Source organism: Apodemus sylvaticus, chromosome 7 (assembly GCF_947179515.1).
Source record: "Apodemus sylvaticus chromosome 7, mApoSyl1.1, whole genome shotgun sequence".
In the NCBI taxonomy this organism is placed as follows: Eukaryota; Metazoa; Chordata; class Mammalia; order Rodentia; family Muridae; genus Apodemus; species Apodemus sylvaticus.
The window spans coordinates 59,527,360-59,599,285 of NC_067478.1; the positions used below are offsets into that span (position 1 = coordinate 59,527,360).

Genomic DNA, 71,926 nt, shown 5'->3' on the forward strand with positions numbered 1-71,926 from the left:
AACCTGGAATTATATTTCATCCCTTAGTTGCTTTTTGTCTGGGTATTTTATCACAGCAACACCAATGACACTAGAATAGGCTGTCCAGCCAAACCAAAGCAAGGGCAGATAGTAGTGGTGTTGGTATATGCTCTTTATTTCAGAACCAGGGGTCAAACCCAGGTCCTTACAAACCTTAGGCAAGCGAGCTACCTCAGAGCCATAATCCCAGCCTCTCCCCTTCTTGTTGGTTTTTGAGACAGAGTCTGTAGTGCAGGCTGGCCTGGAGACAGACAGACAGACAGACAAACAGATTGAAGATGGAGATGGAGATGGAGATGGAGATGGAGATGGAGATAGAGACAGAGACAGAGACAGAGATAGAGACAGAGATATGCTTAAACGGCATCCTGATGACCCCAGGAGTGCACCCAGGAAGCATGCTGAGAGGACTCACATCCATTCCTGATGATGCCCCAGTTTTGCTCAGAACTGAATGTAGCAGAAGGCTCTCCCCACCCAAGTGCACCCCCATCAAGATGCCTAGACGAAGCGAAGCGGCTGCTGGCTCACTCATGCCTCTCACTCTGGTGTGAAGAGCTAGGCTGAGCATTCTGATTAGGAACGCATGGCTGGGACCAGCACGAATGCAAAACAGGGCATTAGAGGGGGGCGAGTGTGCTTCTCTCACACAGGAAACCTGCTGACATAGAGGATGCTTCAGTCTTTCCACCGAAATGCTGCCTTCCGCGGACAGAATTCCAGCCACAGTCAAGCTAATGGAGTGCGCAAATGTAATATTTTTTTCCTGGGCACCTCCAACTTAACACCCAACGAGATGGCATCTTTCGCATATATTTACAAACGTCTTTCTTCACCCGGCAACATCGGTTCAGATTACTTATAGATGCTGAGGTATCAAGTCACCCTCCTAGCGCACTGAGATAAGTCATCTCTATAAACTTCGCTTGCTCAAACGTATGCGAGAGAAAGAAATCAGGCCTCAAGCTTTTCTCAATAAACAGAATGAACAGCTGGGACGTGATGGCTTCAGCATGTTCTGCCTCATTGGTGTGAGATGTTTCAAATTTCTCCCTTTCCTCTTCCCCTCCCTTCCCTCTCCTCCCCTTCAGTCTGCCCCCCACACGCCCCGTTTCTCCCTGGCACCAGAGTTTTCATTTCGATCGTTTATAGAAAAAGGAGGCAAAAGAGACAAGTCACCAATCAAGCCCCGAGGAGACGCCTAGACCCTGGCGTCCTTGAAAGGCTCAAGATTGATCTAAAGGATTTTTGTCCTCAAATCATTTTTCTTGCTAAACGTAACTAGCTACTTTGTAAGCCTGGTTTCCCCTGCTTTAGCGCTCGCTACTAGTGATTTGCATGCTGGAAATGTTATCTTCTGAGGAAGATTCTTACACATCGTCATTAGTCCATTGTCCAGTGATCAAGCCAAGGGGATGGGGGACCTTCGGGGTCTTCCCATCAGCTTCCAGTTAAGATTTCTCTCCTACTTTTTATTTATCTTATTATTTTATTTTTAGTCCAGGCTTGCCTCAATCTCCATAATGCTGAGGATAATCTTGAACTTCCGATCCTCCTGTTCCCACCTCCTAAGTGCTGGCATAATAGATATGTACAACGAAGCCCAACATTTGAATTACTAGGAATGAAGCCCGGGGCTTCACGCATGCTCAGCAATCACCTACCAGGGGCTTCACGCATGCTCAGCAATCACCTACCAGGGGCTTCACGCATGCTCAGCAATTCCCTACCAGGGACTTCACGCATGCTCAGCGGACACCTACCAGGGGCTTCACGCATGCTCAGCGGACACCTACCAGGGGCTTTACACATACTCCGCAATCACCTGCCAGCTGAGGCCCATCCCTTGCCTTGATTTCTTGCTTCTTAATATGAAAGCCTACTTCCAAAACAAAAACAAAACAAACAACGACAACAACAACAAACCCTAACAAACCATTCCATTTCATACAGGTCCTGGGAAGTATGGTATAGACCAGCCATGTCTGGACACTCAAGCTGTATACAACCACATGGGTGAAGTGGATACATTTAAATGGATCTCAATGTGCAAAACATGTTACGTCGTGCCACGTGACCACCCTGACCCACATTCAGGTGTGGGGGGGGGGGAATTTCCTGTACATAGTCAGAGCGCATCACATTTTGTGGTTGACTGACCCATCCATGGCTTTTTATGTCTCAAAGAATAAAATTAGACTTTTTGTGGTGATCAGTTGACAAAATACTAAAACCTGTCTGACATCTTTGTCTCTTTGCAAAACAAAGTTATTTAAGAGTGCGCCAGTCTCCAAACAGTGGCCTTTGCTTCAAGAGAGGATTTAGACACATTGATTGAAGAGAAAGGGCTGGAATCTGAAAAACACTGAGATGGAACTCCAGTGGCCTTGGGATTTTGGAAGACACTGGACAACCACAGCTCACAAAAGAAAGCAGCAAGCAGGTTTTGACCAGTTTCCAAGAGCCCTTCCTCCTCAGCTTAGCTTTTGGAGTTTCCCTCACGCCTGTGGGAGGGTCAGGGCCAGCAGACAAGAGGCCAGGCTCTTCCGGTCCCTGAGTCTGGCCTTGTCTGCATCGGCTGCCTCCCCGTCCTCCCCACTGTGCCCCGAGGCTCATTTTCTGGAGAGGCTAGAGCAAGCTGCATACTTGGGCAGAAACCCTGCCCTGGCTGCCTCTGCCCAGCCCTCTCAACTCGCAGTTCAGCACAATAATTCGGGGTTAAAGAGAGAGGTCCCACTTCTTATGCAATTCCTTGCACTCTGCCCCCAAGCACACGGATAAGTGGATTTAGGGATTCAGAGCACTGATTCTAATGTGCTGGGAGATTATTTGATCAAACAGCCTAGGTTTGTGCAACCCGTTATTGGTAAAACATCTTAGTAGCATTATGGTGCATTATGGACCCTACATGACCCAGGAGCCACACTCCATCTGAATTTCCATCTCAAGTTTGCCCAGGAGTCACGGTAGCAAGGCAGTCGGCGCACAGCCACGTTCAGCTTGCTCAACACTGCTGCTGCTGTTCTTGCTTTAACTGCATTTGAATGTCCGTATTTCTAGATTGACAGTGTCTGTCTGGGGCTCATCTCTCACACACGTTCTGCACCTGGTCAACGCCTGCAGACTATTGAGCACAACCTTTGACAGACAGGTTTATCCTGATAGGAAAGGGTGGTGAGGGGCTTGGGAGGGGGGCTTCCTTCTGCTCGGGGACAGTACTTATATAAGCTGCTGTCAACAGGACCTGGGGCCAGCAACCTACACCCAGGGGATTCACATGTGTGAGCACAGGTGATGATATAAAAATATACATGCCTATCTTACATAGCCCATTCATGCAATGACCTGCCAGGGGCCAGGGACCCTAGGGAAGGTCACTGACTAACCAGACAGAGCATCGGGTCACACTGGATCCTCGTTGTATTACAATTGTATTGCCAAGGCCAATTCTAAATAAGCTCACTTTATTTGCCCTTGGTTGGCTCAAAAATCACTTACCTGGGCTAGTAGGATTGTAAACTAGTCCAGAGTCATCCTGAAAGACAATATGAAGGCTCCTCATAAATATTAACAATACCCCAGCCATGCCACTCCTGGGTATTCACCCCAAAGACTCCAAGTCGATGTTGTCTAGAGACACACATCAGTACTAGCCACGGTGAGGAGAGTATGAAAATAGCCTAGGTGGCCAGCAATAGGGGAATGGATAAGGGACTGTGGCTTACAGACACAGGGACCTTTTTTGAGTTATTAAAAAAAAAAAAGCCATACCATTTGCAGGAAAATGAATGCAAACAGAGATGATTGTGTTAAGTGAATCAAACCAGTTGCAGAAAAGATAAATCATATTGTTTTCATTCAAATGTTGATGGTTTTCTCTCATATGTGACTCCTAGATTATATATATTCACATACACACAGAAAGTCATGTATGTGTGTGTGTATGTGTGTGTGTGTGTTAAACTAAACACTAGAGAGTGTTAGATGTAACACTCTCTAGGGGTAAAGAGGATCAATTGGAGACAGGTGGGATGGAGGAAGTATAAGAAAGAATAGGTTCAATATAAAATATATATGCGTATAGAGCTTAAAAATAAATTTTAGGAATCCATCCTTGTTGAAGGCCATACAGCTAAACAAAACATCACTTGTCTCCCACTAGCCTTGTGTAGAGAGCAGGGCTGCCTATGACAAGGACCTACTGAGGGACTCTTATTGAGACCTGCAGAAGTCCCGTGGGTAACAGGAGCACAAGGAAGATGCTTTTGATACCTTTCTTTGCATGTGTCTGTCTTCTCTTAACCTTTGGGCTGTAGACACCTACAACCTTCCATGATTAAAAGTTCAAAGCCAACATCTCCAGGTCCGGCAAGAGGCAAGAGGGGCATCTGACAGGCCGGCTGGGAGGAGTCAGTGTGCTCTGGTGAGTCCAGCAGGCTCCTGCGGGAGCCTTCAGGTGTCTGCTTCAGGATCTGAACAGCCTGGGCCACAGCACCCTGTCTCCAGGCAGTGCAAGAGAACTGGTGTGCACCCAGAAGCAGACTGGGAGCTCACAGCTTGCTCTGGCGGCACGGAACTTAGGTTCCAGCCCTGAGGCCTCTGGCAGGAGCCTTCAGATCTCCGCTTCGGGAACCAGAACAGCCTGGGCTGCAGCACCACATCTCCAGGTCCTACAAGAGGCAAGAGGGGCATCCGGGAGACCAGCTGGGAGGAGTCAGTGTGCTCTGGTTAGTCCAGCAGGCCCCTGCGGGAGCCTTTAGGTGTCTGCTTCAGGATCTGAACAGCCTGGGCCACAACACCCTGTCTCCAGGCAGTGCAAGAGGTAAGCTGTGCACCAGAGGCCACTTGGGAAGAGGCAGCTTGCACTGCATGTCCTGGATACCCCATCACACCAGTAAAACAAGATTTGGATTTAAAATCACTGGTCATGATGCTGGTAGAGGAACACATGAAGGACATACTTAAAGAAATTCAGGAGAAAATGGATCAAAAGTTAGAAGCCCTTACAAGGGAAACACAAAAATCACTGAAAGAAATTCAGGAGAATACAAAAGCCAATAAGGAGGAAACGCAAAAATCACTTAAAGAAATACAGGAGAACTTTGGTCAACAGGCTGAGGTCATGAAAGAGGAAACACAAAAAATCTCTTAAAGAATTACAGGAAAACACAAACAAGCAAGTGAAGGAGCTAAGCAAAACCATCCAGGATGTAAAATCAGAAGTAGAAACAACTAAGAAAACTCAAAGGGAGACAACTTTGGAGATAGAAAACCTTGGAAAGAAATCAGGGGACATAGATGCAAATATCAACAACAGAATACAAGAGATAGAAGAAAGAATCTCAGATGCTGAAGATACCATAGAAACCATGGACTCAACAGTTAAAGAAAATGCAAAATGCAAAAAGCTTGTAACCCAAAATATCCAGGAAATCCAGGACACAATGAGAAGACCAAACCTAAGGATTATAGGCATAGATGAGAGTGAAGATTTACAACTTAAAGGGCCAGCAGATATCTTCAATAAAATTATGGAAGAAAACTTCCCTAACCTAAAGAGAGGGATGCCCATGAATATACAAGAAGCCTACAGAACTCCAAACAGACTGGACCAAAACAGAAATACCACCCATCACATAATAATCAAAACACCAAATATACTAAACAAAGAAAGAATATTAAAGGCAGTAAGAGGAAAAGGCCAAGTAACATATAAAGGAAAACCTATCAGAATCACAGCAGACTTTTCACCTGAGACTATGAAAGCTAGAAGATCCTGGGAAGATCTCATGCAGACTCTAAGAGAACACAAATGCCAGCCAAAACTACTATACCCAGCAAAACTCTCAATCACCATAGATGGAGAAACTAAGATATTCCATGACAAAACCAAGGTTACCCAATATATATCCACAAACCCAGCCCTACAAAGGATAATAGGAGGAAAACACCAATACAAGGAGGGAAACTTCACCCTGGAAAAATCAAGATAGTAGCCTTCTCTCATCAAACCCAAAAGAAGTTAACCAATCAAATTTAAAAAATAACGTCAAAAATGACAGGAAATAACAATCACTATTCCTTAATATCTCTTAACATCAATGGACTCAATGCCCCAATAAAAAGACATAGACTAACCAACTGGATACATAAACAGGACCCTATGTTTTGCTGCATACAGGAAACACACCTCAGGGTCAAAGACAAACACTACCTTAGAGTAAAAGGCTGGAAGACAATTTTACAAGCAAATGGTCTCAGGAAACAAGCTGGAGTAGCCATTCTAATATCAGATAAAATTGACTTTCAACCTAAAGTCATCAAAAGAGACACTGAGGGACACTTCTTGCTGGTCAAAGGGAAAATACAACAAGAAGAACTCTCAGTCCTGAACATCTGTGCTCCAAATGCAAGGACACCCTCATTCATAAAAGAAACTTTATTAAAGCTCAAAGCACACATTGTACCTAACACAATAATTGTGGGTGACTTCAACACTGCACTTTCCTCAATGGACCGATCAGGAAAACAGAAACTGAACTGGGACACAATGAAACTAATTGAAGCTTTGGACCAATTAGATTTAACAGATATATATATAGAACATTCTATCCTAAAGCAAAAGAATATACCTTTTTCTCAGCACCTCATGGTACCTTCTCCAAAATCGACCATATAATTGGTCACAAGACAGACCTCAACAAATATAAGAAGATCGAACTAATCCCATGCCTCCTATCAGATTACTATGGAGTAAAAGTGGTCTTCAATAGCAACAAAAACAACAGAAAACCCACATACACATGGAAACTGAACAATATTCTACTCAATGATACCTTGGTCAAGGAAGAAATAAAGAAAGAAATTAAAGACTTTTTACAACTTAATGAAAATGAAGACACAACATACCCAAATCTATGGGACACAATGAAAGCAGTGCTAAGAGGAAAACTCATAGCCCTGAGTGCCTCCAAAAAGAAAATGGAGAGAGCATACACTAACAGCTTAATGACACACCTGAAAGCCCTGGAACAAAAAGAAGCTATTTCACCCAGGAGGAGTAGAAGGCAGGAAATCATCAAACTCAGGGCCGAAATCAATCAAGTAGAAACAAAGAGAACCATACAAAGAATCAACAAAACCAGGAGCTGGTTCTTTGAAAAACTCAACAAGATAAATAAACCCTTAGCCAGACTAACCAAAGGGCACAGAGACAGTATCCAGATTAACAAACTTAGAAATGAAAAGGGAGATATAACAACAGAAACTGAGAAAATTCAAAAAATCATTAGATCCTACTACAAAAGCCTATACTGGACACCACTGGAGAATCTGGAGGAAATGGACAGTTTCCTAGACAGATATCCAACACCAAAACTAAATCAGGATCAAATAGATCAACTAAACAGTCCCATAACACCTGAAGAAATAATAAGGGTCATAGAAAGTCTCCCAACCAAAAAAAAAGCACGGGACCAGAGGGCTTCAGTGCAAAATTCTATCAGACCTTCATAGAAGACCTAACACTAATACTCTTCAAACTATTCCACAAAATAGAAACAGAAGGAACTCTACCCAACTTGTTCTATGAAGCCACAATTACGCTGATACCAAAACCACACAAAGATCCAACAAAGAAAGAGAACTTCAGGCCAATTTCTCTTATGAATATTGATGCAAAAATACTTGATAAAATTCTTGCCAACCGAATCCAAGAACACATCAAAACGATCACCCACCATGATCAAGTAGGCTTCATCCCAGGGATGCAGGGATGGTTCAATATAAGGAAATCCATCAATGCTATCCACTACATAAACAAACTCAAAGAAAAAAAACATATGATCATCTTATTAGATGCAGAAAAGGCATTTGACAAAATTCAGCACCCTTTTATGCTAAAAGTCTTGGAAAGAACAGGAATTCAAGGCCCATACCTAAACATCATTAAAGCAATATACAGCAAACCAGTAGCCAACATCAAACTAAATGGAGAGAAACTTGAAGCAATCCCACTAAAATCAGGGTCTAGACAAGGCTGTCCTCTCTCTCCATATCTTTTCAATATAGTACTTGAAGTTCTAGCTAGAGCAATTAGACAACATAAGGAGGTCAAGGGGATACAAACTGGAAAGGAAGAAGTCAAATTATCTCTATTTGCAGATGACATGATAGTCTACTTAACTGACCCAAAAACCTCCACCAGAGAACTCCTACAGCTGATAAACAACTTCAGCAAAGTGGCTGGTTATAAAATCAACTCAAGCAAATCAGTTGCCTTCCTATACTCAAAGGATAAGCAGGCTGAGAAAGAAGTTAGGGAAATGACACCCTTCACAATAGCCACAAACAATATAAAGTATCTTGGTGTGACTCTAACCAAACAAGTGAAAGATCTATATGACAAGAACTTCAGGTCTCTGAAGAAGGAAATCGCCAGAAAATGGAAAAATCTGCCATGCTCGTGGATCGGCAGGATTAATATAGTTAAACTGGCCATCTTGCCAAAAGCAATCTACAGATTCAAAGCAATCCCCACCAAAATCCCAACTCAGTTCTTCACAGAGTTAGAAAAAGCAATTCTCAAATTCATCTGGAATAACAAAAAACCCACAATAGCTAAAACTATTCTCAACAACAAAAGAAATTCTGGGGGAATCAGTATCCCTGACTTCAAGCAATACTACAGAGCAATAGTATTAAAAAACTGCATGGTATTGGCACAGTGACAGACAAGTGGACCAATGGAATAGAATTAAAGATCCAGAAATGAACCCACATACCTATGGTCACTTGATCTTCGACAAAGGAGCCAAAAACATCCAGTGGAAAAAAGATAGCCTTTTCAGCAAATGGTGCTGGTTCAATTGGAGGTCAGCATGCAGAAGAATTCGAATTGATCCATTCTTATCTCCATGTACTAAACTTCACTCCAAGTGGATCAAGGACCTCCATGTAAAACCAGACACACTGAAACTAATAGAAAAGAAACTGGGGAAGATCCTAGAGGACATGGGCACAGGGGAAAAGTTCCTGAACAGATCACCAATAGCTTATGCTCTAAGATCAAGAATTGACAAATGGGACCTCATAAAATTACAAAGTTTCTGTAAGGCAAAGGACACTGTTAAAAGGACAAAATGGCAACTATCAAATTGGGAAAGGATATTCACTAACCCTACATCTGATAGAGGGCTAATATCCAATATATACAAAGAACTCAAGAAGTTGGACCCCAGGGAACCAAATAACCCTATTAAAAATGGGGTACAGATCTAAACAAAGAATTTTCACCTGAAGAAATTTGGATGGCCGAGAGGCACCTTATAAGTGCTCAACATCATTAGTCATTAGGGAAATGCAAATCAAAACAACCCTGAGATTTCACCTTACACCAGTCAGAATGGCTAAGGTCAAAAACTCAGGAGACAGCAGGTGTTGGCGAGGATGTGGAGAAAGAGGAACACTCCTCCACTGCTGGTGGGGCTGTAAGATGGTACAACCACTTTGGAAATCAGTCTGGCGGTTCTTCAGAAAACTGGACATGACACTTCCGGAGGACCCTGCTATACCTCTCCTGGGCATATACCCAAAGGATTCCCCGGCATGCAATAAAGACACACGCTCCATTATGTTCATAGCAGCCTTATTTATAATAGCCAGAAGCTGGAAAGAACCCTGATGCCCCTCAAAGGAGGAATGGATACAGAAAATATGGTATATTTACACAATGGAATACTACTCAGCAATTAGAAACAATGAATTCACAAAATTTTTAGGCAAATGGTTTGATCTGGAAAATATCATTCTAAGTGAGGTAACCCAGTCACAAAAGAATACACATGGAATGCAATCTCTGATAAGTGGATATTAATTAGCCCAGAAGCCCTGAATACCCAAGGCACAAATCGCATAACAAATGACTCCCATGAAGAAGTATGGAGAAGTTCCTGATCCTGGAAAGGATTGATCTAGCATTGGAGGGGAATATAAGGACAGAGAAAAAAAAGGAGGGAGGTGATTGGAGAATGGATGGAGATAAGAAGGTTTATGGGACATATGGGGAGGGGGGATCCGGGAAAGGGGAAATCATTTGGAATGTAAACAAAGAATATAGAAAATAAAAATATTAAAAGAAAAAAAAGTTCAAAGCCAGGATAGGGACACAGAAACACAACACCAAAGAACTTAGAGTGAGAACTTGGTGGGTAGATAGCTCAGTGGTTCAGTGGCAGAGTGTTTGCTTAGCATGCACAAAGCTCTGGGTTTTATCCCCAGTGTGGGAGTTTGATGATTTTAAATGTCAACTCACCACTACTTAGACTCAGCTGAGCAAAAGTATCAAATTAGAAGTCGTCTATATCAGGTTAGCATGTTGGAATCTGGGGAGGATTCTCTTGATTGGTTTAATGGATGTGAGGAGGTCCAGATGTGGGTAGTACTTTCTGGTACCAGCCTAGACCAAAATGGATGTGGAAGAAGGAAGATTATCTGCTTTTTGCTGCTTGGCCTTTGTAGAGTTAGTTTACCCCCAGTGCTGCTGGTGCTGGTGCTGGTGCTGGTGAGGGTGAAGGTGAGGGTGAAGGTGATGGTGATGGTTAGGGTGAGGGTGATGGTTAGGGTGATGGTACTGGTTCTAGTGATGGTGATGGTGATAGCGATGGTGATAATGCTGCTGGTGCTGATCTCCAAAGTCAGTTTTTCCAGACTTCCAACTAATGACCAGCAGCTCTCCGGGAACCCTCCAGGCCTTTAGTGCCGTATTAGTGCTGCTGAGACATCCAGTCATATAGATTGGACAACTACCAAGTTCTGAATCTTTCCGGTGTGAAACAGCCATTGTTGCACTGTCTTGACCCCATTGTGTAAGCTGCTTTAATAAATCTTTATTTTATTTTTATATAAATTTATTCTATCAGTTCTGTCCCTCTAGACCAGTGGTTCTCAACCTTCCAAATGCTATGACCCCTAAATATAATTCTTTATATTGTAGTGACCTCCAACCCTAAAATTATTTTGTTGCTATTCGTAGTGGTAATTTTGACACTGTCATGAATCATAACGTAAACATCTAATATGCAGATATCTGATATGCAACTCCTGTGAAAGGGTCACTTGGTCTCAGACACATACATACATACACACACACACACACACACACACACACACTGCAAAGAGGTCTCAACCCACGGATTGAGAACTGCTCTCTAAAATCTAGGGGACCTTGACTGTCTTAGTTATGATTTTATTGCTGTGAGCAGACACCATGACCAAGGCAGTTCTTATAAGGACAACATTTAATTGGGGCTGGTTTACAGGTTCTGAGGTTCAATCCATTATCATCAAGGAGGGAGCATGTCCAAGCAGGCATGGTGCAGGAACTGAGAGTTCTACATCTTCATACAAAAACTGCTAGTAGAATACTGGCTTCCAGGCAGCTAGGGGGAGGGTCTTGAGCCCACACCCACAGTGACACACCTACTCCAACAAGAACACACTTCCTAATAGTGCCACTCCCTGGGCTGAGCATATGCAAACCATCACACTGACTAATACCAGGGAAGAGCCAGTGTCCCGACACACAGGACAGTCAACAGGGTCCCTGGAACCACTTAGGGAAAGGTAAGAGAAAAGAGACACAAGGAAATGGACAGCAAGTCTGTACTCTGATCAAGCTATCAATCTTTAATTTTCACACAAGGTGTTATAAAGGCAAGCAAGCAGGTGTGGGGAGGGGTGAAGGGGGAAAATCATTGTATTCGGGGAACAATCTCAGGGGGCTAGCATCATTTCTCAGGAACAGTTTCTCAGAATTGTCTCTCAGAATCTCAGGGAAGATTTGGCAGGTGCAGTAGGAATTTGGCAACATATTTCAATCATGAGGAGGTGAGGCGGAAAGGAGTTGCTATGGTAACCTAACCACAGGTGAGCTTCATTTGTTCGAGCCCATTCGGGTGAGCTCTGTATGTACTTACCATCTATCTAACTTACTTGACTAATCTTTAAACTAGTACATTTCCTTCTAAAAGCAGTCTAGAGAAAGCTGGCTAGAAACGCTGAGAGGAGGGGTTTTCCGAGATCTCTGTGAGAATGGCTCCTGGCAAGTCAGGCATGAATATTCATTATTCCTCCTACCTCTGTAACTCCTTCTTCCTGGAACTGGGTCTGTTGTGCCAGAGACTCCCAATCTCCCATTTTCTGGCCAACTGAATAAAGCCTGCTCTTTTGTCACCTGGTCTCTTGAGTCATTGACTTTATCAAGCAGTAGCAGAAAGGAGCCATTTATTAGGCTGCAGTTGAATCTTTTACCAATCGTGTGACTGGCCTGTCCATCAATGAATGAGCCACTGGGATCTTGATGGACGGCCTCCTCCCAGCTGTAAAGACTCACCAAGACTTTAGGGCCCAGAATAAATGTTTCCTCCTCACTCTCATCTATCTCAGATCTCTCCATAAAGAAGCTTCCTCCCCGTGTTCCAAATCCACTGTGGGGAGCCTAGCCCTGCTACCTGAGCATGCTTGGTGTAGCATGACTCACTGGCAGGCAGGCTCTCCAGGTTGGAATTGGATGCAACTTATTTTATAAGTCTAATGACTTCCAGGGGCGTTTGCGACATTGGCTACAGAATCCAGACTGGGTACTCAGCTCAGTAGTAGAGTGCTTTCTAGCATATCTGAAGCCCTGGGTTCAATCTCCAGCCATGGTAGCACATGCCTGTAATTCCAGCACTTGGGAACTGGAGGCAGAAAGTCACCCTCAGCTACATAATGAGTTTGAGACCCCATGAGGCATCCTGAACTACTTGATACTCTATAAAAACAGAAAGAAAGAAAGAAAGAAAGAAAGAAAGAAAGAAAGAAAGAAAGAAAGAAAGAAAGAAAGAAAGAAGGAAGGAAAGAAAGAGAGAGAGAGAGAGAGAGAGAGAGAGAGAGAGAGAGAAAGGAAGGAAGGAAGGAAGGAAGGAAGGAAGGAAGGAAGGAAGGAAAAAGAAGAAAAAGAAAGAAAGAAAGAATGAAAGAAAGAAAGAAAGAAAGAAAGAAAGAAAGAAAGAAAGAAAGAAAGAAAGAAAGAAAGAAAGAAAGGAAGGAAGGAAGGAAGGAAGGAAGAAAGGAAGGAAGGAAGGAAGAAGAAAAAAAGAAAAAGAAAGAAAGAAAGAAAGAAAGAAAGAAAGAAAGAAAGAAAGAAAGAAAGAAAGAAAGAAAGAAAGAAAGAAAGAAAGAAAGAAGAGAAAGGGGAGTAGAGAGATGGTTCAGAAGTTAAAAGCACATATTGTTTTTGCTAAGGTTCTGAGTTTAGTTTCTAGTGCCTTCTTGTGAGCCATCCCTCAGAACTGCCTGTAACTCCAGTCCAGGGTATCTGATGCCCTCTTGTGGTCATTTCAGGTACCTGCACTCACGTGCACATTGTACATACACACAGGCACACACATGAAATTAAAAATAAAAATAAATCTCTCAAAGATAGCAAAACCCAAACCTGTAAGCCCACTATGACAACCAAAGAAAACACAAAATATCTCATCCTACCTCAGACTTCTCCCCAGTGTGTGGCCATCTCAGATACTCGCTTTCATCTACCTTACCTGAAGGAGAGTCCCTGGGACCTTGCCCCCACCCTGCCCCGCCCTCTCACCCATAGGCATGTGGAGTGATCCGAAGGAAATTTCCATTAGAGTGCAGGCATTCTTTTCCTGCCAGAAGTGAGAACTGAGCTTAAGAAATATAGTGACTGGAGCGTGAATTTTTTTTTCCTTTTTGTGGTCCTAAGGCTGTGTGTGTGTTATAGGACACTGCCTTCCAAACATGGCGGAACCTTTGCCCACTTGAACTCTCAGTAGCTGTAATACCACTCAGTAGCAGTCCACCATGAACCAGGGAGGGGTTTGTGAGACCCCTCCCCCAGGATGCACACAGCACCTGGGTTCCCTTAAGCAAATTCTAAGTTAGTTCATTTGTTCACCGAGTTAATCTGGGGTGAAATTATTTCTTTGGTGTGTTGTTGGTGTTCACCTGGGTGAATAAAACATTTGTTGTCCCTGAGGAGAAGTACACACAGACCCAGATGAGAACAGTAGTCCTTGCTTAAGAACAACAATTTGAACCGTATGTAATTTAAATTCACTTATCCTTTGAAAAAGCCACATCTGTATAGTGGCTACCAGAGGAAAGAGCTCAGTTCTAGAACTTTCTTCCTCTAGGGGCAACCTCCCAGGGTGAACAATCAAGTCCCAAGCATGTCTACTCTCTGAACAACAGCTTGAAAACAAAGGCAACGACACTCTTGTTTCTAAAGTAAAAATGGTTTATTCACGACACCGTACATGAGAGAAAGTGTCTCATATCACAGACAGTACGTCCAACTCCCTGGAATGTTCATTTCTTTGGCATAAAGGACGGGCACAAGGGGAAAGCCAGGCCAAGGCAGCTAAGATGGGGGATGGGTGGGCAGCTCTATCGCCGTCTTCACAGGGAGGAGTTCAGGGGTCCATTAGTGGCAAGCTGATTCTCTAGAACATTAGGCTGGGGCACAGTCTGGGCGGTCCGCTGTGCCGAGCCTTTCAGTCATCCCCACCACACAGGTACAGCAGTGCCTTCTGGTAGTCACCCTTGGTGTCTTGCTACAGTGGCCAGAAAGAAAGAAAAAAATGAATTGTAGTGTCAGGAAAAAAAAAAGAATAGACCCCACAGCAACCCGCCGTAGCCTTGGTGTGCCCTGGGGACTTGCAGGCCTGCACGGTGGACCAAGGCCCTGGCCCTCGGCAGCACAGTAGGAAATGGTACTTCTTCCTACCACCACTGTGAGGGTAGAGAACGAATCCCACACTGCAGGTCCTGCAGGGGGTTCTGCAGCACACCTGCTTTCCTCCTGCGCCTGTACCCTTCTGCACAGGACAGGGTGGAACCTCCCTGTCCTCCCTTTTGAAGTTTTGTGGATTTTAAGGATGCGTGAAAATAACTAGTGAAGTGGAGAAATAATTTCTAAGAGTTTAGCTGTCCCTGGCTTTAATCATGTGCCCTAAGAAGCATGGCTGTACACACACACACATACACACACACACACACACACACACACACACAATTGTTCTTGATGACTGTAGACCAAGATAGTTATGGAAATGTCAGGATCTTTTAGGAAGGGGATTGCAGCCTTGCCTGGTAATGCACACCCATAAGCTTACCTAACTAGAAGGATGAGGCAGGAGGATCACAAGTTCAAGGCCAGCTCAGACATCTTAGTGAGAATCCTTCTCAAAGTGCAAAAGGAAAGGCTTGGAGAAAGCGTGATCTGCAAAGCGCTTTCCACACAAGCGTGGGGCCCTGAGTTCAACCCCTCGCTTTAAGAAGTCAGGGCATCGAACTACCAGCACTGAGAGGCAGGAACAGGAGGATCTCTGGGGTTCGCTAGCCAGCCAGCCTCATTTTCTCACTGAACCCTGAGTCTCAGTGAGAAATCCTGTCTCAGCAAACAAGGTAGACAGTTCCTGAGGAATGACTCCAGAGGTCGACTGCTGGCCTACACACACACACGCACACGCACACGCACACGCACACGCACACGCACACGCGCGCACACACACACACATGCACACTCAGACGACACACATATCACACCCAAAAGTTTAAAGAACTGTGGATGCTCGATCAGTGATAGAGGGCTTACTTAGCCTGTGCAAAGTCTAGGCTCCATCCCCCGAGTAAAACCCGTAAGATCTGAGCACAGTGGTGACACTGGAAACTCCATCCTTCCAAAATGCAAACTCTAAGCTTACTGAAGAGTTGGATCAGCGAGAGACAAATTGTTGGGCCTCTCTGAAGATCTTCAGGAAGCAGGAATATCCCAGAATATAAAATGCCTTTGGCCTTCAAAGTTTCTCTGATTGTCACCAAGACTTGCAGGATAGTCACTATAAACACAATGACTGCTGCAGAGTGACACTTACAGGAAATGTATAATCCTGCTTTGAACCTATGAGTCTATGAAATCCTATAGGTTGCTTTCAATATAAATCCCCAATTCTTGGTGCCCAGCATCTATTCTATACGAAATGAGAAAACAGAAAGGTCACCACTCTGCCATTGTTCTCTCTAGCCACCTGCACATACATACACCCCCACACACATATGCAACACAAACACACATGCATGCACATACACATGCATGCATGCACATATACATACATACACTCACATAGTCATAAACACACACTCATACACTACAGACACACATGCATGCACACACACAAGCACACATATACATACACTCACATAGTCATACACACACCCATCCAATGCAAACACACATGCATGCACACACATATACATACACTCACATAGTCATAAACACACATGCAGGCACACATGCATGCACACACACATAGTCGTACATACACAGACACACACACACTCACACACACACACCATGCCTGGCAGAGCCAGCTCCATGCCACAGGCTTTACCTGGATGTAGTAGTACAGGGACTTGCCATATTTCCTCTTGAATTCAGATCTGATTTTCAGCATGTCCACTTCACTTCGAGAGACCATGATTCTAATCAGGACCTTGTCTCGAGTCCCCTTGCCCTGAAAGTCAAATTGATGATCAAAGTTAAGTTCTTTGACAATGTTATTATTATAAAAGCATTCAGCACATTTTTCTGGCGTGTGTGTGTGTGTGTGTGTGTGTGTGTGTGTGTGTGTGTGTATCTTAAAGAAGAGATTGACTTCTGCTTTTGAAAATGTGTGTGGTGGTGGGGGAAGCCTTCTGGAGTCCAGAGAAGAGTGTCAGATTCCCTGAAGCTGGAGTTCCAGATGGTTGTGAGCTGTCCATCCTGGAGCTGGGAGCCAAACCCAGGATTTCTACAACAGCAGCAAGCTTCCTTAATGCCTGCACCATCTTTCCAGCCCCATTTATGTGGGTCTTGATGCTGTTATCTTACAAGACTTACAAAATGCAATGCTGGGACTGTTTCCTTACTGAAGATGAGCACCTTAGATTTCCAAGCACATCTGAATTTTTCAAGATTTATTTTAAAGTTTCTAAGTAAGTGTATAGCAGAGCCCAAAGGTGTACATGTAGATGCGCTCAGAGGCCAGAAGAGGGCATCAGATCCCCTGTAGCTGGAGTTTCAGGAGCCTAGGAATGATTCAAAATAGATGCTGAGAAGTGAAGGAGCCTCTGCAGGAGCAGTATGAGCTCCTAACTGCTGAGCCACCTTTCCAGTCAGTTTCCAGTCAGTGATTCCGACTGACCGCCAGCCTGCAAGTTGGCATACGCAGCAGAGGGCTGGTGGGCACTTAGGGATGCGGAGAGGATGGGCCAGCATGCTGTTCTTAGGACTCTTGGTGAACGCATGGGCACTAAGGAAGTTATCTCTGACAAGGAGCCCAAGGAGAGCAGGCAGAGGGTCAGCATGGACAAGGGAGGTGCTCCAGAGAGGAAGGCAAAGGCCTGGAAAGCAGAACGGCCCTGGCAGGATGAGAACCAGAAACAGGCAGGTCTGGGGCGGTTCATGCGGGAAGAGCACCCGGCTATGCATCTCCTGTGTGACATCAAGCTGGCCTTGGCTCCGGGAGCTCTGTGTTCCTTCTTTATCAAGAAGATAAAAATGGAAGCCCTGCAGGGTTTCCTGCCAGGACATAAGGGAGGGAACTGAAAAGCTGTTGTGTAGTACCTGCTGATGGTCACTCCCATCCTGATTGTTTTTATCCTGGGAATAATTGGAAGCCATAGCTGAAAGTCCCAGCAGAAACCAGACACTGTTATCACCTAACCCTTTCCCACCAGGGACACTTGGTTCTGGAGCTGCATCGTACGTATTTAAACAGCTGAGAGAAGGTGGAATGGTGCCTTCTCACCCACCAAATACAATCTCAGCTAGCTGGTGGGAACCCATCCTCTCCACCGAGTGCTTACCAATCTATGGTTCTCAACCCCTTTGGGGTTGCATACCAAATATCCTGCCTATCAGATGTTTATATTACAATTCATAACAGTAGCAAAAGCCCAGTTTCTGAAGTAGCAACAAAATAATCTTATGTTTGGAGGTGGCCACAACATGAGGAACTGTATTAAAGGGTTGCAGCATCAGGAAGATTGAGAACCGCTGCTCTAAACACTAGTCAAGAAGATTAAGTTTGAGCCAAAACAGAGTGGGAGCAGAGTGGGAATGGAGTCCTTACCTTCATGGAGTCATAGAGACGGTCAGCAAAGTACAGGGGCTTGTTCTGTATGCACTGGACTGTGGATAGGAGACAGAGGCAAGGGGTGAGGCAGCTTGCAAAGAGGAAGATGATGTCCTGGCCCTAAGACACTGACCAGAATGGGTCTGTCCATGGACACAGGATGTAGAAGGCGAAGGAAAACTCAGAATCTCGTGAACCAGTAGGTTCCACCCACTGTAGTATCTTCAACCATGAGATGCAGGGGTCAGTGATGACTGGGTGTCTATGCGAGCTTCCCCATTATAGCCCTTCCTTCTCCAGCCAACTTAATCTTTCCTGGCAACTTAAGCCTGTTTCACATCTTAAAATCTACAGCCAATCCTAAAACTCTCTAAGACATGCAGAAAAGCCACCACACCGGTGTCTCAAGTCCCCTCGAAGCAAAAACACAGCCATTCACTCCTCCCGTCTCTGCCAGGGAGGAAGGGCCACACTTGCTCACCCAGGTTCAGGAAGGCGTTCTCCAGGTCTCCTTTGACTTCTTTCTTGATGCTCTCCAGCATGTCATAAGGGCTGTAGCTCTTGTACCTTTCGAACACTAAGAAAAGCAACAAATAATGTCAGAAGGGCTAGTCAAAGCTGCGGGTGATCTGCATAATTAGATGCTTTGATTAAACAACAGCAGCAACAAAAACAAAAAACAACTCAAGGTGATCACTGATGCATCCTAGTGGTTGGTGGTCATGGAGGGGTTGGCGGTCATGGAGGAGTTGGCAGTCATCGAGGGGTTGGCAGTCATCTTGGTAGACCAGAGCTTATTTGTACCTGTCTTGCCAGGGAACCCAGGTCTAGCTCTTGCCTCCCTAATGGCTCTGCCTAGGCCACACTCTGACTGGAATCCATCTCTGTGGATGTCATGTGAAGCAGTAAAAGCCAGGTGGCCATGTCCTGTACTTCAACAATCATGGACAGAGCAAAGGACCCTCTAGTAAGACGGGGAATAAGGGAGGCCAGGGAGAGGGTTTGGTTGGCCACACGCGTGTCCTACAGCCAACCATGAGGTCCTGTGTTTAGCGCTCCCTCAAACCCGAAACCCTCGTTTCAAAAAAACCAAACCAAACCAAAATAAAAAAGCCAAGCATAATAGTGTGCTTCTAGTCCCAGTGCTGGGAAGGCTAAGGCAGGCGGACGGCGGCCCTCATCTGTCCGGCTGCCTGGCCTAGTTTTTGAATGCAAGGGCAACGAGTCTAAAAACCAAACCAAGCAAACAAAAAAACACTCCAGGGTGAACGGTGCCAAAGGTGTGACACCTAAGGTTTATATCTGGCTCCCACATGCACACCAAATGCATGTGCACCCATATGAACACACGTGCGTGTGCACACACACACACATACACACACACACATACACACACAAGGGTGAAACAAGCTAACAAATGGAACATATTTGGTGACAGAGGGTCCGCAATGAGAAAGGAGGCTGAATGATTTGATAAGGGAAACTGAAAGAGTCGCGTGGAGAACAAGTCTTGTTCTGGAGATCTTCCCTCGCCACCCACGAGCCTCCAGGCACGGAGACCTGGCTGGCAGAGCACCCACCTTTCTGGAGGTGACACACACTGCGCTCAGTCATGATGCTGATCCACTTGGGGACATCGGTTCCTTTCCTCTTCACCCCGGCATCATAGAGCTCCTGTAAGAGATGCAGCCAACCAGGGAAAGTTAGCCACACGATCCCCTTGCAAGTGTTAATGAAAAAGCCCATTCCAAGGCACAAGTGAGTGCACACGCCCATCCTGCAGGTGTGACCACAGTGCACCACTTAGAACAGGTGCACTCAAACTTTTGGTCTCGGGGCCATGCTGAGCTGTCTCCCCAGACCACACAGCCCACTTCTACACTTATTAAAAACCTTTCTCTTATACTCGATATATTCCCCAAACTACATAAGATTTTAAAACTGGGATGCATGATTTTGTCTGCAGCTATTATGACTTGCTTTGAGATAACCAAACCGCTGACCCTTCTGGGTGAGGTACACCTAGTTCCACAGCTATCTAAATTAGCTTTATGAGGAAATCACAGGCCCCTGTCACCTTCCTTTGTCCTCACTGAGGATAGCAGGATAGCAGGGAGCCTTCCTATCCTGGAGGCCTACCCACCTGCTCCAACTTCCCTACCAGCTTAATGTCAGGACCTAGCACTTCTATGCAGTCAAAGCTCGAATGAGCCAATGGAAACTGGGCACAGATCTGGTAATTAACCCCACATTATAACTATAATTCCTGGAGACAAACCTCATAGTCTCCAATGGGCTGAGACTTTAAAAGGCCCATTACTCCCTTAAAAAGGACTTTAGTTTTACTCCTCCCACCACTGTAGGTTGGATTCATGGACTCACTTCTAATGATCAGAGTATGACAACAGTGTGTGACACTTAGGACTGAGTCATAGGAGCATGGACGCTTCTGGATCCCTCTCTGGTCACTCGCTCCAGGGAAGCCAGCAACAATGTTGTTAGAGACATTCAAGCAGCCCATGGAGGCTTGTGTGGAGGAGTGCTCTTGCCAACAGTAATCCACACATGAACTGTGTAGGGAAGATCCCTTTGACCCAGTCACACTCTCAGTAATTACAGCCCTACCCAACATCTTGTCTACAACCACATGAGAGACCTTAGTTCGTCAACCCAGTCTCCATCCCTGACTCAGAGGATCTGAGAGATAACAAATGTTAGTTTGAAGTTATTCACTGTATATAAATAAATGGTTGTGTGGGATACAACCCCCTCCAAATACACATGCCATGTAAAATTCAGTCCAAGAAGCTTGGCACATACCCGGGCATCCTGGTCAATCAGCTCGTAGTCGATAACTGAACCATCCTCTGCTCGTCTACCCTGTAGGGGAAAAACAAGAAGGACCATCAGACCCAGCTCTTAGTGCATTCTAAAGCTGGAGGCAGGGAAAATGACAAGAAGGACCATCAGTTTCCTCTTCAATCTGGGTGAGCCATGACCTCATTCCTGAACAAATACCACCAACAGGGTTTCACATGTTCATCTAGACAAGGCCAACGAAGAGAGAGATGGTCAGGGAGGGAAGTGGGTACACTATGTCTCACTATCGTTAGCCAACCTTGGGTATCCAAGTCTGACTGAGCATCTTACTGAATTCCCTGACTCACGCCCCAGAGAAGCTGAGCCCATTTAAGTCTCTTCCCTCAAATTGTGTATAATGGTGAGGTGAGACATATAGCCACAGAGAGTGCTGTGATGACAAAGTGTAAATGAAGGGAAAAGCTGTTGTAGTAAACAGCAGACTGAGCCCGGAAGTGCTGGGGTGGGGCCTGAGCTGGACCCTCAGAGAGCAGCAGTGTGGTGTCAGCCGGGGGCACTCTGCACACATGGTCAGGAGTGGAACAGGCCTACAGGTGAGAGATACACGGCCTAGAGAGATCACAGAGCAGAAGGGCAGAATCACAGTGATGAAGATGGAGGTTCGCAGGCCAAGGGTGAAGACGGTGAGGCTTTCTGGAAGGGCCCAGGAGCTATGGGTTTTGGTCAAGGAGGCAAGATGCAAGTAGGTTCTAAAAAGACCCAGAGTCTGCGGTGCCCGGATGGGGGCAAATGAAGACAAGACAGTCAGAGTCGTCACTGTCACGGAGATGTAAATGGGCCAGGCTGCAGTGCACCCCTCAGTCATTGCCACGGGGTTCCCTGAGAGAATTCCCTTCCCTTGACAGACCAGTGTTCAGGTGCATGCTGGCCCAAACTAGAGATTCACAGGAGACATGCCTTACATCCACACTATTGTGGTAACTTGAGCAAGGAGCCTACAAAGACCCACATATATTCCAAAGGACTAGGAAGGCAAGGTTTGCATACACACACACACACACAAAGTGAAAGGTGAAAGGAGTGAAGTCACTTTAGCAGGTCTGGTGTGGCCACAAATAGAGGTAAAGTGACCTTCCTCAAGTCACTCAGTGCAGGTTAGCACAGAAATCCAGGCCAGAGCTTGGGAGCCGCCCATCCCTCCCCTGGCCCCCGCGTCCAGTTGTCCACACGGTTCTGCAGGATAAGAAATCCTATTAACAAATATGACAGTTCTGCAGAGACGGGAATGCAGCGGAATTTCTGAGCAGGCACAAGGATTTAGTTAATTCCCTCCACAGTATAGAAGAAGCTGTGCCTGCTGTGGAGGGAAGAAAGGGGAGGGAGGGAGCGAGGGAGGAGACCAACCTTTGCAAGGGCAACCATCAGCTTTCGGAAGTCTCCAGATGTGTCAGAGATGATATCCTTCTCCAAATCGGTCTTGTACACTGAGAAAACAACACATCTAGCTTGATGCTTCCCACTGGTGTACCCAGTCACCCACTTCAACTATTTGTCACCCACCGAGTTTCAAAAAGCAGGCATTGTTGTGTTAGTGTGGAAATAGTCTGAGTCCCCCTACTGAGGATAAAGTCTCTAGAGGGGAGGTCTACTCCCATGAGATCAAAGCTAGGGCGACTGTCAGTTCTAACAGACAAAGAAGCCTAAGTCAAGCTCAGAAGTTCTCAGGTTCTCTTTAATCAGCCAACCAGTTTCTAACTAAAATATTGTTTCTTAAGCTGGTAAGACGGCTCAGTAGATAAAAGTGCTTTCAACCACATCTGGTAACCCGAGTTCTAGCCACCGGACCCCTCACAGCAGAAGGATAGAATCAGCATCCTTGGGGGTTGTCCTCTGACCACAGTAACTGTGCCTAATGTTCTAAGTGTGTGCTGGAGAGACAGAGGCAGGGGCATTGCTGGGACTCACTGGCTAGCCAACCTCAGCTAATTGGTAAGCTCCAGATTTAGTGAGAAACTTGTCAAAATGAAGGTGGATGGCCCCTGAGAGCAACACCCTTATCTTCCTATTCCCGAACGCACCCGTGCACACAAGCATGCACACAGGGCGTTCACACTCACTGGACCAAGGGGCTGGGTCTCAGAAACAGGCTACTCACTTTCCTTGTATACTCTGTTGATCTCTTGCAGCTCCTGGTTAGTTCTCGAGCAGATGATCTCGATGAGGGAGTCCTCATCCGTCCCCAGGCCCTGTGAAGCAAGAAGCCCAGGCATCAGCAGCCTTCCTCACCTCAGCCTACTTCTGCTGGCCTCCATCAAGTAAAACCGCAAACAGACGGCTCCATCGGGGACATCCCTCCTGAGCAGTCTGTGCTGTGCTCCTCAAGAATTAGATAAAGCTACTTTTTTTTTTCCCTTCCACATCACAGATCCCAAGATGGTGTAAGAAACACATCTACATTCTGCTATGTTTTTTAAAAATGAATGAGAAGAGACAACCTTAGAGTATCCCTCAGTGCTAGAGGAGGCCATGGGGCTCCAGTTTGCTATTTGTCTTTGTCAGTTCCTATCAGAGCCACCCACTATTTTAATAAATAGGAAATAGTTGTCTTCATTGACCAAGAAATGGTGTGTGGCCACTGTCAGCAGCTGCCATAGATTAGAACATCTACTTAGCGGAAAGGTGCTAGTTAGGATAAAAATTCGCCTCTCTTCTTTGAAACGCAAAAAAAAAAAAAAAAAAAAAAAGGCTTACTGTTTAAAAAAAAATGCATCCTGTTACTTCCATTTTCGCTTGATTACTCTGCACTTTTGGGGTGTTTAGGAAGAGGGAATAACAAAAATGACAAGTAAGCCTAGAAGCTAGCACTTTATTAGGAAAGGAGAGTTTAATCAGTGGGGTATTTGAATTTAATATATACATTTTTGAGCGTGCTGGAGAGCTTGAAAGGACTCAATGAAACGTGTATTTCAAAGCTGACTTCCTGATCAAAGTCAAGGCTTAATAACCAGGGTCTTCTAGCACATGCCTTCACGAATATAGAGGTACCACTTTGAACTAAGTAGAATTACAACTGCTTAAAATGGAAATCAATTATAAGGTGTTAATACAATAAGAAAGGTACTTATCCACATGAAAAGTATGTCGGCTATTAATTAAACTTATTAGAGAGTAGATGCCCCTTTAAAATGTACCTTGTATATAATCTAAGATAAGCCCAGGGTTAATAGTTAATTTTGAATCTTAGTCTTAATTTAATCTTTGGCTCTTCTCCCCGGGATTTTAATCATGGTTTTTCAGTTTCCAGTGAAACCCCAAATTCTTCCCTTGTTAGCCCAAGGTCTACACAGCACTCTGAACCTCTGAAGGGTTGTTCTGAGATGGCCGCGGAGTATCTTTGAATATTTCCAGGGAGAGGCAGTTTTTTCAAAGATGACAGAAATGAAGTCGTACTCGAGTGCCGGAAGTAAATGCTGGGTCCTGACACTGAGGAAAGTGAGTCGAGCACAGAATCTCGCCTTCCATCGCCCACAGATCGGAAAACTCTAATAGGGTTTTATCTCCACTTTCAAAGGTGACCTTGGCAATTTCTAAAACTTGGACCAAGCTTTCCACAGCATACACATAATTCTTATCACAGGACCAACCTCTCCTGTGACATGTGGCAAAACACTGCCACTGGAATTGCCCGATGTGAAGACAGATTTTTCTGAAAGCATGGTTTTAGCTAATGTCACTGGAAGATGTGTGTGCTTTGGAAGGGCCACTCGACCGTGATAGCTAATGGAAGAGCTGGCATTGGGTCAAAGATGGTGCAGTTAAAGCACCTGGCATTGGGCTCAGTTACTTGGATTAGTGGAGTGACTGACAGCTCACACAGGTCTGCTGTAAGTCAATAATACCCAACCATAGATACCAGTAAAATCGCATAAATCACAACTAAGTGGATTCTTGACAAAAATAAGATGAACTGATCCAAGGATAGTTAAAGAAACCTGGGGAAGGATTGGTTTACACATGACCCCAGTGGCCCAGAGGCTTGGCAATCTCAACGATGCTACTATCCAAAGCTGTTGTTGGCTTGAAACTATACACTCCTTCCCTTCCTCCCTTCCTCCCGTCCTCCCTCCCTTCCTCCCTCCCTTCCTCCCTTCCTTCTTTCCTTCCTTCCTTCCATCCTTCCTTCATCTTTCCTTCCTTCATTCCTTTTTTTTTTCTTTTCAGACAAGGTCTCATGTATCCCAGTCTGGTTTTAAACTCCTGATACAGCCAAGGATCACCTTGAATTTGTGATCCCCCTGCCTCCACCTCTGGAGTATTGGGATTATTAGAACACACCCCATGCCTGGTGTGTCATGGCACTATTCTTACTGGTATCTCCTCTGCAGTACAGCCTGCCTAGGATGCCACTTGAGCTATGCTGATGAGAGAGAGAGAGAGAGAGAGAGAGAGAGAGAGAGAGAGAGAGTGATTTAACAAATCCTACAGTGGCCCTGGTCTATCAAGTCCCAGGTTCTGGTGGTACTCTATGTGTGAGGGGGCCTCATTCCCAGTGTGTTCTCCAGAAAGGATGACAACCCAGCAGGATGACATACTCATCATACAGCTTCCCTTCATTGAAGATGCCTTACCAATACCTACCAGCAGAGGGCAGCCTCGGATTATCCAACATGTCACAAGCACACAGGAAAGGGGCCCTGAGTTTGGCTATGTCAGATATTTGTATATCTCTTACATTTAAGTAATATTGTGTGGCTTAGGTGAGCACAAAATCCAAGGGTGTTTCTAAACTAGAATTTACTAATTTAACCTCAAATCCCATGTTCAAAATAACTTGCAAAATCAAGACTTAGATAACTATAGTACGTCCTGCCAAAACGTCCCATCGGACTCAGGTGCCATTCCCAACCTGAAATCACCCTCACCTGCACTATACTGCTGATTTTTGGACCAAATCTAAATTTCTGCCCAGCAACAGATGGGGGCGGGGGAGTCAGAGGAAGCAGCAGCCAGGAGGGCATGGGCAGAATCTGCAAGCTTTACTGAACAAAAGCTGTTTTTCTTTCTCCTTAATACCACACATATCCTCCTTAAAGAGGAAGTGTAATCAAGGAAGCAGTTTTCCGAAAGGCGTTCCAATCGCCCAGGTGCCGCGTCTGAGCAGCTGCTGACTGGCTTCTCAGCATCAGGAAATCTCTCTGCAGTCGTTAAAAAAGAGAGATTGAAATATTTTTGGTTCAAATCCTAACAACTTATAGCATGGGGGGGGGGGGAAATGACTTCGAATAAGAATCCAACACAAGTGACAATCACCTAGTTACACTCAAAAGGCTGTAATTCACAGACACTAATGAGCAGGTTGACAGATGCCACCCCACACATGTTTACCTTCATGGAGGCTTTGAGTTCAGAAGCATCATACTGGGCAGGTGTCTTCAGTAGGCCCAGAACCACCGTCTCCAGGTGGCCAGACAGGGCTGACTTCAGCGCTGACGGAAGCTCCTGCAAAAGGGAGATGTCTAAGAGCCACTTGGAACCAATATCCACTCTGAAACCAGCAGGACAGAAATAAGATGGCTCTATCTCAAAAGCCAGCTGTGAGTCTTTGACCACTCTGTAGTCTGAGGAGAACTTCCTCCCCTACCTTCTCTTCGTCAGACCAGGAGGGCATGGTAAGGAAGCCCACTAACCCCCAGGCTGATCACTAGACAGAAACTGATGTAGCTGACAGCTCCAGAGAGGAGAGCAAAGAATGGGGACTCAGGGAGACAGGGAGATTTCCAAGGTCACTTTCCAAAGTCAAGGTAAGCTAAAAAGAAGTGAGGTAGAAAGACCAGCAGAATCCGGCCGGCCTGCTGAGGTCCCAGGGAAGGCGTGATGTGGCTCTAGGGTGGGGCCTGGGAGCCTGGAGAGGCAGATGTGTTAGCAGGGATGTGAGGAGGTGTTCAACCTTCCCTATGTAAAACACTGCACCTCGCACAGAACCATCTCCTCCTCCAAAATTGGGGCGGTGATGAATGTGAGGTGAACTCCAGTTTCTTTTCGACTTCCTGTTGAAATAGTGTTTCTTAGGGATGCTACTATCATCAAGAACATACTATTTTAATAAAGTCTGAGGTCCGAGGCAGCACTCACATATGTAGACAGATGATATCCCTAATTCAGAGTGGCTCTTAAAGGTATTTCCTCGGGGTCTGGACTCTCACCAGCCTTGGGAATGGACACAGCTGCACTGAACTGAATTTCATGTGTTTTTATGGTGTGTGTGTGTGTGTGTGTGTGTGTGTGTGTGTGTGTGTGTGTGTGAAGGTGCACATTTGTGTATAGGTCACAGGACAAGCTTAGATGTCATTCCCCAGGTACCTTCCACTTTCTGTTTGGAGATAAGGCCTCTCATTGGCCTGAAGCTTGGCCCTGTAGGCTGGCTGGTCAACAATTTCTGAGAATCCACATGCCTCTAAACATGATATACAATCTGCTTTAGAGACAATCTTCTAGAACGTACATGTGTCAAGAATGTCAGACCTGACGTGAATCTAAGGAGGCACTGGGACTAGCCCTTCACCTTCTTCCTCTGGTTCTGATGCCCTAGGCAAGCATGGACAGTAGGAGGATCTTTCTAAAACAACACATACCAATTATAACACCAGCTCTCCAAATTGGAAGCCTGAGGTTAAGTGACCCCAACTTGGTCTGCCCTTGACACTCCCCCCCCCACTCTCCCACCATCTCTGCTCTAACCTCAACAGACATCCGGGCACCTACTGGATTTTTCCACTTTGTCTTGCATTGCTCAGAATGTCCAATATAGGACTCAGCACAAATAAAAATCCCAGAAGGGATTAATGAAAGAACAAGTGTTCTCTGTATAGAGAAACCTCATGTCTAGCACTAGTTTGAATGTGCAAAGCACAAAAGCCAAGCTTCCTCCCTGTGTCACTCTTTTACTAGCTGTGACAGGGTCTCTAGCAGCTCATCACCCTCTGTCCCTCTAGACCAGTGGTTCTCAGCCTTCCTAGTGCTGCAACCCTTTAATAGAGTTCTTTGTCGTGGTCAGAAATGTCTCGGTGATCCTCAGCCACAAAATTACTTTTGTTGCTACTTCATAACTGTAGCATGATGGCTACGACTATGAGCCATCATATAAATATCTGTTTTCTGATGGTCCCAGGCAACCCCTGTGAAAGGGTTCTTCAACCCCTGAAAGAGAATCATGGCCAACAGGTTGAGAACCACTGCTCCAGACGATATCTTGACAAACAATGCACCTGAAACAATGCTAGGACCTCCCCTAGAAATTACCTCAAGCAGTTGTGGCATCTTCCTATGATAGATAATCACCCTGGGCCATCAAGAATCCTCAGGGCAGTGGGCTGTCCTTAGCATGTGGCAATGCCTGTGCATTTGCTGACCCTTCTCATGGTTCTGATAATGTGTTTACTCCAACGGGCTATGAAGGATCTGTGTTCTCCAGCTACCTGATGTGAAATCAAGCTCTGTGTGCACACACAGTTCCAAGACAACACTGAATGAGCAGTTATTTCCTAACAATCCAGAATAGTGGATCTCCTGTTCCAACAAGAACTTGGCTCTCCAGGGTCTCAGATCCTCTGGGAAAGCTAGAGACATAAAACACTCCCTTCAATGCATAAGTAATACACATCTAGAGAAAAGAGAGTTGTCATGCATGTGGGACGAAGGGAGCTAGCTGCTTTCCTGTTTACGTCCTTTCCAACTGCTTTGGAGCGTGGAGGATGGAGCTGCAGCCAGGCCTGACCTGGAACTCCCAGGACCTGGTGGGTCACGTCAACTCCCGGAACACACAGTCTCTCCTGGCATTTTTTCAGGTCACCTCTATTGTGGCCGGAAGTGAAAGCCTCAAGTCAGACTGGAGCTACATGAGGCCACTCTTATGGCACTGTCCAAATATAACTCAAAAGCTTTTAATAGCAAAAGGTTAAAAAGCAAGTAGCACATCCTTAAGAAAAAGATTTCCTAATGCTGTGGAAAACGAAGATGAACAAGTGGGGGCCTGCTTTTAGCTACCAGTGGACGATCAAAGGAAAAACACACACAGAAAACTCCTTAAATACTAGGAGTGAAGCCTACTGAAGATAGTGGGCTGGACCACAGCACTTCAGCCAAGCTGAATCTGAAGAAGCCGTGTGTGTGTGTGTGTGTGTGTGTGTGTGTGTGTATGTGTGTATGTGTGTGTTCATGTGCACATACGTGTTTACATGTGGAGATCAGAAGTTGATATGTGTTTCTCTCTCAGTTGAGCTCCATCTAACTTTTGGGACAGGGTCTCTCACAGAATTTAGAGCTCTCTGAATCAGCTAAATTTACTGGCCGAGGAGCCTCAGGAATCCTGTCTAGAGTCCCTAGCACTGGGGTTCCAGTGACAGGCCAGTGTGTTTAGCTCTTTTAACAGGGATGCTGGGGCGAGGAGGGGGGTTAAACTCAGCTCCTCATACTCGTGTACAAGCACTTTACCAACTGAGCTGTCTCCCCAGCCCTTCAGTGTAAATGAGAAGCACATGTTAGAAATCATGCCCAGTGGAAGAAACCATTCTAAAACTAAGTTCACAGCATCTGGCGAAAAATCATGAGAAGCCACGAGAGGAAGTGAGCTGTTACCTAAGCACAGAACCTGACACAGAGTCAGCACATAACTAGTGGGACCATTACGTCTCTTCCTTGTGGTCTATTCTAGAATGTCTCCCTCGTGTGTTTCAGGATGTTCCAGCTTCCATGTGTGTACCTATGTAAGTAGCAACTTTCACAAGGGTGTAAAGAGGGAACCTGTGGACATACAAAAATTCTAGAAGGATCCTTTTGGTTAAAGAAGGTCCACAACTCACAGAAGAAAAAGTAACATTGGACAGGGGCAGGGGTGTGGAACGGCTTAGCAGGTAATGGTGCTAGATGTAAAAGAGCCAGATGTGGTAGCACACATCTGTATCCCCAGCATTTCTATGACAAGACAGAAATTGAAGACAGGAGAATCATCTGGAACCTTTAGGGCCTGCCAGCCTACAGGGTAACACAAACAAGGGAAACATACCACACACACACACACAAACACACACACACACAAAAGAACAGAACAGGAAATATCTGAGAACTGAGAACGTTAACTCAGCAAGTCCTGCCCTCGGCGCTGAGATGCCAGTACCTTTTTGGTTCTTCTCTGATAGGCGAAGGCAATGTCCTGCCTCTGCACATTGCTGCGGTTAGTCAGAATGTTGACAATGGTGACCTCATCCACGCCTGTAGAGAATCAAGTTGTGAACAGTTATCCCACCACACACTTTAGAAGACTTTCACACAGTGAAATCCATATACTCTTTTCCAAGCTCAATACTAGAATGTCATGACTAGCTCATCCCTCTTCCCAACCAAACACAGACGCCTTCATTACCTTCTTCCCCAGAAAGCCTTGGACCTTGGGCCTCAACCCTTTAAATAGTTGTACTTAAAAAGCTATTTTATTCATGAATTGGTTTCCAAAATCAACAGTGGGAGGTACATGTGTGGAATTCTGGCAGTCAGACGAATGAACAACAAAGATTTAGGGGGATTTTAAATGAAGGTCCCCAAATTGCCACTTAGCTGGAGAATTAATAGACAGAACCTTCAAAATGAATTAATAGGGACAATTATTTATATTTATTGCAAGATTATGACTGTATAAATGGCTAGGTATAATTTTTATAATTATACTAGCTGTCATGACAAATGAGTCAGGCTTAATATGGCAGTTATATTTTAATAGCTAATTGATTAATAGAACCACACTTATTGAAGGCAAGATTGTCTCACAAGGAAAGTACACATCCTGTGCTTTCAATCTTCAATAGGTGACTTTAATAATCAATTTTACAACTGTATTAAAAAAGAATAAGTGCTTTAATCTAAATTAAATCTAAATTGGGAGTTTCGAAGTGCCATCCAAATGTTTCAGTACCTATTTTAATTGGAACATGTGTATTTACAAAGATAAGCAAGGCTCATGGTATCTGAAAGTTTCCAATTTTCTATCAGAAATATTCCTCACATGTCATTTAACTCAAAAAAGCTCAGTTTTGAGGATTCGGGGAGCAAGAGAGCCTCACTATGAACTTTGCTTAATAAAAAGGAAAGCCTTTGCCATGACTGGGTAGGTAATTCCAGAGGCTCTAAGCATACAAGGTGCTTACAGACATCTTGTCTTACGAAGAGTCAGAGGCATCCCAAAGCACTTGAAGCCCAGAACTATGATGTTTGGGGGCAAAGCAGTGAACAGTTAGACAGGGGAAGCATCATGATGCTTCGTGTGCATTTGGAAAGTTAGAATTAAAAGAAAGAGGGTTTAAAATGTTCTGGCCAAAACAGCAGAATACCCATTGGAGATATTATCTTTTTTTTTTAAAGACTTATTTATTATGTTTACATCATTCTGCCTTCGTGTATGCCCTTAATCCAGAAGAGAACACCAGATCTCATTATAGATGGTTGTGAGCCACCACATAGTTGCTAGCAATTGAACTCAGGTCCTCTGGAAGAACAAACAGTGCTCTTAACCTCTGACCCATCTGTCCAGTGCTGGTGATTTTATCTTTAGACCACTGTTGCTTCTCCTTGACCTGCCGTCCCAGTGGGTGAAGCAGTTTGTTCCTGTGGAAAACTATTCAGCATAGGTCTAAGCTGCAGGGATCAAGCAGCCATTTGCCACTGCAACCTAAATGCAGATGAAGGAGGCGGGGCAAACACTCAGTCATCATAGTCAGTATTGATGGGCAGGTCTTCAAAGCTGAGCTCCAGAAGCAGCTTAGAGGATACAGCTCTGCGTCCCTGGCCTGAGTTCTAACTTCTCACTTCCTACCATTTAAGGAAGGACTGGCTAGGTGGAAGGGTCTGGGATCTAAAGAAACTATGGGCCAGATAAAAGCTTCCAGACCCACTGCCTCTACAGGGGGTTGTGAACAGCTCAGCATGGGTATGAGGAACCAAACTTGGGTCCTCTGCAAGGGCAGCAAGCATTCTTACCCGCTGGGCTCCACTCAGGTGATCTTTGTAAAAAGTTATCAAACAGACTCAGACTTTACAGAAGTGAAGCGGCCTAAGACTGGCAAAGACCCAAGATGTAATGACACATGGGCAGAGGGTCAGTCGCAGTTAAGCATGTTTTCCTTAGATGAAGATGGTCAGCTAACCTAATCTCCTACACAGTTTCAATATTCCAATTGAAGACGCGGTAAAGGCCCACGGTTGTTCTAAGTAGCGTCGACCTAAGGAAGGTCTTTGCATGACTGATAGCTGAGCTCCATGGCTGACAGTGACTTTGGGGGGCTGGCTCTTCTCAGCAGCCCACCATATCTTTCAAGCATTAAAAAGTTTCAAGCGTTGACTCCAAACCCACAATGCCCGCCCCCTGCTCTCCTCTCTGCGGGTAGAAATCCTTAGCCTGCTCTGGACTCCTGCATTCCATGGAAAATGCGTGTCTCCAGTGTCCGTGGCAAGGAACCAAGAACCATTTGGAACAGGATGCTGACTCACAACACCAGAGACATGCTGACTGCACAGAGAGAGGATTTCGTCTGTTTGATGAGGGCTCAAGAGGCCTAGGGGCGGAGCTGTCTGGTTGGAAAGAAAAGGAAAATTGCCTTATCCAGTTGGGGGGGGGGGGGTGGGGAGCTACAGCTCGGGTTGCCGGATATCTTGATATCTTTGGCTTAGAAGAAATCATCTGTCTTTACAATAGAGTCTGAAGTATGCCAGAGAGGACTAGGCCAGGGAACCAGGGTTACTGTGTTAGTTATTATTACCGACTTGGCAGGATCTAAAATCACCTAGGAGACAAACTTCTAAGCATGACTGTGAAGGGTTACCTAGGTAGGGTTGACTGAGGTGGAAAAACCCACTATAAGTGTGGGCAGCACCATCCCTGTGGGCTGGGGTCCTGGACTATACAAAATGGAGAAAGTGAGAACACTTGGATTCATCTCTCTACCTTGCACCTGTGGTGCCATGTGGCTGGGCTTTACATTCCTGCCGTCGTGCCTTTCCCGCCATGATGTACTTACTACCTGCCGTCATGCCTTCCCCGCCATGATGTACTATGCTCTCCTATACATTCCTGCAGTTGTGCCTTCCCCACCATGATGTACTTACTACCTGCCGTCATGCCTTCCCTGCTATGATGTACTATACTCTCCTACTGTGAGCCAAAACAAACCCTCTCTTCTTTAAACTGCTTTAGTTGGGCATTTTGACCCAGGGATGAGAAAGTGCTGAATACAGGAGGTCTCTGCAGAGGAGGCGATATTCTGAAAGGTACCTGGGACTCAGGCCTGTATGACCTTGGGGAACGCTGCCTGCACCCTGTACCTGGCTTTCCCAGATTCAAAACAGGAACCATTGTAAGACTTATTTTGCTAGAACACAAAAAGACTGACTGAATGACAGGAGGTAAGTCTCTCGCTCGGCTTCTCAGACCCAGACCCAGCCCTGCCTGGATTCAATTATTGGCCTACAAAAACACAGGGCAGGGAGAAGACCAGGCCATGTTTGCTAATAGCTTTCATGAGATCAACAGTGCAGTTTCAAGGTAAACTATGGAAGCTCCCTGACAGTTGACACAGAAATTGTATACACAGGGTAGGTTCTGGGGAGCGTCAAGCCTCTGACAGGTGTGGTACAGTCGAGGGACATAGACAGAGTTCAAGGACAGCCTAGTTCAGCTAAGCACCCAAGAAGGCATTTTAGCCCAGAGATCAAACTTCTATTCCCATTCTGTTCTGATGTCACCTCGGCTAAGTTTCTTAGTTAGGACCTAAGGCCTAGTCTCCTTTGTTATCGGTATGGGATACATTAGTAATCTAGAAACCTAGGCTTGGGGATATAGCTCCATAGGTAGAAAAATTGTCTAGCATGCAAGTCCTGAGTTTGGAACCTAGTGCCACAAAAACTGGGTGCCATGGTGCATCCCAGTAATCCTAGCATTTGGGCGGTGGAAGCCAGAGGATTAGAAACCTAAAGTCATCCATGGCTACATAGCAACCGTAGCTACATAGCAACCGTGGCTACACAGCAAATTCTGCAATACAGGAGACCCTGACAAAGAAAAACGTCCTTCTCATTCTCATAGAATAATCTAGTATGTTTCTAAAATTCCATGTAGAACCAGTAGGAAAACACAAAGAAGTAAATCTAGTCATAAACGGAGTAACATGTGTACATTGTGAGTATCTTTTTATGCCCTGGTACTCCAGCTGCCTCATGCACCAGGAAAGGAAGCATCTGACCAGCTGTAACAGAAACCTGCAGGCTCACCCTGCACTCAAGCCACTGTGCAGATGCCAGATAAGAATCTGGTTTCTGCCACTGTTCATGGGTGAAACTGGTTTTTGGATCTCCTCAGTAGAAAGAAGAAAAGGCTGAGGAGAGGCAGCCAATGAAGCCGGCAATGAATGGCAGAGCCCTGGGCACTCCCTCCCCTGTGCTTTACAGCCACCTGGTTCCTACACAGCTATGCAGACAATGCTCTTAGACAGGAAAGCTGTGCTCAGGGGTTAAAGCAGCTGTCTAAGGCTCAACAGGGTCTGACTCTGAGAACAGCTGTCAGATGAGGATTGGTTTGCATTGACCCCGAACCCCCAGAGAGAGGCCTCTGCAAAAGGAAGAGTGAGTAGTTTCCCTTCTAGCCAAACAACATGGCCCTGGGCCAATGAGTTACAAAGGACTTCTTCATAGGGTGTGCCCCACAGAGGCAGAGTTTTCTTTTCTCAACACCCCAATGTTACAAGAAAGAAGGTCTGCTCCCCAGCCAGTATGCCTCCTGGCACTCTCAAGAGAATATACTCCCTTAACTGCTGCACCCAGCTGCTTGCTTGCATTCACCTGCAGGTGTGCAAAAGAAACCAAAATGATTTGTCCTGGCTCACTTCTCTGGTGCATAGGAGGGCGGTCTTGCAGCCTTGCTGGGAATCTTAGGTGGTTCTATTTTAAAATGTAAAAGAAAAGAAGTGCAGAAACTCACTTCTATAGTTGGGCTTGCTCATGAAGAAGTAGGGGTGGGGATGGGGTGCTCACCCTTCCGGAGAACACAAATACTGCTCAAATCAAAACTGGCAATAAAAGAGCAACTCCCAGCCCTCCCCTCTGCAGACGCCAAAGCTGCTCAGATTCATTGGCACCAGCGCTAACTCCAGGGCTGTGCTGTTGCTAATTACCATCTATTTCATGGAGTTGAGATTCATCCTTTTCTAATTTAGCTGACTTTCCTTTCTAGTTATTTGGACCCATATGGTAAACCATCCCCAGCTGTGTTGAACACTCCATAGTATATATTTAACCCAAGGCCAATCTAGACCAAGAGACTCCTACAGATCAAGTCTTAGAAACCTCTTGTTAATTAAGCAATATTGCTACTTTTGCATGACTTAACTCAGCTTCTAACTAGACATAAATTAACATAAGGTATCACGGTCCACCTTGGGCCAGAGAGTAAACACAAAGCAACTATGCACTGGGTTTAGGTGATGCAAGAAGATACATTCACTATCCCTCCCCTCCTACTAGAAACAAAGTTGCCTCACAAGAGTGAGCTAAATTCAGCTGGTGAAAGTGGAGCAAAGCTCACAGAGACCATTCACTTTTCCGGCAACACCCAGACTCTGTAATGAACCTTTGCTCCCCGACCCGGAAGTGCATCTGTGCTTCCTCTGTGCTCTGACACCTGTACAACTTTTGAATACTATGTGAGGGTCTTTAATCTCCTCACACAATCTCATGGTCCTGGGCATTAATAAAAGGTTAAGAAATAAAACCACATAAAAAGAGACAGATCTAGAAGTTAGTAAATATAACATTGTGACAAGAATTAGAATGGAGGCAGGAAGTGGAAACCCAGCAGACACAGAGGTGATCCGCCCTACACAGCTGTAGACATCGGGAGTCATGGGAAGACAGGGGGAAGATGGAAAGCTTGGGCTAGCCTGAGCCACACTGCCCATGCCTGGGGATAGTGGGGGGAAGGAGGATATTGGAGTAAAGCTATGCTTGGCAACTGCTAGGGACTCAGATAAAGAGCTGCATGGCTTTGGAGCAGCAAAGTCGGGGGCACTATCTGTTTAGCGGCGGTCCTCAACCTTACTGATGCTGCTACCCTTTAATACAGTCTCTCATGTTGTGGTGACCCCAGACAATAAAATCATCTCATTGCTGCTTTGTAACTGTAATTTGCTACTGTTATGAATCACAATGTAAATATCTGATACGCAGGATATCTGATATGTGACCCTTGTGGGAGTCATGACATACAGGTTGTGAACCACTGGCTTAGGGGCACTGGGTGGAATAGGAGAAGCTAGAAGAGGAAGCAGCAGGGAAGTCCTATTTAAAAGAGAGCCGCCATAATGCCCAAAGGTGAGTTCTCATGGCTGCTGGGAGAAGGGGTGGAGAGGAGTTAGAGGTAGAGCCAGATCTCTGCACACTCTGCTCTTCCTGCTAACTGTTCTGGAGTTAAGCTTCCTCCCATACCCAGTCCTCAAATTTCACAGCAATTATTCAGTCCCAGGCAGTGGGCTCCCAGCTCCTCCCCTCCTCACTCTGACTAGCCCGCAAGAGCCCAGCTCACTACCTCTGCCTCGGATGCAAGGTCACGGGGAACAGGCAGCCATCCTTCTGCCCTTGGTTGGTGTTTCTGTGGACACTCAAGGTTTACCTCTGTTTCCTTTGATGTCAAGATAAAGCTAGCTCCTGATCTAGGTGAAGGGCCTCAGGAGTGTCTCGGTCACTCAAGATTCCTGTCAGCTCCCTACCTAAGTGGTGCTACCTAAGTGGTGAAATATCAGGGGCATGCATTTTTTAAAAGAATTATTTGTTAATTTTATGTATGTAAGTACATTGTAGCTATCACAGACACCCCAGAAGAGAACGCTGGATCCCATTACAGATGGTTGTGAGCCACCATGGGGTTGCTGGGAATTGAACTCAGGACCTCTGGAAGAGCAGTCAGTGTTCCTAACTGCAGCCATCTCTCCAGCCCCGTTTCCTGTCTGGAAAGGCAATACAGAACCATCACGGGCAATTTGGCAAGCACAGAAACAGGATATATATTGAAAGCACGAGAATCAATAACTCATAATTTCATAATTCAATTACCAATGCCTTTGATTTTTTCCCTTTTTGAGTAAAAAAATTGTAACTGTCATAATAACATAATATACTCTATTTTATTTGTCATTTTTCTGCCAAACTGAGAAGTTTAAGGTGAACAAATGTTAAAATGAGCATATTAAATTGCCAATGTTGATAGATTAATATCTGCAAAATACCCTTAAAATAATACATGTTAAATATTATATTGTAAAGAGGAACAGACTTAAGAAAACTGTTACTCGCTAAAACCACCAGACACAAAAAGTAAGTGTCACTGAGTGGAGCACTAAGGGACGGGGTTTGGGTGGGATGAAGGGAAAGAGACACAGATGTCCCCACTAGTGCTGGACCACAGCTGTGGTGGGTATCCGATGGCAGCAGGATCTGGCTGCACACTGGTTTTCATGCCTAGAAATGCTCTAAGTCCAGACAAAGGAATGAATCTAATCCTAGCAGCTGGGTGCTGTGTCACAGAACTATGTCCAACTCCAAGTATGAACCAAGGCCGACAGACATGAAGCATGTTAATCAGCTAGCCCTCGGTTGTGCCATTGTAAATCGGGAATGACACAACATGACAGCTGAAATCAATCTGAGGGTCAGCTAAGCAGGAAGCTTCAGAACAGTTCAATGCAGTATCTGATCCTGTTGAGCACTTAATACATATTGGTAAAGACACCAAGATGATGATGTCAGTCACTCCTGCCCACACGGGAATGTGGGGGCCCATGGCTCAGCCCTCAGGACTTTCTTGGCTTAGAGAACTACACTGTTTTTCTGCTGACTTGGGGAAGGCCTAGAAGTATTTTTATTGATGTGTGAGTTTCAGCTGTGGCCAGAGTTCATCTGTGCAATCTTCACATTCCAGTAGGCTAAGAGCTTTCTCATGCAGGGATAAAAAGCACCCTTTGTGCAAAGCTTGTAAAAGACACCATCTTTGTCAAATGACTTAACTATCAACTTGCAGGGTATTCTCTGCAAAGGCATGTGGAGAAACCACAGAACCTAGGCGTGCCCAATAGTGAAAGAGGAATTGTTTTAAGAAAGTAGATCATATGGTGTGTGTGTGTGTGTGTGTGTGTGTGGTGGTGGTGGTGGTGGTGGTGGTGGTGTGGTGACTGAGAAGGCATCCAATACTCTGGATCTGGAATCACAGGTGGTTGTGACTCAGCTCCATCATGAGTTCAAGTCCACCCTGACAAGGAGAAGGCCTGGACAAGGTGCATGGCCTACCTTTGGTCTTGATTGCTGTCTCAATGTTCAGAGCATCCCTCTCAGCGTCGAAGTTGGTATAGGGTTTGACTGACCCATAGACACTTGGGGGTGTAGAATGCTGAAATGAAAACACAGATACAATCAAATAACACCCTGCATTCCCTCTCACTGAAATAACACTTTTGAAACCTGATTCTGTACTCAACATTCCTCTTCATGATTCTAACCTCTTTCATGCTAAGTAAATAGGTGTCAACAGGCCACCACATACCTGATGTCTTTTTAAATATATATAAGAAGGTTCGCTTTGATACTGGGTATGCAGCTCAATACCTGGAAAGCTTGCATAACAAAGTCCTGACTCCTATCTCCTGGCACCACATAAACTAGGCTTGGTGGCCCACACCTATAATCCTAACACTCTGGAGGTAGAGACAGGAAGATCAGAAGTTCAGAGGCATCCTATGCTACATTATGAGTTCAAAGCCTGCTTTGGCTACATGAGACTATATCCAAAAGAAGAAGAAAGGAGGAGGAGGGGGAGGAATAAAGAAAAAGAGAAAGGAAAAAATGAAGAAAAATGTATTTGTTTCTACAAGAGTTGTCCTTTGAAGGCTCCACTAGTTTAGAACATGTGCCTCTGCTCTGCATTTTATTTGTAATGGTTGCTTCAAAGCAAAGGGCACCAAGCTGGAGATCTAGGATGAGTATCCATTCAAGTTTCTGAAGAGAAAGAAAGCGCTCTAGCAAGAATTTGAACTATGTTCAAACTGTGGCAATGCCTGAAAGATGAGTATGCACTGCCGAGCATTCACTACCGGCCTGTGCTGCCCAGATTCCCACTCGTTTAACAATGAATGAGAGACCGGGGATGTGGGTCAGTTGGTAGAGTGTGTGCCCCAATGGCATGAAGCCTTGAGTTTGACCCCCAGCAGTGTATGAGCAGGGAACCGTAGTTCCAGCACTGGGGAGTGGAGGCAGATGAATCAGAAGTTCAAAGTTATTCTTGGGTCCATGGCAAGTTTCAGGTTAGCCTGGGATACATGAGGCCCTGATCCCGAAATAAAAGTGTCACATTCCCAAGAGTACCTCAGGATAAGCTAGGACTCTAAGTTCAGAGTCAGACACCTGTTAATTGGGGCCAAATGGTAAATCTGGTTTGTATTTATAGTTCTGAAACAACACAAACACATTGGCCAAGTTGCCTCATTTCCAGGCATGCCCAACCTCATAACATAACATTACCATCTACAATGTTCACCACAGCAGAATTTTAACAGAACCATTACATCTGGCCTGAATCTGGAATGACAGCACCTAGGCGTTGAAGGAGCCTTTTGCCAGTGATTCTTGTCTGAGATTTCATAGGACTATTCTTTTGAAGGACTCTCAGAGCCTTTGGGGCATGCCTGGCAAACAGGAAGTCTCCGTATGGCTAAGGATTGTTTATGTGAGAGGTCTTTCAAGACAGCCCCTAAATCAGATACGTTTTGGTATTTAGAAATTGACTTCCTAAAGGTGCCCCCTTTCGTGTAACAATAAAAAAAGAGCTTCCTGGAAGTTGTCAGCGCTCAGCCCTTGAGAGGCTGACCCCCTGCTGCTGAGAGGTCTAAATCCATCCTGTATTGGCTCTCTTTCCTTCAACTGATCAGTTGATCAATTGTCCTGTGTAACCCAGCACACCAACAGTTCATGCTCAAAAATGAGGTAATTGAGTTAGAAAAATAATTCTCCTAGTATTTTAAGTAAGTGTTCAATTTTAAGGTGGGTCCCCTCCATAACTCTCCTGGGTGTGGTCTGGACACCAGTGGCTCAGGCAGGGGAGCATTCCAGGGAGATGATGACGTGATACAGCATACATGAAAGACATTTCAAGCAAAGTGCTTTCTGCAAATGTTCTCCTTCCTAACAGGGCCACCAGTAACCTATTGGCAAGGGCAGGCAGCTGGCCATGCACCACACCACACTTGGCTTTTCTGATCAGATGACGTGCTGTCATCACATCAGTGAGTGGGTGAAAGGTGGGTGTGGTTCTGCTGTATTTCTAGAAACATAAAGAAATGGATAACCAAATGTCTATAAAACTTACTTGTCTGAAATTACGTTATTAGGTGATCTTTCCTTCCCTTAAAATATTGGGCAATATGGGACGTTTTCTACTTTAGCTGGTTTAGTCCTGTCTCTCTACACAGGGAAGCACATACTCCTAGGGCAGAGGAACTTCAAGAGAAGCTCTCTCACGAAACTTTTTAAAAAGGGTTTCATGTAGTCCAGGGCAGCCTCAAACTTGATAGATAGCCAAGGATAACTTAGAATTTTTAATCCTCCTGCCTCTATGTCCCAAAGCTGAGATTATAGATGTGTGCCACCATGCCTGGTTGGTGCAGTGTTGTGGGTGGAGCCTATGGCTCACACAAGCTAAGCTAGGCAGGTACTTACCAACCTGACCATCGCCACAGCCACCTCTCAGGAAACCTGATACCAAGAGCAATTTCATTATCAAAGACATTAGATAAAATCCATTGGAGAAGCAAATTACATAACGGCAAGACTTGTCTAGGCCCTAACAGCAGGCCTTGTTCCAAGAAGAGGAAAAATTGAAATGAGGGAACAACAGAAGCTTTAATGTTCTATACAGTCTGTGTTTGAACAGGCCCATTCATTTGCACATTATGAGAGCAGGTGCCACAGACAACACAGAGGATCTTGGACACATGACCTGAGTTGTCACCTGTCTTCTGAGTGGTTCTTTAAAAGACAAATTTTAATTCTGAGCTCCCTGATAAACAAAAGAAAAACAAGATCCCCTATGATTAATGACATAATTCAGTTTTTTTAAAAATATACATTCTGGTTTATTTTAGAGAAAAGATTTCCCAGGTGCTAGATTAAAAACAGAAAAGCCAAGGTTTCTGGGCCCACTCTGACTGAGGAACTATCATAGTTGATGGTTGCTTTGAGAGAGTCGCTTTTCTTTGGGGACATGGCCATGGTAGGTTCCATAGTCCAGTAGATAAAGACCCATAAACATATGGGCAGCACTGACTGAACTCAGTAGGATAATAATAATAATAATAATAATCCATTTGCCTAGAATATTGCAGATATTTTAAGAAAAAGACATGAGAATTGTTTTTTGACATGGTTGAAGTTTATGATAAATGGAGCATCAAGTGTTGACATTAAAAACTAGTATGTCATCAAAGTAGTAAGTCCAAAAAATGCAGTTCCAGCCATTTCCTTGCAAAGGACACTGTCCAAGTCTCATTCGGTGCCAAAAAAGGTTTTAGCACCATGACATTTATTTCAAATAAAACTGCTAGGAACCCAGTCACTGGGGAGATACTTAATAATGACTGAATTATGGCCCCATTTTCTTTGTGTATACAACAAGATTGTAATACAGTCCAACAGATGTCCAATTTGCAAAAACCACACAAAGTGAGAGATTAGACACTTACATCGCCCTCCAAGCTGAGCTTGCACAGGATTTCATGGACAGTAGACATTTTGAAAAAACAGCTGAAAAAAAAAATAACACAGTCTTTATAAAAAAAAGCCTTCTTTCCCCTGAAGCACAGCAATTCATCACACTAACGTCTTCTTGGACCATTGCATCTGAGGCTGTTAAAGCAAGTACTTTTCTCAAGCAGGCAATTCTGTATCTTACCATTGAGAAAATTAAAGTGTAAAGATACTTAGAGATGAGTGCCTTAGGTTGGGGATGGATTACAAAGCTGGTCTGTCTCTTGTTCTGGTTAAACAGGACCTGGCAAATTCTGGTATGCGAATGAATGCAAAACCTAAAAGCTCCCCATGGTGAACACCACTTGTTCAAACAGAGAACAGAAGACTCCGAGGAACTTTAAATGCACATCGCAGAGTAACGTGACTCTTTCCAGGCTGATTCCAGGTACAGGGCATTCTAGAAGAGGCAGCTCTATGGAGACGGAGATGCATGGTTGCCAAGGTCAGGGCAGAGATACAGTTGGAGCTGTGTGTGTGTGTGTGTGTGTGTATGTGTGTGTGTTATGGGGTGGTATGTACACACACTTATCAATGGCACTCATTCGGAAGTGCAAGTGCCTGGAGAAGCCAGAAGAGGTTGATGTCTTCCTTGGGGCTGGAGTTCAGGCAACTGTGGTCCACTGATGTGGGTGCTGGGAACTGAACTCAGATCCTCAGCAAGAAAAACAAGAGTCCTTAACCTCTAAGCTCTCTCCATACTACCACTATTATTAATAATAATGTTTTTTATTTATGTGTGTGCACAGGTGCATGTCATGGCATACACGTGGAGGTCAGAGGACAACCTGTGGTTGGTTCATCACGTGGATTGCAAGCAAACACTGGACTCAGGTCCTCAGGCTTGGTGGCAAGTGTCTTTTCCTTGCAAAGCCATCTCACCAGACCGTTTTGTTGTTGTTGCTGTTGTTGTTGTTGTTATTGCTGTTGTAGTATAATGTGACTACTAGAAAATCGTATATGCAGCTCACATTCCGTGTCTACATCCGAATAAACTGAAACTAGCAACCTGCATATTGGTGCTGGTCTAAAAGAATTCCAGAAAGCCACAGTCCAATCTCGGCCCCAAAAGCCTTTTTCCGGAGCCTATTCAGACAAGTTAACATCTTCCTTAGCAGAGCACACCCCACCCCACCCCCAGCTCTGCTGTCCAGGCGATTTCAGCCACACAGCACAGCAAGGTTTTATTGAATTGTTCTTCCGAGCTGAGCTGTCTGCTCATCTCTGAGTGCCGCTCCTCCTTGGACAGCTGCCCACGGGGAGCCCTCCCCCAAGTGCCGCGCAGATCAAAGACAATCCAATATACTACTTTACACTCTCTGTTGCTGTTAATTCTTCTCCCACATCCCAACACCCTGAGAGGACAAATAAGGGGGATTTTGGGGGATCCCCACAAATCTTGCTTTCTGTGCCAGCATTTATAATTATCTGTTCCTTCATGAAGTCGCTCCTCCCTGCTGTTACCAACTCAATCTCCCTATCTGATCTTGTCAGATAGTTAGAAATCAAGGCCGACGCTTCCTCTAACTCCAACAGAGCACAGCCTTCCGAGATCAGCATCAGGAGCCAGTCACACCTCCCTCTATCCATTCCCCTGCAAAAGATTTAGCACTCAAAAAGTGCTGCTTGCCTTGGGTTCGTCTGTAGCAAATTGGTTTACTTTCTGGCTCCTGTCATTCCCACCCTTGTCCCCTCCCCCTTACAACGGGGTGTCATGAGCTGGAGAGATGCTCAGAGGATCAAGGGCTGACCACACAGGTGTAAGGAGCAGAGTTCAGATCCCTAGTCACCTAAAAGCCAGGTGGATAGACAGTCCACCTGTGATCCCAGTGTTCCAAGAGGCAGACAGGAGATCTCTGGAGTAAGATCGCTCGCTGGTCCAGTTAAATGAGAGAGCCCCCTTTGTGCTGAGATTTGAAGTTTGGTCCTCATTGCGTAGCAAGCACTCTTTACTATTTAGCCATCCCTCCAGCCCCTAAACATGACCTTAAAAGGAGTTTTTAATATGTCACCTTAATATCACAAGCATTCTGTACCAAAAAAAAAATCCAAAAATATCATAACCCCCCAAAGTCACAGAGACTGACAAGCAGTATGTAAGTGCCTATACCCATAAATATTTCCTACCTCATGCAAGTTTAATGGCAACCCTATTTTAGCTTAGAAATAAAATACAGCCATTGCTCCTTCACTTCATCCCCAGGCTGTGCAGTTTCTCAGAACAGGAAACTTGCTAGAAGAAACAGTGGACTTGCTTCTTACTATGATTGCTAGAACTTTACTTTGATTATTAAGAATGGGTCAGTGTTTTGCAACTCCTCAGGTCAGGGAAGGCCTTTGCAGTGCAGGTAAAATCTCTAGACCCTGGTAATGATCAGGTCCCCCACAAACTCAGGATAAACAGGCGCTGCCAGCGCACTGAAGAGATGAAGAATTCTCAACCTCAGCTTTCCATCTGACGTGGAAAATGAGTAGATTCACATTTACCATGGAAACACACCCCTGGATGCTTCTGTGAGGGATTTCCTAGTATAGGGTCATTAGAATGGGAAGACCCATCTTAAATAGGGGTGGTACTGTGTAGTGAGCTTCTGACATAGACTACATACAAAACAAAACAAACAAAAACCCTGAAGACAGTACCCTGAGCTTCAGCATTCATCTCTCTGTGCTTCCGGCCTGTGTGTGTGCCATGTGACCGTCTCAAGCTCCTGCCTCCATGCCTTCCCAGCTGTTATAGTGTAACAGTACAGTATACTCCAACTGTAAGCTGTTATAGTGTAACAGTACAGTATACTCCAACTGTAAGCTGTTATAGTGTAACAGTACAGTATACTCCAACTGTAAGCTGAAATAAGCCCCTCCCCCTTCAGGGTGCTTGTAGTTAGGTATTTGGTCACAGGAACCAGAAAAGTAAGGAATAAACCACTTGTATGGGAGACACTTGAGAGACTAGCCATGGTTGGTAGGAGGGGACCTTTGAGTCCCTTGCCTTTGCCCTTTAGGCCCCGAGGGCTCTTCCACAGAGCTTTAACATCTCAACGATCTAGGAAGCAGAGGGTGTAATGGTGAGCCCTCTATATGTAGGCTGAGAGGCGTGAGTCACTAGCCAGAGGATGGAGATGGTAGGGCCCTGTAGAGGAATGCATGCCTCAGCATATAAACCTCATCTCAGGAAAACAAAGGGACAAGTGTGTTAGGAAACCATATCCGTGAGGTGACCCCAAACCCAAGGATCGAATGAATACGTTTGGTTGACAGGACGGTGGAAGGTGGGAGGGCCAGTGACTAGACCCGCACCAGTTCTTATTTACCCATCCACCAAAACTCGAGACTTAAGGAGATCCACAAAAGCCACGTGTGGAGAGCCACGCCTGTAAGCTCAGCTCTTGGAACGTGGAGCAGGGAGGAAGAGAATTTTATCCTTGGCTACATATTGAGTTTGGGGCTAACCTAAGCTACATGAGACCTTGTCTTAAAGGGGAAAAAAGTCGACATTCCACATGAGAAGACCCTCCCTGAAATAACTCCTAGTTCCTCCAAAATGTAAAACTCAGGGCGCCCTAATGGCAGATACAGCCGCCCTCCCCTCTGGCAGTCAGCTCCCCAGAAGTGCATCTCTCTTCCCAGCACCTCATCCTCACCCAGCTGACCAACAAGTTTCAACCTGCATACCAGAAAGAGCTATCTGGTGAGCCATCTGTTAATGAACACTAAGCTAAGCAGGCTGGGACCTGGCTACACTGTGAAAACAGCCCTTTCTCAGGCAGGCGTTTTTGTTTAAGAAAATAAACCAGCCAAGTCCTGGCAGACGGAAAGCTACACACTCCTCCAGTCAATCTGAAGTGGCTCTGCCCAGCCCCCACTGGTGGGGAAAACAGGCCCGCCTCAGGTCCTCCCTAAATGAAAGGAACAGAGTGTCTCCTGTGGCCTTGAAAATATTAATAAATGAGACTTAACCTGATGGCTCAAGGCTCTCAGGGGGCAAAGCTTGGCAGTAACACAATCTGTGGAGTCAGTCATTTGCATGTAACAGACAATCTGTTTTACAAATAATTTATACGTTTGTCTTTTAAAAACAACAACTAATATCTAGATCTTATTACATTTTATTGTTTTGTTCTAAAAACCACAGTTACAACAATAACCAAAAGGTATAACCTCTCCCCTGCAAAAGGAAAGCCAAACAGATGCTTTCAAAAAGCCTGAGAGAAAGAATCTCACAGGCAACACTGGGAAAGGTAAAAGTAAGATTCACGGAGTGAAAAAATGCTAGTTCCACGAAGCCCAGCTATTAATTTGGAAAAAAATAAAATAAAAAACCAACCAAACCCAAGAGCTTGACGGGGCTGGTTTGTAGAGACTCCAACCTGGCAGTTTCAGAGACACACCTACTTGGAGAGTAGTTAAAAAGACAAGTCTGTTGTTGGGTTACCCCCAAACAGATGCCTAGCAACCACCACGATGAATCAGTCAGGGAATGGAATGACCTCAAACCAGGATTTTAAAGTTGAAATGGGTGGGGGTGGGAATGTGGAGGCTGGGTTTCCCCACCACGGCCCTCACTGTAGGTCCTGGGCACCACACTGGGGTTTTAAACAAGAAAAAAATGCGTGAATGATGGGAGAGGGAATTCCCACTGTACCCCACCCTTCACCCCATTAAATCATCTCTGGTTAACAGAACCTTCTTGAAGGCACATACTTTCCCCCTTAGTTTTATGGTTCTGATTAATGCTTGAATCACAGGGCCAAGTTAAGCCCCAGGACTCCTGGAATTCTGCCCATGGCCTTGATCAGACTCAGAAGAGGCCTCTACAGCGCTTTGCTGTCCCTCTGGCTGATCTGAATCAATATTTGTTTGCTCGCCATACACACTGCCACGTTGCCTTGGGAGCTGATAGAGTTGGAGTGGGTGGAAAGAGACCATCGAGGAAGAAAGGCGTTCCAGCTTGGGAGACGAAGCCCTAGCATTAATCCAGTCTCGGTGTCTGATGGCCCACACATTCGGCTTACAACAGGGCTTAGCTGCCAGGGAAAAGTCCAAGCTCGAGAGAATCCACCACACCCTGAACCTCCCTCCCTCCCTTGAAGTCTGTGGTTTCTTCTCTCCCTCCTCCTCCCCTTCTCTGTCTTTAGACAAGGTCTCTCCTGTAGCACAGGCTAGACTCAAACTCATTATGTAGCTGAGGGCGATCTTGAACTTCCCACCTCCCAGTTTAAGGTGGTGCTGGGGATGGAATCCAGGGCTTGTGCCTGTCAGGCAAGTACTCTACCCACTCAGCAACACTATCAGTCTTTCAATACCATCTTTGCACAGGCACACACATGCACACGCATGCACACACACACATGCCCCCACATAAAGCAGGCTAGGTTACTAACTCTTCTCTCAGCATGCCCAGTACTATCTGCTCCTCCACCAGGAGCACTCCATCTTGATCAGTAGGCACTTAAGTGAGACTTTAAGTCATAGGCAATCACAATGATGTCACCTTGCCCAGATCTCCTGCCATGCCAGAGTTGAGTGTATAGAGGACACCTTCCACACTGTGCAGCCATGGCACTTGTGACGTACTCTTTCTTCCTGACTCAGAGGTCTGACGGTACCTGGCATTATAGTAGGTGGTTCACACACTGGGTATTCCTGTTTTAGGTCTACTTTGTCGTTTCCAAAATAGTTTCCTTTTTCAATTTCTGTTCTCTACCTAGGACTGCATGTTTAAAATCCAGGCCCAATTCCACCCCGTCAGACCTGGGAGCCCCATTCCCAGCCCCTAAACATCTTCAGGTAGCCTGGCAGCTCATCTCAGGGCAGCAGCCTCTTCCCATTTGTGATAAGCGGCTTGTACCAAGCCCCATCTCCACGGAGATCCACGTGGCCTTGTGACTCCTTCTAGCTGTGAGTGTCCCCTGGGTGTGGCCAGGAGACAAAGGGCACACACAAATGGTTCCATGTCATTCCTGCGGTCAGAGTGTCCACATCAAGTCTGGGATCAGAAGGAGACAGCTCCAGTGCTGCAGACGGGTGTCCTAAGAAGATGTGAGCTCAGATCACTTACAGCCTTCAGTGTGCACCCTGATGGGAACATCTGGAGAGCTTAGCAGTGGACCCACCCAGAATCACAAGTCCCCTCAACAACAGGGGTGGGCACTGCCTCTGGTGACAAAAGGAAAACCACGCCAGACTGTGAATGGGTGGAAAGAATTTCTGTTAAGGCCTGGAATTTCCTCTCTCGTGGCCCACAGCTAGAGAAGGGTGTGGCCTGGGGAATTATTTGTAGGTACAGAAAAAGAGAACAAGCAATTTCTACTCAAGTGTCACAGTTGACTGCAAAGGACAGGGCAAACCCAGGGACTGTATACACTTCTTTGGGATAATCTCAGCTCCAAGCCCAGTTCTATTAAAAAAAAAAAAACAAAAAAAAAAAACTGGGTAGAAGCCAGGAAAGGAGCCCCATCTAGGTTTGGGAGTGAATATTAATTTGAGGAAAATATAAAATGTCGAAATCAAATTGCTATCTGCCCAATCAATTCACTTATCTTTTCTTTTTTTTCTTTCCCCAATAGGTTCAACATCTAAAAAGTAAGGATGTGTGAGTGTGTGTACATGTGCACATTGTGTGCATATTCATGTATATGTGTGTCCAGTCCACTGCTGTATTCTCAGTACCATTAACTGTGACTAGGACATAGTGGATACCTACAAGATAGCTTGTAAAACAAATGGCCCATAGTGCCTGGTTCTCCTTTTGTAACACAACCACCTTCGCTGAATGAAACAGGTCCCCCTACAAGCCAAGAGTTGGAGCAAAAATTCCCATAAATGCTCACACATATTTAATCTAGGCCCAAAGGTACAGGGAGAAACCACAGTCTTCAAAAATCAATAGCAATTTAGAAGAGTGCCTGCCTTGCCAGGAAAACTACTTAAGTCAGAAATTAGCCAGGACGCCAACGACCAAGACTGCCTGCCTAATGCCAATCAATAGGGTATTTTAATAGCTCAAAGACACAGGATGTGAAACGTTGAGGCACCCTTCCAAGCGCTCTGTCAAAGTCTCAAGGGCTGCCTGGCTAGTTAGTCAAACTTCCTGAGCCTCTAGCACACCAAACAGGAAACCCGCAACAGAGAGATGTACCTAGTGGGTTACCCCTGCTGCAGCAGACGTGATGGTGATGGGTGCTTCTGGAGAAAGCCTTGGGTTTAAGATCAGCTGTGTACTTTGGAGAGAGGAAGAGGACAGGGCTCTGCCCTGGTCTCCTCTGCTGTCTCCAAGTTCCCTGACTCAGATCCACAGACTTAGGCTGAGTGCTTCACACTCTGAGGAGGAAGTGGGTGGGACTGTAACTCTCCAAACCTAACAGGTCAAGGGACACGGGCTGCAAGACAGTGGAAGGAATGCAGGAAACAGAAATGGGAGAAGGGTTTCCAATTGACTTGATTTGATCAAGACTATCTTTAATACTAAGGGGGGAAAACCTGAACCCCACATCAGTGATTTATTCTTCCTAGCCGCAGATCACCCCTCACCCCTGGTTTGCATTCCGCGCCCCTGCCTTCAGGCCGAACTCAGAAACAGTGCAAATTAATTTTTTCCCCTGTTGCTAGCTTGGGATTCCAAACACATTCTATAGCTTTGTTGGGGTGGGGCAGGGGAGTGGCTTCCCCAGTCCAAGTTGCAGACCCACCTAATTATACTTCTGAGTGTTTCAGGCTGAGGACCTTGGATTCCAAGAGTTTATGGTTGCTCTTAAGGACTGGAGTTGAGTATGTTATACTAGTACACACATGAATAGCTCCGTCCAGTTCCGGGAACGAAGTTCAAATATGGTACTCTACCAATAAGTTTGATCACAATCTTCAGCTCTTGGTTTTTGTTTTTGTTGTTGTTGGTGGTGGTTAGGTTCCCTGACCCCCCCCCCAAAACACACACACACACACACACACACACGTCTCACTTACTATGTAGCTCAGGCTGGATTCAAAAGGGTTCTTGCTGCCTCAGTCTTCTGAGTGTTGAGATTATGGTTATGTCTCAAGTAACAAATTATTTTGTTGGCTTTGCTCTGTTTTTACATTTGTATGACACTGTTTTCAGTGTGTTTTACTTAGCCATTTTTGAATGAACTTGTTTTCAGAAACCCTTAATAACTCAGTGTGAGTTGCGCTACGAACAATAGAGTTCGGAAACCACTTTCATAGATAAAGAAACTTCTCGAACCACAGCCCTCCGCGCCAGCTTTGGAACCAGCCGCCCAGGGACCACGCCCTTTTCTATAGACCCTTTTCAACTGACTCCGTGGCAATAGCCGCAGTCAAGGCAACGTTCCCTACAGCCACCGGGGGACACTTCCTTCTGCACACTTTCTAGACGAGCTGCAAACCCCCCAAAAGGAATGACGTCTGTGGTCGATGACCTAGCAGAGGATCTAGAGTTCAGGACAAAGACTGAACTGAGATTGTTTTATGGGTAAAGAAAGACACCCGGTACTTGAGACTTGAGGTTCTGGTACCTCCCGGGCCTCCCCCAGGTACCCCGCTCTGACTTCACAAAGACTCGTCCCTCAGTTGCAAGGAAATTCACCTGAAATTGCAGAAGTTACGGTCCAGAGTGAGAGAACGCAGTGCGGAAGGCGGAGGGGGAAAGTCCACAGACTTCTCACTGCTGGGCTGGAGGCTCCCCAGCGGCCACACCCAGTCCCCCTCCTGGCATCTGGCACGTCTGGAATGCCGCCCCCTCGGCTCCCCGCCCCACACAAGGTCTCCCCGATTCCGAGGAAACCTCAAGGGGAAGCACGCCGACCCCCCTCCCCCCCACACACACACACATACCCTGCGCCCTGAACCCTCCGGAGAGTGGCATGCAACGAGCACTGTCACGCGCGGGACACTTTGCAACTCTGTTGCAGGGCCCGCAGATCACCGGGTGGGGCCGATCCCTCTCCGTGCCTCCCGGGGTCCCCATGGCCGGAGCCTGCCCGCTCCCCGTTTAGCACTGCATCCCTGAGGCCATAGCGGGCAGCTGAGCCGCGCCCCGCTTACCTGGGCCGGGCACCTACTTCTGAGAGCCTTCCTAGAAGCCGAGCGGCCCGGCTGGGCTGGGTGGGGCTTTTATATCCGCCCCATCCTCCCAGCGCCAGGCCGCCCCGCCTCCCCTCCCTCCCCACCCTGTTCCCACCCTGCTGGGTGACTCACCCAACTTGGCGGCCCAAGCCCAGTCCTGCCCTACGTGACAGCTCCACCACCTCCCCAAGCCCTACAAGCACCCGCCCATCCCCCCTGCCCCAAACCCCTTTCTCCTAGGGTACGGGGCCCAGTGCTCAGGCTGGCTCTGGGTTGTTAAGATTTCAGCTGCCTGGCTGGCCCAATTCACTTCTTTTGCTTTTAGGCTTCTAGTCAGCAAGGTAATGAAGGGTAGAACTGTTTCAAGGCACATATATTTGGATTCTTCTGAGCTGGGCTGTTGGCACCCAGTTCTCCATGACCGGCTGCAAACATATTAGCTTAACCTCTGGTCACCAGCTGGAGGAGTGTGGGAAGGGCTGCTCGCTTGGTCCTGCCCTACACAGGCTTCTCTTGTAAACTAAAGCAGGGAGGCCTCCAACCAGCTAGGGAGACCAAGAGGTGAGGCCAGAAGGCGCCTCCTTCCCTCAGACAGCAGTACTTCAGCGCTGCATACACCCCACATCCCATTGTCTTTCCTAATTGTAGGTTATTGAGGGGTTTTCTCTTCCTCGTTCCTTGACCAACTGTTTCTCTGGGTCATACTGTTTCTTTTCTAGTCTGCTTTTCCAGGGGAGTCACAGGAACAACTCAGTAGTGAATTGTGTTTGTGGGTGACTGCTCACTCAGCATTAAACTTCAAGCCGGCAGGAGAGCTGGAAATACCTTTCACACTAGTTTTTAGCTCTTTCCTTTTGTTTTGTTTTGTCTTTGTTTTTCAAGACAGGGTTTCTCTCTGTAGACCTGGTTGTCCAGAGACTAGTCTGGTCTCAAACTCAGAGATCTGACTACCTCTGCCTTCCCAGTGTTGGGATTAAAAGTGTGTACCACCACCACTGCTCCACCACACTAGGTCTTTAAACTCCCTCCTTGCAGAGCCCACCTCTCTCTTTTCTCCGGCTTCTAATGGTTCTTTCCCATCTAGTTGTGTGAGCTTGTGGGTCATGTGTATCGCTCATGAACCACAAGGAGCTGTCAGCCTCTAGGATGCCGTTCCCCCGGAACACCCACCTTGGCCCAGGTTCCTATTTGAGACAAGGTATATCTTTGGCCTGGAGGTATAAATTAGGCAAGACTGGTTGGCCAATGAGCCTTCTATCTGAACTAGGAACAGAACTCAGGTTCTTTTTTCTCTTCTTCTTCTTTTCTATATTCTTTGTTTACATTCCAAATAATTTCCCCTTTCCCGGTTCCCCCCCTCCCCATAAGTCCCATATGCCCTCTTCCCTTGCCCACCCATTCCCCAATCAACCCTCTCCTGTAGGGGATTACCAGAACTCAGGTTCTTAAGTTACAAGATCTTGGGCTATCTTCCCAGCCCTGGTCCCTTTTGATTTCAACATCTGTTTATACTTTCCCACTGCAGTCTTAATTCAGCCCCAGGAACCAAAGGATGACAGGGAAAGAGATAGGTACAGTGCCTACTGTCATATAGACAGTTGGCCCCAGCAGAGTGACAAATAGAAAACAAGATATCCCTTTTGATATAATGTCTGATCTACATTCATAGCTCTTCAATGTGGGCAGCTTTAAAGACAGAAACCTTGTTTATCCAACTACTGGGTGTGGACACCTTGGAATATAAGACACAGGCACACACTATAGCAAGCAGCAGCCTGCCTCCCTGGGTTATTTCTCCACCCAGTCCCACAGGCCCCATACTCCTGCCTGTGTGTGGGATGGTGGGAGGTCCAGTAGCGGAAATAGCATTTAATTGACATCATGTGAAACATATAAAAGCCACCAACCATCCAAAAGAATCTGTGACTTATCGTGAACATCTGGCAAAGCTGAATGTATAGAGAACTGTATGTGGTCAGGCCTCATTTACGTCCTGATAAATACGAGGTCTTTCTTTTTGTCCTATCTCCTGAGCACCCCACATTTCATAGGGAGATCTCATTGGTTCTGTCTGCAAGTTCATCTGACACACGTTTTATCAAAAGCCAGTATGAGGGGACGGTCCCTTGATACACAGTTGGGATAGTTTGGAAATCAAATTAACCAATGCTAGCTAGCAATGATCGTATTACACTGAATAAATACCCTGACTAGATAGTTTACAAAAATCCACAAAAAGGTCTGATGGGTGGGGATGGGGGGAGGGAGGGGTAAAGTGCCCTTGGACAGTGTGAAGACCAGAGTTCAGTCTCCAGAATCTATAGTAAATGCTGACTGTGTCGGCTGAGTTAGCCCAGATCCAGGGCTTTGAGTTGGCCCGCCCCAGCATCTACCTCAGCTAGGGCCTGTCCTGCAGATCCAAAGCCACAGGAACCCCGAGACACAGGGCAACTACAGGACATCCGGGAGGAGTGCTGGTGAGGGGCCAGTATTGACTGTGCAGTGGGAGCCAGAGGCCTCCAACCAGACCAGTGACTCACCGCCATGACACTGCAAGGAAAGCATTTGGCCCAAAGGGTGTACTATGTGACACGCTGTGACACACTGCGGTTTCCATGGTGAGAGGTATTTTTTTTTTCCTTTTTAAAGTTTATTTTATTATTTTTTTTCTTTTGTGGAGGAGCTTGCAAGGGTGCAGGACAGGTACAAAGGCACGAGGAGATGAGTGGGGTTGGGGTGCGTGATGTGAAATTCACAAAGAAAAAATTTTAAAAAATTAAAAAATAGCTGACTGTGATGGTGTTTCCTCATAATCCCAGCATCAGGGAGGGGGGGTTGGAGGGAGTCTGAGAGGTTCTCCGGCCAGCCAGCCTTCCCTACTTGACCAGTTGCTGGCCACTGAGTGATCCTGTCTCTAACGAATGCCCGAGGAACTGTAAGAGAGGCCGTTTTCTTGTCTCTATGCACACATGTACGCACACATTCATATACACACTCACACACACACTCATACAGTCACATACACACTCACACACACACTCATGCAGTCACACACACACTCATACCCACATTCACACACACATATACACATACATATATACAAACATACATACACACACTCATACACATACACACATACATCCTCACACACTCATACACACACATGATCGCACATTCACGTACACAGTCACACATGCTCACTCACATACACTCACATATACACACTCACACACACTCATTCACACATGCACTCATACATACACACACTCATTCACATATATACTCATACACACACTCACACACACATACATACACATACCCATATACATACACACACATCCATACTCACACATACCCATACACACACATGCTCATACATTCACACACAATATCACACACTCACATACACTCATATATACACTCACACACACTAATTTATACATGCACTCATACATATACACATTCACACACATACATACACATACTCACATACACTCATACATACACACACTCATTCACATATACACTCTTACATACACACATACATACATACACACATATAAACATACATATACATACATACACACATACACACATGCATGTACACACACACTCATACATGTCCTCACACACACATAGACACAGGGAAAGCTCTCATTCTAGCCTAACAGCAGTTTGTAAAAGTGTCAGGAAAGCTCTGTAGCTAGGTTAGCCTCTGAAAAGCCAGTTTTCTCCTCAGCAGGGCTAACTCTGGTCCCCTGCAGGTCTTGAGGACAGTGGTCATTTTGCTAGCTTTTAAGTCTCTTCAGCTCTTGCAACTCTGGACTCCTAATAAGACCTCAGGCAGATTCTGTTAAGCTCGTGTCATGACCTAAGCCACACAGAGGCTGCCACGTGGACAAACCACTTTGGTTTGAGATATGTTCAGAAACATCTGCTAGAAACATCTGTAGGACACCGGTGTTGTTCTCAAACATCACAGGGTCTTTGCCTCCCCACTGGTTTGTTACAAAGCAGCCAGAATGATCTTGCTAAAAGGCATTTCAGGGTTTTTTGGAGTTTGTTTGGTTTGGGTATTATTTGTTTTTGAAGCAGGGTCTCATGTATCCCTGGCTGATCTTGAATTCAAAGCATAGCCAAGGATGACCTAGACCTCTGATCTTCCAGTTTCTACTGCTTCAGTTCTGGGCTAAAGGCATACATTATCACATTTGCATTTTTATAGTGGCAGGATTGAAGGCAGTGCCTTGTGCACCCTGGGCAAGCACTGTATCTACTGAGCTACATCACCAGACCTCTATGACACAACTGGATAAAATGACCCACATTTCTGACAACGTTCCCCTTTACTCTGAGGATTGGACCAGGACTCAGGCTGAGCCTGTGCACACTTCTTCTCCCTGTGCTCAGTTAATCTATTCTTAGGCCAACTCACAGGGATGCTTCCTGAGCTGAAGAAAACTTAGTTCTCCCCACACTCTCTTTCTAATTTTCATTTAATTGTATATGTATGGGTGTTTTGCCTGCATGTATGTCTGTATACCACATGCATGCCTGATGTCCACAAAAACCAGAAGTGGGTATTGGGCCCTCTAGAATTGGATGGCTAACTATGTGGGCGCTAGGAAATCTGAGTTCTCTGAAAGAACAGCCAGTGAGTGTTCTTAACTACTGAGCCATCTCTCCAGCCCCCAGCCACTTAGTTCTTAGTGCATTTCACTGCAATTAAGGAAATTAGCAGTGTTGGGAACTGAACTCAGGGCCTTGAAAGTGTGGGACAAGTGTCCTATCATTGATCTAGCTACCTCTTTGCAGATCAGACTGGTAAGGCAAAGGATGAATATCTCAAATCCTATCAGTCACTATCATTTTTTTCAACCAGCATTTTCAACATAATTTTGCACACTATTTTGTCTTTGTATTTGCATACAGATATTTAGAAGCTAAATATCTGTCATCAGGGAAAAAACATAATTCTGAAGGCTGGATGTGTTAGTCATGCTCTTACGTCTATTCAAAAAAGAGCACTATTTTTCATAACTTAAAGTATGTTAGTGAGGGGCTGGAGAGATGGCTCAGTGGTTACAAGTATCCTGCTCTAGCACCCTGAGCACCCAGGTAGGAGAGCTCACAACTGCCTTTAACTCTATCTCCAGAGGTATCAGATGCCTTCTGCTAGACCTGTGAGGACTTCACTCATAGAGTATATACACCCACACAGAGTCATACACATGAATCTTTCAAAAGAATTTAGCTAGTATGAAAACATACAGAAAATATCATTTTACTACCAACTTTATTGAAGGCTACCTGATGTGTTTTGAAAGCTTTGAATATATTTAAAATGTAAATAACACATCCTGTTGGCTGGAGCTTTTTTTTTTTAAAGCTAAACAGAATAAGACATTAGTAACTTAATTACATCCATGTTAGGCCTTAAATGTAAATATATACATGTGTAGGTATGTACATGTACACATATATGTATGTAAATACACAGGAGAAGAGAGACCACATCGATAATGGCTATCTTTTGGAAAGGGCACATCAAAAGAATGATCACCTTTTAAACGTATTTTTTAATGTATTCATTTATTAGTATGTATATAAATGTTTGCCTGCATGTATGTCTGTACACAACATTCATGCACAGCGTGTATAGGAGAGAAGAAGGCATTGGATCCCCTGGAACTGGAGTTAGAGGTGGTTGTGAGCCACCATGTAGGTGCTAAGAACCAAACTAGAGTTCTTGGAAAAGCACTCTGTGCTCTGATCTACAGAGCCATCTCTCCAATCCTCATTTATTAATATTTTGAGTAGTGTCTGTCTCATGTATACCAAGCTAGTTTGGAGCTTTTGTCTCTACCTCCCAAACACTGGGATTACAGGGATATGCCCTCTGCTCGTTTTATGCAGTACTGGGCATCCAGGCTTCATACATACTAGGTGAGCATTCTGCCAACTGAGGTACGCATTAATATTTAACATAGCTGCTTCTATAATATTAGGGAGAGCTGAAAAAAGAAAACAGATAAATAGCCAGGTGAGGATGAGCTGCCTTCTTAAGACATTACGATTATGACAGGTTTGTGTGCCAGGTTTGGAGGACCACTCAAATCTTTAAGAAATGTTATCATTATTATGCGTGTGAGTGTCTGGTACATGTGTGACTGTGCATGCCTCATATGTGGTGGCCAGAGGACAGCTGTGTGGCATCAGTTGTCCTTTTCCATCTTTTCATGGGGTCCAGGAATTAAACTCAGAGCTACAGGTTTGCACAGCAAGGACCGTCACCCATTGAGCCATCTTATCCACATTCAAATATTTTTAATATTTTTCCTTCACATGAAGAAAATCCAATCATTAAGAAAAACATCTATAGATAAAGGACAGTTTGGAACACTATAGCACTCTCTGCAGGGCACACATCTCTCTCGAGGTCGATTCTCTACTGGTGACTTATGGTTGGACAATCAAGGCAGGGTGTACACGGAGAGTTTATGAAGAACAAAAACCCATGCTGGGCACATACATATGACAAGACACCATGTGGTGGCATGAAACTTATGGGCAGGGTACAGTTGGTGACTTTATTCCCATGGCTCTGTGTTGTTTGTGTTGTATCTTATCTCCTGGTGTTGTGCAGGTATGTTTTCCTACACTCTCAGACTAAGAGTAGCAAGGTCTTCTCTGTAAGGCCCTGCCCTTGGCCAGTGTGGGCCTTCTAACAAAATGTCTCCATGCTGAGCAGCTGGCTTAGTTGAAAGGGATACTAGTGGGTACTGGGAACCATGGGCTTGGAGTGGAAAATGAAGCATTATATTCTGTTTTAGCCTTAAGCCTAGATCCTCAATGTGCACAGTATGCAGTAGTATACTATGTTTAGGTCTAGTGATCTTGTACACACATATTGAGTGTTGATTCACAGAAACAAGTTTTACTTATTTATTGAAAAGGCCACATATTTTTTTCTAAGCAGAAGTGCTTTGAATAATTAAACTCCGGCCTAACAAACAGATTAATAGATCAGTTCTTTTTCAAGTATAATTAGTCTTTCTTGGATTCATTTTCTGTGTAAACCAGAAGGAGCATCCCTTGTGTTAGTGAAGATTACTAACCCTTCACATACATGGGTTCCACACACAGGTGTTCATACATCTGCTCACAAAAAACCTTTGAAAATGAGTCATACGCCTGCACTGAAGATGTCCACCATCCCCTAAGCAATACACTAAGACAACAACTGACAGGGCGTTCACCTTACAATCTATTTTATAAGGAAGTAAAGACGGTTTAAAGTAAGAGCATCCAACCTTTTCACATCGCAACATGATGTTACATTGTGTGAAAATGTTGGGCCACATTGGATGTTCTCCAGGGCCACTTAGTTCTCTATGGGCTACAGGTTGCACATATCTGGCAAGAACAGTGTGCACACTTGTAATGGGAGAGTGTGCAGATACCGTGTCATTTTGTGTAATTTTATTTTCATTTCATTTCAAAACACTATGGTATTAAATAAGTCCAAGTGGTATCGAGTTGGTCTTTGTTCGGCCTTCATTGTCAAAGATGAAGCAGAACCGAGCCCAGGAGCACAAGAACACCATCTTACAGAGGTGACCAACTCAACAAGGGGGTCTAGCAGCAAAATTGTCTTGAGATAAAGCAGGGTGGTGAGGACAGGCTCTTCTTCCTTCCCTGGCACTGACTGAGACTGTGGCTCCAGCAGGAGACAGATGGATGGCATCAGGAAAGCACTGGGCCACCCATGGCTAGTCAACTGCCATTGTCATGGGCTGGGATGCTACCCCTAGAAGGGAAACTAATGGTTCCGGTTTCTACCCAGGCCATTCCCCAGCCTTGTGGATTTCCTCTTGTCCGGCTTTCTCCAGGTTTTCATAATCCATGATGACCTTGTTTCTGAGGAGCCAAAGACCAGAAGACTTCAGCCTTGACCACTTCACGCACTATGCGTATGCCAACAGCTTCTGTCCCCAGCTTCTGTGGCAGAATTGTGACTCCACCAACATCATATAGTGGCTTCCCATCACTCTCGCTGTCTTTCGAGTTCATTTCCCAGTGCTGAGAGCCTCCCACCTCATTCTGCGGCCATGGATATCAGACATGGCAAAGAAATGAACCCTAGATCTTCTATCCCTGGGTCCAGGCTGGTTAATGTGGTCATGGATCAGTATGGTACCCCCAATCTTAGATTTGGGGTGAGCCTTATAGCTACATTAGTGACCACACAATTGTCTCCAACCAGAAACCAGAAAACCCTGACTGAGAATGTCACATTCCACAGTGGCTACACTGCATGCACATGGAATCTGTCCTGCAGCATCACACGGGGTCAGCCATGCAGGAAATTATACCCCAGTTGGCCAGCATGACCTGGTCTTATGCTTTGGTCAAAGCTAGGTGTCTCAGTGTGGTCAAAGATCTAGGTTAGTACTGACTTATCAGTTAGACTTCCTAACACAAAACCACAGATCAATGCTAGTTGAGACTGGTGCTTAGTATAAGAGAGAAGCCATCAGACAACATACTAGAATCATATGTAAATCCGTCTCCACGTTCTCATCAATGCCTGCCCGATGACTTTGCATTTACCTGGTCTAGCCTTCTCCGTCTCTGGGTCTCATCTTCATTGTTCTTATGTGTCATTTTAAAGACGGGATCTGAGCATCTTCAATTTTTGTTTCCCATGGGAAGGGGAGCCCCAGAACACATGTTGGAAAACAAGGACTGACTATGTACAAGAAGTTAATGCTTTAGTTCACAGTCTTTGGACTACAGGACCTCCCAACATGTTTTGAGATCCTGCATTGTTTAAAAATGTATCTGTGATGAAGAAATGTTTCTTGATAGTGAAATGAAGCTGGACAAAGTTATCATCATCATCATCATCGACAGAGTCTCTCTACACAGCTCTGGCTATTTGAGATCTCACTATATAGCCAAGGCTGGCCTTGAACTCACAGAGATTCACCTGCCTCTGTCTCTCAGGTACTTGGATTAAAGACATATGCCACTGTGCCTGCCAGATACTGCATTATCAAAAAATAACACCAGAGAGCTGTTAAATATCCTTAATGCACTATATTCCTAATAATATGTGACATGCCTGTGAGAACAGGGGTAGACAGCTAGAGATAGGAACATATGGTAGGGACACACACTATCACTGTTGATAGGCACAGGGAGAGTGCAAAGGAGTGGAGCCCTGTTCTGTTACTCACAAGGCCAGAGTTGATGCAGATGGACTAGGCCATAAGAGGATGTGGGGAACTGAGCTGGAACTCAGCCAGACGGAAGCCTAGGGCACTGTGATTCATTAACAATATCCACATTAACAATATCCACATTAACAATATCCACATTAACAATATCCACATTAACAATATCTACATTAACAATATCCACATTAACAATATCCACATTAACAATATCCACATTAACAATATCCACATTAATAATATCTACATTAACAATATCCACATTAACAATATCCACATTAACAATATCCACATAAACAATATCTACATTAACAATATCCACATTAACAATATCCACATAAACAATATCCACATAAACAATATCTACATTAACAATATCCACATTAACAATATCTACATTAACAATATCTACATTAACAATATCCACAGGCAGGGGGGAGGGGAGAACAGAAACAGGAAGTGAAACCAAGGCTCCACAGGTGGAAGAACGGAGAAACTGCCAGGAGGGAAGTCAGGAAGGGGGAGGTCATGCTGGGAGTGGACTAAGGAGTTTCACCTGCTCCAGGGTGCTCATTACAGGGTGATAGCACTCAGGTCTAGAGTGGACAGCTACTTACAAAGTCACCCCTACCATTTCTTTAGAAAACAGAGCCAAGAGAGAACAAGGAAGAAATGGAGACTTAATGGGGAGAGGGCAGGTGAGGGGAAGCCCAGGAGGGCGGGTACTGTGCAGAGGGACAGGGTAGGTCTGGGCTCCTGCCCTGGGTACACCTGAGGCTTCTTACCTTCCCAGTGATAGTCTGTCAGTGTCTGGAACTATGCATTTTGGCCTGCTTACCTCTAAATTCCTTACAAGCTCCTAAGTTAATAAAGTTCTGGAAAAGATAGTCTCAACTTCTCTAAGACTGTTAAATCAATCATTGCTTGAGTCAAACCCGGCTTCATGACTCAGGCGATTGGATTTCAGCACTAGCCCTTAGCATGCCAGCATCTGCTTTTCCCAGGGCACGGGGTGGGGGAGAGGATGCCTAAGTGCTTTCTAAGAGGGTGGGTCTCAGGATTGTGCTAGAAGTCAAAGGCAAAGCTGTTCACTCGATTCTAGCTGCATTTTCCCTCTCTCTTCTTGGTCACCCCCATATCCCTGCACTTCACTCCCCGATCTGGAGACTGGCCAGATGATCTTACTGGTCTTTCCCGATTCCGGTTTCTATGATTCACCAGCTACAACAACTAGGGTGGGGTCAAAGACACAACTCCAGTCTCAGGCTATGCAGCCCAAAAGTAAGGACTCGGTAACACTGTTAGGATGAGAGAAGAGAAGGGAAGGAAGGAGGGAGAGAAGGAGGAGGGAGGGAATGAATTTTCTTTCTTATCAAAATTTTTATAAATATTCTTCTATGAAATTTGAGGCAAAAAAGGCTTATCCTGTAATAGATGAAAACATTCTTGGTTTTGATCCTCCAAGCCACCGCCCACCCAAAGCTGCCAGGATCAATCTGGTTATAACCATCACTGACTTCTTGGATGGGTTTATCCATTGCAGCCACCATTAGACTCCACTAAGTGTTGGACAATAGGCAGGGCTGGGCAACAGGAAGTATGGAAGCAAAAATTATAGGTTGGCAAACATCAGAAAAGAAACACAAGTATATGAGAACACAGGAGGAAAAGACTAGCCCTTTGAGGGACAGTTAACCATTAGAGAAAAGCAAGCCACTCCTTCTGAACCAATGCTTCAGTTACGCAGAATTCTTTGAAGTTATTGCACAACCTAAAAGTTGAAGAGGAAATAGAATACACGCCCATGCATTCTGGACAGGCAGGAAGTGGCTGGGCAGAGGTGTGAGTGTTTATTTTTACACAACCCATCCAAGGTAAAGGCTGGTGGCAAGGCTGGTTGCTAGGGATATGATTAATCACTCCTTTGTGAGACTATCTTCCGCTGCTTAAGTATTTCTGTCAAAAGCAAATCCTGGTCATTGGAGCAGAGTTTTGTGGAAAAGCTAACGGTCATGCCCAGCCAAGGCTGGTGACTAAGAAACAGAAGTGAGTGGGAGGCTAGAGAACTGTCCGGTTAGGGTTAAAGGTATACAAACACAGCCAGACTCTAAGTTGAGGACTCTGATTTATAAATGTAGCAGGATTGCTTTTGTTTTAAAGACATTCAATCATTTTGATCTGAGGGTCAAAGTCAAGATCTATTAGTCCAATCAAGCTTTTATAGTTTGCTGATGCACTAAATAGTTCAGAAAGAGCAATACTACTTTAAAAAACTACTTGTTTGGAGGGAAGGATAAAGTGGTAAAGATTCATGGGCTGAGGTGGAGATACTTCAGTGGTGCCACCGTTATATGTAAGGACACTACAGCAAAAGACTCTTTTTTGGGGGGAGGTTGGATTTGTTTTTTTCGAGACAGAGTTTCTCTGTATAGCCCTGGATGTCCTGGAATTCACTCTATAGGCCAGCTGGCCTCCAACTCAGAAATCCGCCTGCCTCTGTCTCCCAGAGTACTGGGATTACAGGCGTGTGCCACCACCGCCCTGCAACAAAAGACTCTTAAAAGCTAACACGCCAAGGTCTGAATAGGAGTATACACCAGTAGTGCCAGTAGAGGCAGAAGACAGTTCTAAGCCTTGCTCAGACACATATCCAGGCTAGACATGGGTTCAATATACAGCCAAGAATGATCCTGAACTTCTGATCCTCCTATTTCATCTTCAGTGCTTAGGTTATAGGTAGCCACCATGTCTAATCAAGCCAGGGTTGCATGCTAAGTGGGCACTCTCCTGAGACACTTTTTCAAACCTGAACTGTTTTTTTTTTTTTTTGGATTTATTTTTACTTTATGTGTATGAATGTTTTGCCCACATACATGTGTGCACACAACATGCATGTCTGTTGGATGCCCTGAAATTGGAATTACGGATGTTTGTAAACCATCCCATGGTATTGAGAATCGAACTTGGGTCCTCTGCAAAAGGAGTAACTGTTATAATTGCTGAGCCATCTCTTCTGCCCCTGAAAAAGTCACCGATCTTTTTTCAGAGTCAGAGCTTCTTCAAATGATGTGCTTGGAGTTCTATTCTCCATAGAGGAAGTATGGAAAGAAACCCCTACTTTATTTAGCTTTACTCTCTCACACAAGCACAGACCTGACGTGCTCATAGGAAGGCTGTAGAACTCACCGTCCTATGACTTGCCTATCTCTAGTACATTTGCCACTGAACCTCCAAGCCAGGGCATAGGTGCATTTCAATAATAATGGCAGGTTTGCTTGGCATTTAAGACATAGGGTAGCTGGCTTGCTCGGAAAGAGTTTTCACTGTGCCCTTAGGTTTACATCAAAAGGTAGCTTCCCAATACTGCCCTTCATTCCCAACCATCCCCCATCTCTTGTATAAAGAATGTCTTTAGAGAAGGTCAGCCACGTTGCCTACTCTACCCCCAAGATCCGTGGAAAGTCTTTGATTAACTCATGTCAGCAGAATGCCCCTCAATGCTCCTTTCACAAGTCCCCCAACACAGTATATTCTGTAGGCTGACTCCTCCTCTCCTTCCCCAGTGGAGAGGCTGTCACCCCATTGGTGACCCGCTACTCCAATAGCCCATGGCTATGTATGTACCTCTGCAGTATTGTACTTTATTTCCCAGCTTGAAATTCCCAAAACTCCCTTTCAAAGTTTAGTCCCAATGGTTGTATACCCCTCACTGAGTCAACCTGACATCATTTCACATTTGCAGTGATGTGCCACCTAAAAGGAAATTTTCTGTCCATTATGTATTAAGCTGCCACCTGATAAATTAAGTGTTAAGTGGCTAGCCTGTAGAATAGGCTGAAAAGTTTGAGGACTTGAGACATAAAATGACATAGGCTTGAAGAGAAAAGGGATGGGTCGTATCTATTGGTGGGGGGGAAGCCAACCTCAGTGCTAGTCCCAGCCCCTCTTCTAACAATTGCCAGCTCTGGAGGCCTGGGAGAGAGCTTGTTTGGTAAAACAACGCTGTACAACCCCCACCCCTGCCTGAACCCACATAAAAGAGATGGGCATGGTGGTAAACTTGGAATCCCAGTACTAGAGGAATGGACAGACAGATCTCTCTGGGTCTTGTTAGACTAATTGATCCAGAGAGCTCCAGACACAGAAAGAGACTGCCTCAAAAACAAGGTGGAGAAGAACTAAAAAAGATATTCAAGGTTGATTTCTGGCTTTCACACACACACACACACACGTGGAGAAGAACTAAAAAAGATATTCAAGGTTGATTTCTGGCTTTCACACACACACACACACACACACACACACACACAGAGGCAGGCAGGGATGGCTACCTCAAAGCTCATCCACTCACATTTCTCAACCCCTCAAAGTTATAGCTGACAGCTGTAGCCTGCTGGATGTGAATTAGTGGTAGCACCAGCTGCTTGGAGGCAGAAGGCTTCCTGTCAGCAAACTCAGCACTCCCCTGGATACAGAATGACATTTTGGCCCCAGGCACTTACAAAGTTACGCAGTGCTGGCTCCTTATGAGTAAAAGTTTGCAGGCACTAGGGTGTAGCATTAAAAAGAGCCAAACTGAATTAGGAACTGACCGACCACTCTATTAGCCTCCCCCGCCACCCTCCACACTGGGACACAAAGACGGTCAAGCCTAATACTCTGAGATTTCACAACTTCCTTCAGCACGCTTACTGTACTCTGAAGCCACCAACTCAGTTGTGCAACTGTATGAGATCGTAGGTTGGAGCTGGACAAAACTGTCATCTGCTTGCAGAGAATTCTCGTCACTTTTGGTAGGACAGAGGGCAGACTTGCAAAATGCATTCTGTTGTGTCATTCTGCATGACAGTCAATGTGTTTGCAATATTCTGAGGCCCTAGACTACCTGGTTAAACTTAAAAGGCTGATTCTACAATATACAAACTAGATATAAAATACACTATATTTTAAAAAAGACTTTTTTTTTTTTTTTAATTTTTAGGCAGGTTGTTTCGCCAGCATGGCTGTGTACTATGTGCATGCAACAAGCAGTACTTTGAGAAGCCAGAAGAGGGGGCGTCCATATCCTAGAACGGGAGTTAAAGACATTTGTGAATTGCTGTGTTAGAACCGGAAATTGAACCTGGGTCTCTGGATGAGCACTCAGAGTCCTTATCCATCAAGTCATCTCTCCAGCCCAATGCAATCTCTGTCCTAGCTGTACTCTCTCATCCAATAAAACAAACAGCTCTTAAAACCATCCTTTAATCTGAATCCATTTACGTTCTAGCCCCTATTATTGAAGATGCATTCTTCAGTGCTTCCCAAAGGATGATTTTTTAATTGAAATATTAAACTCGAATGTAATTATGAACCATCATCTTGTGTATTAAATCATGTACACATCATGTAATGTTCAAATCGGGTGAGCATATCTGACTCTTTAAGCATTCTTCACTTAAGTGTCAATCTTTTTTAGAGCTTGTTGAAACAGAATAGCACCTTATCTTTTCCTGTTGTGCCGCTGCAGGGCAGCAGCACTTTCGGGGCTTCTTTCTTTTACCAAAGAAATGCTCTGTATCTTTGATTAGCCCTTTCTCGCTTTCTGTTGAAATCTTCAGAGACAAAGGCAAATATTGTCTCACGAGTTATAGAGGCAGTAACACTGACAGTGGACACGATATTGTCTTTGTTTATTGGAATCATAGCTATAGGTGGGATGGAAAAGAAAAGGTTGCAGTTTAAAGTTTGTTTCAGCAGTTTATGTTGGACGCAGGTCTGTGCAAAGGCTGGTTTGCAAACACACTCACTGTCACTGGAGACTGGTCCATGTCAGTGGTGAATGGAAGAACAGATATTTTCTCAGCATTCCAAGGACTGCAGATAAGCCTTTGGGTCTTGGTGGTGGTATTACATGAAGAAGCAGAGGCTATGTATTCAAGTTCTGACAAGCTTTGCACCTGGGAAGAATGTCTTCTAGACTTTAAAGTATGTTATCTTTCAAATCGAATCTTTACTTTTGTTCCTTCTCTTTTCTTGGAGACGGGGTCCCACTGTGTAGCCCAGGCTGATTTTGAATCCATTGAGTTAGGCTAACATTAAATTAGTATTATAAAAATGTGTCTGAAAATACAAGTTCGTACCATTCTAAAATCAAAATTCCCTTCCCCTAGGCACTCCTTCTGGTTACTGACTTACCTTTCCACATTCTGCTCAGGGCCTCTCCACTCTCCACGGTCTCCTCCCTCACCTCTCAGCTGTACTGCTGACTGTTGTCTCACATCCTGAAAGCTGAGGAGGGCTGAGTCTAATAACACTCTCCCACTTAGCCTTCATTTTCCCTGAATTCCCTGATAATACAAATAGCACCTTTCAAAAAGATCTACTCTGTAATAACCTAAATTCAAAACAACAATGCAGAAATACATGTTAAGTATATGCATTGCTCTTGTATACCTAACATCAACGCTCCCTACTGCCCTTTCCACATCTAAGGCTTCCAACTTATAAATAAGTTAGACAGCATATCTCATATCAATATACACATAGGCATTTACTTCCCAAGTATTAAAACAAGATTAGCCTTCGTCTGCCAGTTCTTACTGTGCCTAAGTATGCTGCTCTGATAATACCCTCCATTGGACCAGAAACCAAGGCCAAACCACGGTCATGAGTCAGTTAGCTAGTGTCCACAATTAGGAACAACTTTCCTCTGTCTTTCATAGAAAAGATGGGATTCTTGAAAATCTCCAACCACTTGCTTTATAGACCGTCTCTGCTTTGGGTCCTTTGGTTATCGCTCTATGATGGACACCTTTATGCCAGGAAGATCCCATATTACTGATACTGTACTTTCTTCTGGTGTAAACTAGGAAACACAACTATTATGTTCCTGAATCTTATTAGTGGCTACCTTCTGTCTTAGGACAGATTCTGACATGTTTTTCAACTCTAAGTAAATTAATGAACACGTTATACTCACCAAATAATAACAAATTTCAGGGTGATTCTTTAAATAATTGTTCCTATTTATCATCAAAAAAAAAAAACAAAAACAAAAACAAAACCTCTTGCTAACTTTAACATCTGCTGACTGCTAAATACTTGTTACTTTAGTGCTTACAAATGGGTGACTTTTCTGACTCCATCATTCCATTGGCCTTCTGTAGAACTGAGCAGCCCCCTCCTGTTTGCTTATTCATTTATAATCAATACAGACTCTTGAATTACTATATTACTCGAAGGGTTGCAGATGATTAGTATGGTCACTTAATGTTTAAATTTTCTTGGACCTGGGACTCCTTTTCAGTTAGCCCTGTGTCCTTCTGATTTCCCCCCACCAGTCTCTGGGCATTTTATGATACAACCAAAATGTCCAGTTTCCCCTGCTATCCTTTTCCTTATTCATTTCTGCTGATCCATTCTGCCCTTTGCGCTGATTTCAATCACCATGGATACACCAGTGACTCTGAAATCTGTATTGATGTACCTTCTAGCTTGAGGGTAACTCTTTAAGATACAAGTCATTTCTACATCAGTTTAATGTGTTGATAGTAACTGACATCTTTTGAACCATTGCTCTGTTGTGTAGCGCAGGCGCTGAGATGGTTCCTTTAACAACGTTTTTTCCCCATGCACTAAGTCTCTTTTATACCCCTAAATGTGTCCATGGCATGTATGGTTACTTAAAAATAGGTTTATACCTGTGAGCTACCATAATAACTGCCGGTGCAACAGTGGCACAAATGGTACAGAAATAACCAATTACTGTCTGATTGGATTTATGTCCCACTCCATGAGATAGGACCTGTATCTGCCACTGTTAATGGGGCCAAGAACCTGTGACTAGCTAAGTTACAGGCTCCAGGGAAGAATCTTCCATTATTCTGCTAAAAGAACATAGTATTAAAAAGACTCATAATGATTTTCTGTTATAGCCATAGATCAGTGCATCTTTTGATCCTCATCAGAGAAGCTATTTCTTGCAGCAGATAGCTATAAACAGGCCTACAGCTGTCAATGTACAGAGAGAAAGAGAGTAGGGATTGCTCATTCCTAAATGGGATGCCTATATCACACCCTTCCCCACAAGGCTTGAGCCTTGTGCATCTTCATGGGAGAAGGGGTAGAGGATTTTAAGAGCCAGAATGGTGGGTAACTGAAAGGAAACAGCACTTTGGAGACACATCAGGATAGATGTACATATGATTTTCAGTGATTGGGATAGCTAGTATGCACAAGCTCAAGCCAGAGAAATCTCGACACAGACAAGGGAGGGTGAGAATGAAGTCCTATCCGTAAAACTATTGTTATGCTATTGACTACCGATGGCTGCAGGGAGAGGGAGTCAGTTTTCTTTAAGGGTGTGACCCCTGGTGAGTTGACCATGCTCCAGGATAGGTCTTGTAACTAAGAATATCTGGACAACACAAGTTGGAGTCGATGTGTTTATAAACAAAAAACAAATAAGTAATCCAAAGTTGAGTAGGAAGGGACATGAAGTAGATCTAGGAAGAGCTGGGGCAGGGGGAGTGAATATGATCAAAACTATGAAATTCTTAACATTCTTTAAATAGTTATAGTCTTTGCACATTTTTCTCCTCTCTTCAAGACTGTGGACTTAGTGACTTATTTCTAACCAGGAGAATATGGCAGAAGTCAGTGTTTGACTTCTGAGCTACCACTACTTCCTGTTGCTCCTTTCCAGGGCTGCTAATGCTGGGGTATGCAGGCTGCTGTACCATCAGGACATTTGGGCAGTGCTACACAGCAATCCAGGCAAAAAGGGCCCATGACTTACTGCCAGTGACAGAAGAACCAAGACCTTCCACCTACATACATCTGTGTGAACCTTGGCTTGGAGGAAGTGAATGTCTCCACTCAACAGCATGACTACAATTACAGCCCTTGAGCTTGGGGCAGTAAGCTGGGCTGCACCTGGACTCCAGCTCATTAGGACTATGAGACAGTATTTGTCATTTAAACAAGTTGTCTTAGGTAACAACACTCAGCAACCATAGTGTCCAAACCCAGAATCGAGGGAGTAGAAATGGTTAAAGCAAATACTTCTGATGTGTTTTCTTCCCTAACCACACTTCTGTTTTTTCCAGGGAATAGTACCACCATTCTCCCAGCATTACAAATACTTCTGGGTAAGCTGTAGTTGATTGACAGTGCTGACTTATTCTAGACTTTTCCCCATTTTCAAATCCTACCTCATCATGTCCAGCCTTTCACCAATGCACTCCATAGACTAATACTGACAAGAGCCCTTTCCGGACCTGATCGCACTATTTATTTTGTTAAGTTCACTACAGGTTTCCAAGTTGTGTGGGATAGGATCCCAGTGTCTGAGTCGTAGTTTCCTCGGTCATCTCTATGTTCACAGCCTGGGTTTCAGCCAACTTTGATCTTTTGATATTCTGCAGCTTTTCTTCTCTAACTCCTACTAATCAAAAACAATAGCAACAAAACAAATCAGCTGAAGCTTTATTTCAGAAACACCTTAATTATCAGGAGTTGGTTGTGTGTATGACTTTTTCTTCTTTTTGTAGTTATAAGGATGGAACTCAGGCTCTTGTCATGTATACTAGGCAAGCTCTCTACTACTGAGCTATATACCCCCATTTAAGATGATTTTTAACATGTATTTTATGAGAGCATTCACCACACTAAATCTACTAGAATATATGTATACCTACAAGGAAAAGAAAAATCTGATTTGGGACAGGGATCATGTAACCATCTATCCTTGATATCTACTTATTTATTCTGGAACGAGACATGTATCTACTGAGTATGGTAACTGTACTGTACTCTATATTATACTGTTATCTAATGATGAGCAAATATGCTTCCTTCCCTCAAGAGTTTGTTTTCTGTGAACAATACTGTGAGATCTGAATGTAACAAGAGGACAATAATAGTGACTTGGTGGATATTTCACGACACAAAGCTGTAGTCAAATTCTTTTACCTGTTTTCTAAGATATTTATATAAATTATATACACACATAGAAGAATGAATGAGCCAGGTTTAGGTTGACGATATTGTAATATCTCATTTCCCCCCTATGTATCTAGATTGAACTTTTGGTCATAGGCATGGTAGGTAAGTGAGTACATAACTCCCCAGCTTGGATTAAAAAAATAAAATAAAATAAAAAACCAATAAAAATGTTGCTATAGTATTATCAACATTACTTCCTTGCTTACAAATCCCTTCGTATTTGTAGCAATGTAGAACAACAGACACTAAATGTGTTTAAAAGGAGCCTTTGCTAAGCACAAGTGGAAAACCAGCTCTACATAATCTGAGTTGTCCACAGGTTTGTTCACATGTAGAAAGTAGAAGCCTCTTGACATGCAGACTGCAACAAGTACTGTCCATCTTTGGAAAAGAGCTAATTTCGAAGGGATCTTCTAATGCCACATCTCTAAGCTGAATATCAAATTAGTCACAACTAAAATATTTCTGGATTTGTACAAATGTGACAAAGTTTAGGAGGAAGGTGAAGTGCTTTAAAAGGAGAGTGGTAGGTTGAGAAAATGCTACATTAAATTTATACAGTAGGGGGCTGGAGAGATAGCAAAGCAGTTAAGAGTACTGACTGCTCTTCCAGAAGTCTCCAGTTTAATTCTCAGCAACCAGATGGCAACTCACAATCATCTGTAATGGAGATCGGATGCCCTCTTCTGGTGTGTCTGAAGACAGTCACAGTATACTCATGAAAAAAAAAATACAGTAATTGGATGTTATACATACTTTTAATCCCAGCACTCAGGAGACAGAGGCAGGTGGATTTCTTTGACTTATAGGACAGTCAGGGCTATGTACAGACCCTGTGTCAAAAAACAAAATGAAAATCTGTATAGGTAACTAACCCCTCAGAATCAATGCAAAAGAAAGCTTGAGAGTAGAAGGTAAGAATTTCAACTTAAATTACTTTAGACGATTTTGGGTCTTCCTTTTCTTTTTGAATTAAGTAAATTTTATGTGTATGAATGTTTTGTTTATATGTATATAAGTGTACCACATAGATGCAGTGCCCATAGAGGCCAGAAAATAGGTCATCTGATCCCCTGGAACTAGAGGTACAAATGGTTGTGAGCACCCAAGTGATTGGGAATCAAACTTGGGTCCTCTGCAATAATCCATTTCTTTAGGGTTCTCTCTCTCTCTCTCTCTCTCTCTCTCTCTCTCTCTCTCTCACACACACACACACACACACAGAGAGAGAGAGAGAGAGAGAGAGAGAAAGAGAGAGAGAGAGAGAACAACATGAAAATTGCATTTGATGACAAAGCTTGTATTTCTGAGATGACAAACACATTTCTGATATTTTAGTGTTTATTAAAAACAGGTAACAAAAAGTAAACATATTCTGTCCCTTCAAATCCAAACTGGCACACCTACTACTGATGCTGCTTTCTGAATTAACCACAATACATAGGAAAAGAAAAAAATCCACCAGGCAATGGTGGTGCATGCCTTTAATCCCAGCACTTGGGAGGCAGAGGTAGGTGGATTTCTGAGTTCGAGGCCAGTCTGGTCTACAGAGTGAGCTATAGGACAGCCAGGGCTATACAGAGAAACCATGTCTCAAAAAACAAAAACAAACACACACACACACACACACACACACACACAAACAAATCCTAGTCTTAATGGCACCTTCACTATGTCTGATAGGATGATCAAGTTTTTTCTTTCTTTCCTGGAATACCTTCATCCTCATGG

General features: G+C 44.7%; 1 protein-coding gene across 1 annotated transcript; it reads right to left on the bottom strand.

Annotated features, from left to right (window-relative positions):
- Positions 1-14,300: 14,300 nt before the first annotated feature.
- On the bottom strand, positions 14,301-51,042 carry Anxa2 (annexin A2). The gene is made up of 13 exons (XM_052187907.1): positions 50,949-51,042; positions 41,840-41,900; positions 38,397-38,496; positions 30,196-30,290; positions 26,409-26,522; positions 23,179-23,269; positions 22,428-22,507; positions 21,024-21,083; positions 19,784-19,877; positions 18,685-18,780; positions 18,201-18,259; positions 16,479-16,601; positions 14,301-14,639 (listed from the first exon to the last, which is right to left on the bottom strand). Exons 2-13 carry the CDS (start codon positions 41,885-41,887, stop codon positions 14,580-14,582), a joined length of 1,020 nt encoding a protein of 339 aa, XP_052043867.1. The 5' UTR covers positions 41,888-41,900; positions 50,949-51,042; the 3' UTR covers positions 14,301-14,579.
- Positions 51,043-71,926: the final 20,884 nt, after the last annotated feature.

Excerpts from the sequence above, each read along its gene's own strand:
- Anxa2 (XM_052187907.1), bottom strand. The coding sequence starts at position 41,887 with ATGTCTACTGTCCATGAAATCCTGTGCAAGCTCAGCTTGGAGGGCGAT. Across the intron at positions 21,084-22,427 it reads TGATGGTTGCCCTTGCAAAG|GGTAGACGAGCAGAGGATGG; the intron begins GTTGGTCTCCTC and ends TTTCCCCTACAG. Across the intron at positions 18,781-19,783 it reads TGTGTGTCACCTCCAGAAAG|TGTTCGAAAGGTACAAGAGC; the intron begins GTGGGTGCTCTG and ends TGCTTTTCTTAG.